This window comes from Triticum urartu, chromosome 5A (genome assembly GCF_056163025.1).
Source record: "Triticum urartu cultivar PI428250 chromosome 5A, HENAU_Tu73, whole genome shotgun sequence".
Lineage (NCBI taxonomy): Eukaryota > Viridiplantae > Streptophyta > Magnoliopsida > Poales > Poaceae > Triticum > Triticum urartu.
In genome coordinates, this window is record NC_141877.1 from 68025457 (window position 1) to 68097545 (window position 72089).

The window sequence follows — 72089 nt, forward strand, 5'->3', positions numbered from 1 at the left end:
CATGATGCAACACATGACTAGCTAGCCCAGAGCAAAACAGAACTAGGGATGTGACAGATATGGTCAAGACGTGATGAGATATAAGTTGTTGTATAAAATGATCATGTTTTGTTGAAGTTATCGGCAACTGGCAGAAGCCTTATGGTTGTCTCTTTATTGCATAAGATGCAAGCGTCAAATAATTGCTTTACTTTATCGCTATGCGATAGCAATAGTTGCAAGAGCAATAGTTGGCGAGACGACCATGTGACGACACATTGATATAAATCAAGATGATGGAGATCATGGTGTCATGACGGTAATGATGGAAATCATGACGATGCTTTGGAGATGGAGATCGAAGGCACAAGACGATGATGGCCATATCATGTCACATATTTTGATTGCATGTGATGTTTATCTTTTATACATCTTATTTTGCTTAGTTCGACGGTAGCTTTATAAGATGATCTCTCACTAATTATCAAGGTACAAGTGTTCTCCCTGAGTATGCACCATTGCGAAAGTTCTTCATGCTGAGACACCACATGATGATCGGGTGTGATAGGCTCTACGTTCAAATACAACGGGTGCAAAACAGTTGCACACGCGGAATACTCAGGTTAAACTTGACGAGCCTAGCATATAACAGATATGGCCTCGGAACACTGAGACCGAAAGGTCGAGCGTGAATCATATAGTAGATATGATCAACATAGTGATGTTCACCATTGAAACTACTCCATCTCACGTGATGATCGGACATGGTTTAGTTGATATGGATCACGTGACCACTTAGAGGATTAGAGGGATGTCTATCTAAGTGGGAGTTCTTAAGTAATATGATTAATTGAACTTAAATTTATCATGAACTTAGTCCTGGTAGTATTAGCATATCTATGTTGTAGATCAATAGCTCGCGTTTAGCTCCCCTATTTTATTTTTGATATGTTCCTAGAGAAAACTAAGTTGAAAGATGTTAGTAGCAATGATGCGGATTGGATCCGTGATCTGAGGTTTATCCTCATTGCTGCACAGAAGAATTATGTCCTTGATACACCGCTAGGTGACAAACCTATTGCAGGAGCAGATGCAGATGTTTATGAACGTTTGGCTAGCTCAATATGATGACTACTTGATAGTTTAGTGCACCATGCTTAAACGGCTTAGAATCGGGACTTCAAAGACGTTTTGAACGTCATGGACCATATGAGATGTTCCAGGAGTTGAAGTTAATATTTCAAGCAAATACCCGAGTTGAGAGATATGAAGTCTCCAACAAGTTCTATAGCTAAAAGATGGAGGAGAATAGCTCAAGCAGTGAGCATGTGCTCAGATTGTCTGGGTACTACAATCGCTTGAATCAAGTGGGAGTTAATCTTCCAGATAAAATAGTGATTGACATAATTCTCTAGTCACCATCACCAAGTTAGTAGAACTTTGTGATGAACTATAATATGTAAGGGATAACGGAAACGATTCCCAAGCTCTTCGTGATGCTGAAATCGACGAAGGTAGAAATCAAGAAAAACATCAAGTGTTGATGGTAAACAAAACCACTAGTTTCAAGTAAAGGGAAAAAGGGAAGAAAGGGGAACTTCAAGAAGAACGGCAAGCAAGTTGTTGCTCAAGTGAAAAAACCCAAGTCTGGACCTAGGCCTGAAACTGAGTGCTTCTACTGCAAAGGAACTGGTCACTGGAAGCGGAACTACCCAAGTAATTGGCGGATAAGAAGGATGGCAAAGTGAACATAGGTATATTTGATATACATGTTATTGATGTGTACTTTACTAGTGTTTATAGCAACCCCTCAGTATTTGATACTGGTTCAGTTGCTAAGAATAGTAACTCGAAACGGGAGTTGCCGAATGAACAGAGACTAGTTAAGGGTGAAGTGACGATGTGTATTGGAAATGGTTCCAAAATTGATATGATCATCATCGCACACTCCCTATACTTTCGGGATTAGTGTTAAACCTAAAATAAATGTTATTTAGCGTTTGCGTTGAGCATGAATATGATTGGATCATGTTTATTGCAATACAGTTATTCATGTAAGTTAGAGAATAATTGTTGTTCTGTTTACATGAATAAAACCTTCTATGGTCATACACCCAATGAAAATGGTTTGTTGGATCTCGATCGTGGTGATACACATTTTCATAATATTGAAGCCAAAAGATGCAAAGTTAATAATGATAGTGCAACTTATTTGTGGCACTGCCGTTTAGGTCATATTGGTGTAAAGCGCATGAAGAAAATCATGCTGATGGGCTTTTGGAATCACTTGATTATGAATCAGATGATGCTTGCGAACCATGCCTCATGGGCAAGATGACTAATACTCCATTCTCCGGAACAATGGAGCGAGCAACAGATTTGTTGGAAATCATACATACTGATGTATGTGGTCTGATGAATATTGAGGCTCGCGGCAGGTATCATTATTTTCTGATCTTCACAGATGATTTGAGCAGATATGAGTATATCTACTTGATGAAACACAAGTCTGAAACATTTGAAAAGTTCAAAGAATTTCAGAGTGAAGTGGAGAATCATCGTAACAAAAATAAAAGTTTCTACGATATGATCGCAGAAGTAAAATATTTGAGTTACGAGTTTGGCCTTCAGTTAAAACAATGTGAAATAGTTTCACTACTCACGCCACCTGGAACACCACAGTGTAATGGTGTGTCCGAATGTCGTAACCGTACTTTATTAGATATGGTGCGATCTATGATGTCTCTTACCGATTTACCACTATCGTTTTGGGGTTATGCATTAGAGACAGCTACATTCACGTTAAATAGGGCACCATCTAAATTCGTTGAGACAACACCGTATGAACTATGGTTTGGCAAGAACCTAAGCTGTCATTTCTTAAAGTTTGAGGTTGCAATGCTTATGTGAAAAAGTTTCAACCTGGTAAGCTCAAACCCAAATCGGAGAAGTGCGTCTTCATAGGATACCCAAAATAAAATGTTGGGTACACCTTCTATCATAGATCCGAAGGCAAGATATTCATTGCTGAGAATGGATCCTTTCTAGAGAAGGAGTTTCTCTCGAAAGAAGTGAGTGGGGGGAAAGTAGAACTTGATGAGGTAACTGTACCTGCTCCCTTATTGGAAAGTAGTTCATCACAGAAATCTGTTCCTGTGACTACTACACCAATTAGTGAGGAAGCTAATGATGATGATCATGTAACTTTATATCAAGTTACCACCGAACCTCGTAGGTAAACCAGAGTGAGATCCGCACCAGAGTGGTATGGTAATCCTATTCTGGAGGTCATGTTACTTGACCATGACGAACCTACGAACTATGAGGAAGCGATGATGAGCCCAGATTCCATGAAATGGTTTGAGGCCATGAATTTTGAGATGAGATCCATGTATGAGAACAAAGTATGGACTTTGATTGACTTGCCCAATGATCGGCGAGCCATTGAGATTAAATGGATCTTCAAGAGGAAGACGAACGCTGATAGTAGTGTTACTATCTACAAAGCTAGAATTGTCGCAAGAAGGTTTTCGACAAGTTCAAGGTGTTGACTATGATGAGAGTCTATCACTCGTATCTATGCTTAAGTCTGTCCGAATCATGTTAGTAATTGCCGCATTTTATGAAATCTGGCAAATGGATAAACAAAACTACATTCCTTAATGGATTTATTTAAGAAGAGTTGTATATGATGCAACCAGAAGGTTTTGTCAATCCTAAAGGTGTTAACAAAATATGAAAGCTCCAGCGATCCATCTATGGACTGGTGCAAGCATCTCGGAGTTGGAATATACGCTTTGATAAGTTGATCAAAGCATATAGTTTTATACAGACTTGCGGTGAAGCCTGTATTTACAAGAAAGTGAGTGGGAGCACTACAGCATTTTTGATAAGTATATGTCAATGACATATTATTGATCGGAGATATTGTAGAATTATTCTGCAAAGCATAAAGGAATGTTTGAAAGGAGTTATTCAAAGAAAGACCTCGGTGAAACTGCTTACATATTGAGCATCAAGATCTATAGAGATAGATCAAGACGCTTGATAAGTTTTTCAATGAGTACATACCTTGACAAGATTTTGAAGTAGTTCAAAATGGAACAGTCAAAGAAATAGTTCTTGCCTGTGTTACAGGGTGTGAAACTGAGTAAGACTCAAATCCCGACCACGGCAGAAGATAGAAAGAGAATGAAAGTCATTCCCTATGCCTTGACCATAGGTTCTATAAAATATGCCATGCTATGTACCAGATCTATTGTATACCCTACACTGATTTTGGCAAGGGAGTACAATAGTGATCTAGGAGTAGATCACTAGACAACGGTCAAAATTATCCTTAGTGAAATAAGGATATGTTTCTCAATTATGGAAGTGACAAAAAGGTTCGTCGTAAAAGGTTACGTCGATGCAAATTTTGACACTGATCCAGATGACTCTAAGTCTCAATCTGGATACATATTGAAAGTGGGAGCAATTAGCTAGAGTAGCTCCGTGCATAGCATTGTTGACATAGAAATTTGCAAAATACATACGGATCTGAATGTTGCAGACCCGTTGACTAAACTTCTCTCACAAGCAAAACATGATCACACCTTAGTGCTCTTTGGGTGTTAATCACATAGCGATGTGAACTAGATTATTGACTCTAGTAAACCCTTTGGGTGTTGGTCACATGACGATGTGAACTATGGGTGTTAATCACATGGTGAAGTGAACTATTGATGTTAAATCACATGGCGATGTGATCTAGATTATTGACTCTAGTGCAAGTGGAAGACTGAAGGAAATATGCCCTAGAGGCAATAATAAAGTTATTATTTATTTCCTTATTTCATGATAAACGTTTATTATTCATGCTAGAATTGTATTAACCAGAAACATAATACATGTGTGAATACATAGACAAAGAGAGTGTCACTAGTATGCCTCTACTTGACTAGCTCGTTGATCAAAGATGGTTAAGTTTCCTAACCATAGACATGAGTTGTCATTTGATTAATGGGATCACATCATTAGGAGAATGATGTGATTGACTTGACCCGTTCCATTAGCTTAGCACTTGATCGTTTAGTTTGTTGCTATTGCTTTCTTCATGACTTATACATGTTCCTATGACTATGAGATTATGCAACTCCCGTTTATCGGAGGAACACTTTGTGTGCCACCAAATGTCACAACGTAACTGGGTGATTATAAAGGTGCTCTACATGTGTCTCCAAAGATACTTGTTGGGTTGGCGTATTTTGAGATTAGGATTTGTCACTCCGATTGTCGGAGAGGTATCTCTGGGCCCACTCGGTAATGCACATCACTATAAGCCTTGCAAGCATTGCAACTAATGAGTTAGTTGCTGGATGATGTATTACGGAACGAGTAAAGAGACTTGCCGGTAACAAGATTGAACTAGGTATTGAGATACCGACGATCGAATCTCGGGCAAGTAACATACCGATGACAAAGGGAACAACGTATGTTGTTATGCGGTCTGACCGATAAAGATCTTCATAGAATATGTAGGAGCCAATATGGGCATCTAGGTCCCGCTATTGGTTATTGACCAGAGAGGTGTCTCGGTCATGTCTACATAGTTCTAGAACCCGTAGGGTCCGCACGCTTAACGTTCGTTGACGATATAGTACTATGAGTTATGTATGTTGGTGACCGAATGTTGTTCGGAGTTCCGGATAAGATCACGGACATGACGAGGAACTCCAGAATGGTCCGGATTTAAAGATTTATATATGGGATAATAGTGTTTGGACTCCAGAAGGGTTCCGGAATTCACCGGAAGGGGTTCTGGATGTTTCCCGAAATGTTTGGGTATGAGAACACTTTATTTGGGCCAAAGGTGAAAGCCCACAAGGTTTTTGGAAAGCGCAAAAGGAAGTTTTGTGGAGTCCAGGGGCCAGACGCCAGGGTCCCTAGCGTCTGGGTCCAGATGCCGGGCCCTGGAGTCCGAGAAGGACTCTTGCCTTTCGGGTGAAACCGACTTTGTGTAGGCTTTTACTCCAAGTTTCAACCCCAAGGCTCAACATATAAATAGAGGGGTAGGGCTAGCACCCAAGACAGATCAAGAAACACCAAGCCATGTGCCGGCTACCCCGTCCCCTCTAGTTTATCCTCCGTCATAGTTTTCGTAGTGCTTAGGCGAAGCCCTGCGGAGATTGTTCTTCACCAACACCGTCACCACGCCGTCGTGCTGCCGGAACTCATCTACTACTTCGCCCCTCTTGCTGGATCGAGAAGGCGAGGACGTCACCGAGCCGAACGTGTGCAGAACTCGGAGGTTACGTGCTTTCGGTACTTGGATCGGTCAGATCGTGAAGACGTACGACTACATCAACCACGTTGATATAATGCTTCCGTGAACGGTCTACGAGGGTACATAGACAACACTCTCCCCTCTTGTTGCTATGCATCACCATGATCCTGTGTGTGCGTAGGATTTTTTTTGAAATTACCACGTTCCCCAACACATAGCGTCGGTGGGTAAACAAATTACTGTTGGGGAATTGACATAATTGTGTATAGTTATGATTATGATTCTTCATGGCATGATTCACATAGGCATTACGTCTGTGACAAGTAGACCGTTGAAATTACTGATGCTTATTACTATTACTCCACCCCAAGACCGCTATCCAGCATGCATCTCAAAGTATTAAGTTCATGACAAACAAAGTAGCATTTTAACCAAGATGACATAATGTGGACAAAGTAAGACCAAGTAGTATGTTCAAGCCATGTCGCTTTATCCACAGCAGCAACAATACAATACATGTCTTACAACCCCTCCTGTCACAGCGTAAGGACACCGCAAGATTGAACCCACTATTATGCACCACTTCCTTTGAAGACCTACTCATCAACTTGGCCAAAGAGAACTGATACGTTTCCAACGTATCTATAATTTTTTATTGTTTCATGCTATTATATTATCTATTTTGGATGTTTTATGTCCATTAATATGCTATTTTATATTATTTTTGGGACTAACCTATTAACCTAGAGCCCAGTGCCAGTTTCTATTTTTTCCTTGTTTTTGAGCTTCGCAAAAAAGGAATATCAAACGGAGTCCAAACGGAATAAAACTTTCGCGATGATTTTTCATGGACCAGAAGACACCCAGGGGACTTGGAGTCCAAGTCAGAAGAGCCGTGAGGCGGTGTCAAGGGTAGATGGTGCGCCCTAGGGGGCGCCCCCTACCTTGCCACCCCCTCGGGACTCCTTGACCTAGCCCTGGGCCCTATATATTCACATATATTCCAGAACCTCCAGAAGCATCCATGAAAACACTTCTCCACCGCCGCAACCTTCTGTTCCCGTGAGATCCCATCTTGGGGCCTTTTCTAGCATCCTGACAGAGGGGGGTTCGATGATGGAGGGCATCTACATCAACCCTATTGCCCTTCCGATGAAGCGTGAGTAGTTTACCTCAGACCTACGGGTCCATAGCTAGTAGCTATATGGCTTCTTCTCTCTCTTTGATTCTCAATAACATGTTCTCATCGATGTTCTTGGAGATCTATCTGATGTAATCTTCTTTTGTGGTGTGTTTGTCGAGATCCGATGAATTGTGGATTTATGATTAGATTATCTATGAATATTATTTGAATCTTCTCTGAATTCTTATATGCATGATTTGATATCTTTGTAATTCTCTTCGAATTATCAGTTTGGTCTGGCCAACTAGATTGGTTGTTCTTGCAATGGGAGAAATGCTTAGCTTTGGGTTCAATCTTGCGGTGTCCTCACCCAGTGACAAAGTAGTGGTAGCGAGTCATGTATTGTATTGTTGCCATCGAGGATAAAAAGATGGGGCTTAGATCATATTGCTTGAGTTTATTCCTCTACATCATGTCATCTTACTTAAAGTGTTACTCTGTTCTTTATGAACTTAATACTCTAGATGTAGGCAGGAGTCAGTCGATGTGTTGAATAATAGTAGTAGATGCAGGCAGGAGTCGGTCTACTTGACACGGACGTGATGCATATATTACATAATCATTGTCTTGGATATCATCATAACTTTGCGCTTTTGTATCAATTGCGCGACAGTAATTTGTTCACCCACCGTATTATTTGCCTTCAAGAGAGAAGCCTCTAGTGAAACCTATGGCCCCCGGGTCTATTTTCCATCATATTAGTTTCCAATCTACTATTTTGCAATCTTTTATTTTCAGATCTATAAACCAAAAAAACCCAAAAATATTTGGTTATCTTTTGTTTAGTTTTATTTATCTTTATTGGATCTCACCTTTGCAAGTGACCTTGAAGGGATTGACAACCCCTTTATCGCGTTGGGTGCAAGTGTTTGATTGTTTGTGTAGGTATTGGTGATTTGCGCATTCTTCTCCTACTGGATTGATACCTTGGTTCTTATATGAGGGAAATACTTATCTCTACTATGCTGCATCACCCTTTCCTCTTCAAGGGAAAAACCAACACAAGCTCAAGAAATAGCAAGAACCCATAGAGCGGAAAGCATACATAGCTATAAAATCACACATACATAGATCTCAAAAGTATTCAAATAATTTTAGTGAATAATCTGATCATAAACTCACAATTCATCGGATCCCAACAAACGCACTACAAGAATTACATCAAATAGATCTCCGAAGAGATCGTTGTATTGAAGATCAGAGAGAGAGAGAGAGAGAGGGAGGGAGAGAGAGAGAAAGTCATCTAGCTAGCTACTGCTATATATAGACCTGTAGGTCCTAAAGGAACTACTCACACATCATCATGGAGGAAGCAAGGTCGAAGAAGATTGCGTCCCCAATGGTTCCCCCCTGGGCTGAGTATCGGTAAAGGCCTCCAGATGGGATCGCGGAAAAACAGAGGCTTGCGGCAGCGGAAGAATTGTTTCGGGTCTTGCTCTGGGGGTTTCCGAATATTTATGAATTTATAGAGTTGGAATTAGGGCAAATGGAGCCATGGTGGCCCCACGAGATCACATGGCGTGCCCCCTAGGGGTGCGCTACCTGAGCTTGTGGCCCCTTCGATCATCGTTTGGTGCCTCCCCGAAGCTTCTAGGGTCTCTCCTGGTCTAGAAAAAATCACAGTAAAGTTTCATCGTGTTTGGACTTCATTTGGTTTCGTTTTTCCGTGAAACAAAGAAATACACAAAAAAATAGAAACTAGCACTCGCCACTAAGTTAATAGGCTAGTATATAAAAATAATATAAAATGGCATATAAAGCATACAAGATTGATAATATAATAGCATGGACAATCAAAAAGTATAGATACGTTGTAGAGGTATCAGCATCCCCAAGCTTAATTCCTCCTCGTCCTTGAATAGGTAAATGGTAAAACAGATATATTTTTTATGTTGAATGCTACCTGGCATGTTTTAATCATGCAATTCTTTAAGGGTCTATTTCATTGATTTGATATCAAAACGATAATATGCAATAGTACTGGAAATTAATCATTACCTTTCAAAATAAAGAATGCTAAAGAACGTTATTCCTAAACATTTAATCATGTAAACATGGCATAGCTCGGTCTTCCTAACATAAAGTATAAAGCATGAACACCCCAGTGCCAAACCAAGCAATTGGGTCATACTTTTTCTTGCTTAAGCCTTTTCAACTACACTCAACAAATGAGCGTGAGCCATGGACTTGGCATTTTTGATGGCAAAAAGAATGATGGTTGGGGTTTATAAGGGAAGACAAAAATTTGAGAAAGTCCCACATCAACGAGGCGGATCATTAGGCAATGGACAAGCCTTACAATCGATATAAATGTGAGGAGTAGGGATTGCCATGCCACAGATGCACTTGAGCTATAAGTGTATGAAAGATCTCTATGTGAAACCAAGTGGGTGTGCATCTAACTTGCTTGCTTGTGAAGACCTCGAGCATTTGAGAAAGCTCGTCATCGTAATATACAAGCCAACTTCTATAATCTAAAATGCCACTAGCATATGAAAGTGACAAATCATGGAGACTCTCTATATATATGAAGAATATGATGCTACTTTGAAACACAAGTGTGGAAAAAGGATAGTAGTGTTGCCCCCTCTCTCTTTTTCTCTCATTTTTCTTTCTTAGAATAGTCTCATGGACCTCATCCCCACTTTTTCGAGGACTCATTGGTCTCCACCATTGTTTTCCTTACTGGTAGGGGCAACACTCTAATAATGATGATTATCACACTTCTACTTAGTTACAAGTTGATAAACTAAAAAAATATGACTCGGAATGCCTCTGGCAGTGTACCAGGATGTGCAATGATCTAGCATAACATGTATACCAATTGATGAACGATGGCTTTGCTACAAAATATCATGTATGCCCTATATGATCATGCAAAGCAATATGGCAATGAATGCTCAAGTCATGTGAATAGTAAAGGTGTAAGTTGGATGGAAATATATCTCATAATGGATATGAAAATGCCATAATAGGTGGGTATGGTGGTTGTTTTCAGGAAAGATATAATAAGGCTTATGTGTGAAAGAGTGAGTCATTTCACGAGATTTGAATGCACCGACGAAGTTTGCACCAAGTCTCGAGGTGAGAACGGGGAATGCATGGTAGCGAAGAGGCTAGCAAAATATGGATAGGTGGAAGTACTTATAGTCCAAAAACCCACATTAGTCATAAAGAACTTAAGTATTTATTGTGAAAGCCTAGAAACCCTCGAAGCAAAGTACTACTCACATGCCCCTAGGAGGGAGGTTGGGAGGAGTTAACCATCGCGCGCGCCCGATCTAGAGAACACAAGGGATGTCAATCAAGGATAAATTATGCTCCAACTTCCTAGCCATGCCATAACCGACACTTTAATGAGTGGGAATTCACAAACCTTAACATCGATATTTTTACTAGACCATGATTATTAACTAGTAAACCTTCATATTATAACCCCAATATCGTTTATCAACCACACCACATTCAGTGATCTACATGCAAGTTTTTATTATACCATCCTTGTATACAGATTATTTTTGGACCAAACATATAACTCATGCAAATTACCACTAGTATTTAACTCTCAAAAAGATATAAGTGAAGCAAGAGAGTGCAGATGATTTCTATAAATATTTCTCGTTATGCTCAAAAGATATAAGTGAAGACCATGAGCAATTGCCTCAACTCAAAATATATAAGTGAAGTTCAATGAGCATTCTATAAATTGTGATGAGTATGTGTCTCTCATAATTGGTGCGATCAGGAAACAATGATTGTGGAAACAAGCAAACAAATAAACACAAAAACACATGACACTCCAAGCCAAACACATATCATGTGACGAATAAAAATATAGCTCCAAGTAATACTATCGATAGATCGAAGACGAAAGAGGGGAAGCCTTACAGGGCATCCCCAAGCTTAGAAGCTTGGGTCTTTCTTCAATATTACCTTGGATCCCAAGCTTAGGCTCTTACCGCTCCTTATTCTATCTTCCATCATTGTCTCACCCAAAACTTGAAAACTTCGGCCACAGAAAACTCAACAAAACCTTGTGAGATCCATTAGTACAATAAAATAAATCATTACTTAGTTATTGTCAAAGATCGAATCATAATTGTTCTTATATGATACCTACTGTATTCTATCATATCCATGACTTATACCCCTGATACAATCTAGAAACTTTAATTTAAAATAAGCATACTATGCAATAAAAAATAGAATATGTCTAAAACAGAACAGTACATAATGATGCAATATTTAGTCATACTTATGTAGCTCCAAAAATTCTGAAAATTTAGGAAACATAAAATTTGCATAGAAGTAATGTGTAAAAGTTTCAGGAATTGATCACTTTCCAATACAGATAAACAATTCATGCACTGGAAGCTAAACTTTCTGTTTTTGCACAGAACCAAATAAACAATCATCCACATCAACCTAAAGGCTTAACTTGGCACAAAAATCAAAATAAAATGTAAAACATAATCACTAAAGTAGCAATAATCATGTCGACACAAAAAAAAAATAAAGATAAATGATAACTATTGGGTTGCCTCCCAACAAGCGCTATTGTTTAATGCCCCTAGCTAGGCATAGTGCATAGCATCACGTATTGTCATCTTTGTCCAATTCCTCAATTATGCAATGTGATTTGTTAGGAGGTTTAGCAAGCATATCATTAATCATAACACTCCTAGGCACAAAATCAAAGAATCGAGTGTCGAATATAAGTTCCTGTTTTGCATTGATGAAATTGGGGTGAACACTAATCATCTTAAATCTCCTTTCTCCTTCCTAGAGGAAGCACCCTTATTAGTTTTAGGAACATACATAAGATTCAAAGTCTTGTTCATGGGAGGTCCTTCACTAGTTTTAATGGAAGAAAAAGGCATAGCCAAGTTATTAATGAACTCTTCCAATTTATCAATTATAGAGGGACTTTGTTCTACTCTATTGGTGATTGGTTCTCTATCCTTAAGCAATTTTTAAAGTGGTTCCCACCATGGATCCAAATTTAGTTACTTGGTTATGCACCTTTTTATCCAAATTTTCAATGTGTTCAATATTTGGCATTTTGTTTCAGTAACATCTAACCTTCGCATAATGTGTTCCAAAGTTAACGTTGTTTCATTGATAATAATAGGTGGTGATCCCACTAAATTACCCATAGCATTAAAGGCATCCAAAGGGTGACTACTCAAAAAGTTTCCTCCAATAATAGTGTAAAGCACAAAACAATACCAAGTAGTAACACCCATATAAAATTTCGGAGAAGGACAGTGGTGGATTGCATACAAGTTGATCTATTTTGAGCATCAGAAATCCTATACTAAGCATATTTCAAACTTTCTTCATCCCATCGTTTAAAATTAAGTACTTCATTTGCGGGAGTGGAAGCAATGAGTGAATAACTAGCCATAATAACAAGCCAAGATAGCAACACAAGATATTTTTGGTATTTTTAGGTTTTCTAGAGGAGGAATGAGGTGAAAAGGAGAATGCAAATAAAAGGCAAATGGCAAGCAAATGATAAATGTGTGCGAAGGAACCTGGATTGTTTGGTGAAGCCTCCCCGGCAATGGCGCCAGAAATTCTTTCGCTACTTGTGATAGTGTTAGGATTCCCCAAAGAGGAAGGGTGATGTAGTATAGTAGTAGATAGTATTTCCTTAGTGAAGAACCAAGGTTTATCGGACCAATAGGAGACACCACAAAAACAACATAAACGGTACCTGCACACACACACACACACATGCACACACACACACGCACGCACAAAGCAAATGCTTGCACCCAACAAAGGCAAGAGGGTTGTCGATCCCCTTGTTCTCGCCAATTGCAGGATCAATTCTCGTAGTGATAGGTGTATAAATAAAAGAAAATAAAAATAGCAAGCAATTTTCGGTTTTTAGTAATAATGGAGAATGGACCCGGGGCCCATAGGTTCATTGGAGGCATCTCTCATAATCATAGCATCAGTGGGTAAACAAATTACTGTTGGGCAATTGACAGAATTGCACATAGTTAGGATTATGATTCCAGCGAGCGTACGGCGGTCCCGTTGTTTTATCCTTAGTAGCAACAATACAATACGTGCCTTGCAACCCCTCCTGTCACAGAGTAAGGACACCGCAAGAGTGAACCCACTACTATGCATCACTTCCTCCGAAGTTCTACCCATCAACTTGGCCAAAGAAAACTCATAGATCAGAAAGCATACATATATATAAAATCACACATAAATAGATCTCAAAAAGATCCAAATACTTTCAATGAATAATTTGATCATAAATCCATAATTCATCGAATCGCAATAAACACATCGCGAGAATTACATTGAATAGATCTCCGAAAAGATCATTGTATTGAAGATCAAAGAGAGCGAGAGAGATAGGGTAAGAGAGAGAGCGCAAGAGAGAGAGACATCGAGCTAGTGCTATGGGCCCGTAGGTCCTGAAGGAACTACTCACATCGTCATGGAGGAAGCAAGGTTGAAGAAGATTGCGTCCCCAATGGTTTCCCCCTCCGACAGAGTACCGAAAAAGGCCTCTAGATGGGATCGTGGAAGAACAGAGGCTTGCGGCGGTGGAAGAATTGTTTCGGGTCTCGCTTTGAGAGTTTTTGGATACTTGTGAATTTATAGAGTTGGAATTAGGGCAAACAAAGCCATGGTGGCCCCACTAGGGGCGCGTCACCTGATCTTGTGGCCCCCTCGATCACCATCTGGTGCCTCCCCGAAGCTTTCTAGGGTCTCTCTTGGTTCAGAAAAATCACCGTAATTTTTTTGTGTTCGTACTTCATTTGATTTGGTTTTTTTGCGAAACAAAGAAATGGGCAAAAAAACAGAAACTAACACTAGGCACTAAGTTAATAGGTTAGTCTATAAAAATGATATAAAATAACATATAAAGCATACAAGATTGATAATATAATAGCATGGAACAGTACAATAGATTAGTCTGTTTCTCTTTATCTTCTAAAGCATGTACATGGGTCGATGATCCGCTTAATTTTCTCTTCTCTTGCTTGTATATGATGTATCTCCGATTCAATCAATAAAATGCACCAGGTGGCTTTCCCTAAAAAGATGCTAACCAACATAATACTCCCTCCGTTCCTTTATGTAAGGTGTGTTATTTTTGGCACGGTGACCAAGGCACATAATTATAGACATGTTAGGACAAAATTACCCTTGGCCAATTTATTGGGTAGTGGCAAATAAATCAATAACTTTAGGAAAGTAAGAGATACATGCAATTGGCAGATAGATAGTTTCCTTCTTTTGCTATAAGGAGAGATATAGACAATCATCAGAGAGATACTTTCCATATTTCTGGAGGGCTAACAAGGGAATTATGAGAAATTAGAAGAAATACACCTTACATTCTGGAATTTTATCAAAAAAGAAATACACCTTATATAAAGGAACAGAGGGAGTAACAAACAAGTCTTGTGAGGGCCCGGATGCTCGCGCGATGCATGAAAGGAGTGCCCGACGTCTCTGTATGTACTCAAAGGAAAGAACTTGCGAGTAATCATAGGGTTGAGAAGCATCTCAATGAATCGCATCAAGTGGCTAGCAAGACAGCCAATCCGTGCGGGGATCAGCCGGCTGACGCATAGTCGGCCTTTTCTTTAAGAGTGTTTCATGGATTTTTCATGTTTGATTATCAGAGGAAAACATATGAGTATCTTTAAGCTTGCGGTGTTTTTTTTCTATGAAATCTAATGCAAGAATACTTCAAATAAGAAAATCCATATGTATTGTTAATCTTACGTGTCAAACGACCAAACATATTTATTTTTAAGGATTGTGATGTTTTTTCAAGAAGGGACCTTTATCCTTGTTTTTAGTTTTCACTAAGTCATTCTTTTCTCAAACTGATCCGTTTCGCAAGTAAGATTTATATAAGAAGCTTGCAAGAACCGAATTGGTTCTGGCAAAAGAAACTACTCCTCCGTAAGTAAGATTTATATTTATATAAGAAGCTTGCAAGAACCGAATTGGTTCTGGCAAAAGAAACTACTCCTCCGTACCATAATATAAGGACGTTTTGCAAGTTGTTTTAGCTTGCAAAACGGTCTTATATTATGGAAGGAGGGAGTACGTCTCAAACGGTATATCAACAGCAAATATCATTTGGGCAGCTGAATTCTGATTATGGGAGGATCAACCTCACATGTCCCAAAACACACTCGGGTTTATTCTACTCTTCTTTTTTCAGGAAAAGTTTTGTTGTTGCTTCTCATCCCTTGTTCATGTGAATAAACACGACCTTTGTGGTTTGAAACCCCAGGAAATATATACAAATGAAAAATAATATACCTGCTGCTTTACTATTTTCTGTGGTAATATAAACATGTTCAAGGGGAATGAAATATTTGAATCAACAATGGTGCAAGTTGCTGTGTGGATCATTCCTTGAATATTCACCAATGAGTTTACACATAATAATTTAATAAAGAAGAGTAGGTACAGAACACATCAATAAGATGCTGTTTAATCATTGTAACACCAACACAACAAAGCTTCAAAGATGCAACTAAACCTTCTGTACAATTCATTCTCACGGCCACAAATAAAAGTGACAGATTATATCAAAAGCATGATGGCATATTGTTGTTTTCCCTAATTTGGATCCTTTACGGGTTTGAACCTAAGGCGAGCTAGAAATGGCTTTCCCAAAACTGAAGCCAGAAACCGTGTTGATATGCGGTGCATGTTGACAGTGACGATCTTGGCATGCTTCGAGGAGACCAACATTTGTTTACAACCATTCCTCCTTATAACAGTTTGACGGCCTCAATTTTGTGGTGATGCTTGTCAGAATTACTACGGGATCATTTATACTTCACGGCGTTGCACGTAACCTGCGGGTTTCTGATCTCATCCTGGCTTTGTATTAATCGGATCTCTAAGCTGCTGCTTGATGGGTCAAAGCCTGCTCTTTTATAGTCTTCAACTGTCCTTCTTAGGAGTGCCTGCAGAAGTTTCTGTATATGTTAAGATTCTGAAGTAATGCATGCTAAGTGAACATCAAATAAGCATATACTCCTATCGACAATATCACAAAGTAAAGCCCTAGGCAAGCAAAAAGGGTACCAAGCTGGCTTGCCATTACATTTTAACTTCTGCAAGAGCACGGAGCTTAGAATGACACCTAAACTCAACCAGATTTAAACATGGTCGATGTGATAGTTGCCGTAGACAATAAATTCACTAGCAAGTGAGAACTAGGGCCAAAATGTAAATTCAAATACCTTTCCTAGATCTAGTTTTATGTCACCAAAATCCATGAAACACGTAACACAGGGTTGCTAACACATAATGCTGATAAGAACAGCGCTCAAGACCTAAAAGTTAGATAATGTTGAATAGAGGCATGGACAAGATACCTGCAAACTGGATACTGCCAGTTCCGCCGCTTTCTCAAGGTTATCAGGGTATTTCTGAAAATTGCATCAAAGCAAGCATGAGTTAAAAATGGAATAATCATAAAAAGACCATTCCACAACAACAATGAACTTTCTCTGGGACATACATTGCTCCATCCTAGTAGAAGAGCAGTTGTTAAATCTCCGGTCCCCTACAACATTATGGAGGCAGCAGAATTATACAATAACTGAAATAATTGATGACATATTCACAGGTAGCAATGCTAAAAACACCAAGCTTTGCAGTGCAGAGTGTGTAAAGGGAAACAGAGACATGTCACTTGCTTACTCCATTTCTATACCACCTCATTCGACAGTTATTGGTGTTAGCACATGTGTACACTTGTACACTAGTCATGGACGTCCTGACGTTTTGCTCTTGTCCTAGTCTTTAGGGCAACTCCAACGCATGAACCCAAACCCAAACGGACACACAAAGTGCCCGTTTTTTGTCTGTTTGGGTCGGCCAGGCGGACACCAAAGTCCGGCCGTGTTCGCTGGCCCATAGGTGCGCCCAGGACGCCGGGATGCATTTCTGATTTTGGACCAATTTTCAAATTAAAAATATATTGCCGCCAAAAGTCCGTCTGTACATTAATTAAAAGTTAAAAACATAAGTAAAACCTAGATCTAGTGTCCGTCGTCGTTGTCCTCGTCGGTGAGGTCGATGTTGACCGGTGCTGGCCATGGATACAGCCACGGCACTACCACCAGTGCCAGTTGCTGCGGTGGCGCAGCGGGCACCTCCTCCTGCTGCTCCGCGCCCACCCACTCGGGCGTGCACCGCACCAACTCGCGCGTGCATGGGAACGTAGACGTCCACGACGACAAGTGCCCCACTAGCGGCCACAGCTCATGTTCTGGCTCAAGCGTAGGCAGGGGCGCGGCGACCTGCACTCGGGCCGATTCAGCCAGCGCCAGTGGCAGGCCAAGCCACCCGGCGAGTTCCTCAAGCTCGGAGTCTTCGATGTCCTTCCTATAGGCCCTGTCGTCATCCTCCTCCCCTGCTGGTTGTGGTGCTGGAGCGCGTGCGCGCGGGGCACAGGGCGCTGGCAGTGCTAGTCGTGCTCATCGGTGAACCATGTGTCCCAGTGCGTGGAGTCTACCACAAACAGCGGGTTGTCGCGGAGGTCGACCGCGAGCTGAGTGCGATGGCAGCGGATCTCCACCTCCCGCGTGCAACTTGTGACCGGCACTAGAACCCTATTCCGGGTTCAAATACCATCCATGCGGCAGGTTCACGTCCGGCCATGGCACAGGGATGGCGTTCTCCCAGTAATGCCGGCACCAGTCGACAGGCACATAGATGCGGTCGCGCGCCAATGGCACAGCCCCCTGCGGCGTCAAGGTGAAGGTCACCACGCGGTGCCGCCTCGAGGAGACCGCCTCGTGGTCATGGGCTCTGGGCATGCGCTTCCACGTCATGGTGGACGGTGGCTATGGCTATGGCTGGGGCAGAGTGGGCGCGGTCCCCCCCCCCCCCGGTCCCTGGCACGCGTGCATTTAAAAGAACCAGCGGGGGTGGTTGGGTGGTTGACACGTGGGGCCGAGCCGAACACCGAGCGGACGCGCAACACATCCGTCTGGTGCCTGTGTGGATGCAAACCTGGCCCAAATAATTTGGGCGGATTTGCGTCCACGCAGACAGCAGACAGACAAAATGGATTTACGTCCGCGTGTTGGGCTGTCATTTCTGCCCACGCGGACCCAAACGGACAAAAACGGACGAAATGTGTCCATGCGTTGGAGTTGCCCTCGGGATCTAGCTCATGGATAGTTGGTTAGTTAGCTAGCCAATGGGACTCTATCCTACGCATGTGTATACTTATACGCCTCCGATCAGTGAAGATAATTGTGTGGCAAATCTCATTCCTGTCTTACATGGTATCAGCCTTCTGTTTCTAAACACCCATGACCCCTGCTCCACAGCTTACGCTCCCCGTGTCCATGGACGGCCCGCCAGAACCTCGACGACCCCGACTGGACAATGATTGACTCATGCATTGTCAATTGGGTCTAAACCACTGTCTTGTCAAAGATACTCATGATCATTGACCGGACGACGACACACTTCGTGTGGCTTGCAATCCACAATCTATTCCTCGGGAATAGAGCTCACCGCGACTGCTACACACTTCATGAGTTCCCCAATTTGTATCAAGGCGCTCTTTCAATTACCGCTTATTGCAGCCGACTCAAACAATTGGTGGACACACTCCAGGACATCGGGTATCCCATTACCAACGAAGGGCTCGTCCTCGACATCTTTCATGATCTCAAAAGCGGACTTCAGCCCATAAGTGTCGAGCATGTCGATCCACGACCTAAAATTCCTGAATTGTCCCTCCTTACTTGAGCAAGAGGAGCACCGGATCGCCCACACCGCCGCCATGAAGGCCAACACCACTCTGCTCGCTCACTCCAACGGCAAGCAGCAGCAGGCCCCAACAACAGCGACACCTCCCCTGCTGCTGCTGGGCCAGAGCCGCGGCCACCGTCGCTGTTGGAGCGAGCAAGGCGGTGTTGGCCTCCATGGTGGCGGTGTGGGCGATCCAGCGCTCCTCTTGCTCAAGGAAGGAGCGACAATTCAGGAACGTCGGCAGGCCGTGGATCGACATGCTCTTCATGGACTGGCTGAAGTCCGATTTGAGGCCGCGAAAGGCGTTGAGGACGAGCCCTTCGTCGGTAATGGGATAGCCAACGTCCTGAAGGGTGTCCGTCAATTGTTTGAGCATGCTGCAATAAGCTGTAATTGAAAGATCACCTTGGTTCAAATTGTAGAACTCATGTGGAGTGCATAAAGGGCGTTGTGAGCTCAATTCCCGAGGAATAGATTGTGGATCGCGAGTCACACGAAGTGCGCCATCTCGTCCGGCTTGATGATGATCGCGAGTATCTCCGGCGAGACTGTGGTGTAGACCCAATTGACAATGCATGAGCCAATCACAGTCCAGTTGGGGTCGTCGAGGCGTTGGCGGGCAATGACAATGTCAGTCGATGTGGTTGAGGAGGGTGTAGGTGCAGAATATAGTCATTAACAGCGAGTGCTATACCGTGTGGTTTGACACCTGGAGATTGAGGACGACGGGGATGTGTTGCCAGATAGGAACCTGGTGGATGGAGGAGGCAAAAGGTCCGGTGAACGGATTTCCGCCGCCGCCAGAGTAGACGGAGGAGGAGTCCATGGAGGTGGGGAGTGGAAGCTGTGGAGCAGGGATCGTGGGTGTTTAGAAACAGAAGGCTGATACCATGTAAGACAGGAAGGAGATTTGCCACACAATTATCTTTTATTGATTGGAGGCGTATAAATATACACATACGTAGGGAAGAGTCCCATTGGCTAGCTAACTAACCAACTATCCATGAGCTAGATCCTAAAGACTAGGACAAGAGCAGAACGTGCATAACGTCAGGACGTGCATGACTAGCGCACAAGTGTAAACATGTGTGGCCCATTTCTCCTTCACCATCCGAAGACATAGTCCACAAGCACACAGCTAAAAGGCACCTTGCTGAGATTCTAGTTCTACAATCTACTTTCTAATCAGCCAAGAGAAATAAAACAATTCGTACAGTTATTCTTCATTTAGTCAGGAAACACGCAACTGACTAATGTTTGAATGTTGATATTTTTTTTAACTTCACAGCTAGCTCCATTGAGGTTCAAAAAATATGGTCATGTATCATACAACTTGGCCAAAATCAAAGCTGCACAAGGTAAACCTGAGATAGAAACAGCGGGCCATAAACAATAAAATTGCCTCTCCTTGGATTTGATCACTGTTTTGTTGTGCAACATTTATTTGATATAATGTAGGATCGTTATATGACATTGTTTGTTTGAACAGACAATTATATACAGATCCCACATGAACAAAGCTACAACAGATTAAGCAATAATATGAATTAGTCCATACTGAATGCTACAATCTAGGAATAAGCTATGCCAATATGTTCACTACACAATAAGTCAATAACCAACATGCAACAACAGATTCACATATATATATATATATATATATATACATATATATGTATATATATATATATATATATAGTTACTATTCATCAATGTACAGGAAAAGTTCCCTCTATTATCAGCCGCACATACCGTGAAATATGCAGGTATCTTGGGTATCTCAATCTTAAATTGTTCCGGCGGTTGTTCCTGAAAATGAAGAGATGGTAAATCTCTTTAAAATCAGCATTCTGACCATTAAGTTACTCAGCAATTATAACAGGGCTGGAGGCTGGAGGCTGGATCCCTGGAAGGCTGGAATAGATTCATCACAGGATCAGGGTTTAAGAATTTAATTGACTAATTTGTATATTTGACGGTTTATTTCCAAAGCATTTTATTGAATTATTAAATGTTCTATGAATTCACTCAAACTCAACCAAAGTTACTCGGAGCTAACACATGAATGTAAACATTGTGTTAGATTCAGTTCGTAATGGATCAGTTTACCCATAACAGCACCCCAAAAATGGGACACAAATTTGATCAGAAACAGGCCAATTTGCACAAATAGGTTTGGTCATGCTACATGTCATAACTATCAATCACACACTATTACTTGTAAATCCTAGCTGTTACTTGTAATCTATCCTGATGTTAATGTAACAATATTAGACCACTGAAGTAGATCTAGAGTACACCTATGATTATGAGCTTTACAAAGATCAGGCTTACACATCAGGCGGACAAATGTTCAAGAGTGTACCTTGTATAAATTACTACTATTCCACATGACTATATCATAGCTCTTAGGCCTTGTACAATGGGAGGTGCTTAGAGAGATGCTTAGAAAAATAAACCGGATTTTTCTGAAGCACCGGTGCCTATTTCTACAGGAGAGACACTTAGTTAAGCGTCTATCCTGTATAAATAAGCACCGATGCTTAAGAAACGTCCGGTTTATTTCTCTAAGCACCTCCCCTAAGCATCTCCCATTGTACAAGGCCTTAGATGGCCTACTGCATTGACCTGTCAGTTTATAGCCAGCCAAAAAACCCAGTAGAACATCTATATAGCATAGGAGCCATATGGAACTAGAATAATAGTATAATGTTTGATTGCAGGTACGTATGATTGCTTTTGGTTTCCTCCAAAAAAAGTAACATCACTATAATGTGGAGGTGCCACTTGCCACACGATGTGCTTGCAATAGTTACCCGATTCGTGATTCGTTCGGTTCACTATTCGCAATTCGCTAACTCGTACGAATTGCATTGTTATGGGGTATACATCTCCGATTCACAAATCGGAGACTGGCTTCGCGAATTCGTTATTTCCAATTCGCAACATGGGAGTATAATAGACATAATAAAACAATAAAGATTTTTTCTAGTAAGCACATACTCCCTCCGTCCGAAAATACTTGTCATCAAAATGGATAAAAAGAGATGGATCTAGAACTAAAATACGTCTAGATACATCCTCTTTTATCCATTTTGATGACAAGTATTTCCGGACGGAGGGAGTACTATTTAACAACTGTAGAAGATCACAGAATCAAATTGTTTTTTTTTGAGGTCACAGAATCACATACTAAAGGCAAGTTCTACAGGACGGCGATTCGACCCGCAATGTTGTATGGCGCTGAGTGTTGGCCGACTAAAAGACGGCATGTTCAACAGCTAGGTGTGGCGGAGATGCGTATGTTGAGATGGATGTGTGGCCACACGAGGAAGGATCGAGTCCGGAATGATGATATACGAGATAGAGTTGGGGTAGCACCAATTGAAGAGAAGCTTGCTCAACATCGTCTGACATGGTTCTGGCATATTTAGCGGAGGCCTCCAGAAGCTCCAGTGCATAGCGGACGGCTAAAGCGTGCGGAGAATGTCAAGAGAGGTCGGAGTAGACCGAATTTGATATGGGAGGAGTCCGTAAAGAGAGATCTGAAGGATTGGAGTATCACCAAAGAACTAGCTATGGACAGGGGTGCGTGGAAGCTTGCTATCCATGTGCCCAAACCATGAGTTGGTCGCGAGATCTTATGGGTTTCACCTCTAGCCTACCCCAACTTGTTTTGGACTTGTCACGGAATCATATAAAAAGCTAAAGGAAACAAACATTCTTTCATGGGTTGGGCCAAATCAGCCCAACTAGCCCATGGCTCAACCCTAGACTATGCACACACATGACCAGTCTAAAAAAGAAAAACGAGCAGTCTGCTATTCAGTAGTACTCCCGCAGTCCCGCTGTTGCGGCGCCATGGGCGCCGACCCACCATCTCAGCACGGCTGCAGCCTTCTCTCGTCCTTCCTCCACATCTGCCAACTTCCAAGATTGGCTTCCCATCCACCCCGACTCCAACTCCAGCTTCCTCACAGCAAGGATCAGCCGCTGCAGCCTGCTCATCTCCTATGCTTCCACCGTTGTCTCGTCCACGGCCAAGGAGAATCCCATCCCTCCGCCCCATGTATTCCCTGTGTACATCGATGTGCTGCAGGGCTGTGTTTTCGCTTCAGTTCGACGAACCAGGCACGGATTCGGATCGACCAGAGTGAGTTCAAACCCCGGTCTGGATCAATCGATCGGGATCAAGGTTCGAAGCCTCTTTTAGCGAATTTGGTAACTATGTTGTATAATATTTTAATCTTCTCACAATTCTCATGGGATACTTGGGTAAGATCAAATGGTTTCTCATCCCCCTTTTTTCTTTAACTTTCTGTTGAATAATATTGTAAAGCCACTAACTTTTCTATTTGCAACTAGTACATTCATAGCATGTACATAGATATAATAAATCCAACAAATTCATCAAAAGTTTACCTCTGTTCTTTTGTAACTTCCAATGAGGAGCAGCTTGTCTTCAATAAGTGCACTAGTTATTATCACCTGTAGAACGATAGCAGTCAAACACATTCATGAATTAGTAATTGTATATTTGCATTAGCAGCATTTTAAATGAAGAAACATGGAACGAGGATAGTTGGTCATAGGGCCAACAGTGACTCTGTGTAGCACATCAATACTTTTATTGGTTTATCTAGCAATCTTATAAGCCTGTAAGGGACAAACCTTCCGCGGTCCAGCACTGTGCAGGGTATTGCAAGCTTTCAAGCCATCTTGTTCGGAGGTAATTCTGCATGTACACATTCAAATAGGAAAGAAAACAAATATTTGACCAATGTATGAGAGTACCAAAAAAATGATTTTGTCTGTGTATAGATTTATTGTTATTGTCAAATAAGCATGAAAAAGATATTTCATGCAGAAACTAAGCCATATGCCCTCACCGAAGTATACCAGTTTACAGAATGCCCACTACAGCCCCCCCATCCCACCCCACCCCACCCACCCATCCTTTAGTTCTTACGTATCACCTGTATATAGGTCACCCAGTTGTGACTGAATTTCAAATCATTGTACCCTAACCCACACATTGCCCCTTGAGTTAAAGATTAACTATAGAACCCAAAAAATGGTAGAAAAAATTGGACTACTCAGGCCAAAATTAGCAGTATATTTTTTTCCTGGAAGTGCTAAATTTGAATTTATATGGAATCTGATACAGAACAGAAGTATGGCGGATTGACGGGGTATATGACAATAAAGAGATTAGCTCTCATTTTCCTTTTCCAAAAAGAATAGAATGAATACCTTAATCCTGTGAGTAGTTCAACTTCAAATTGGTTTGGTGTAAGCATTGAAGCAACTGGGACAACCTGGAGATTATTTGATGAGAAAAAAGAATACATTACGATGAGCACAGAGCATTATGAGCATTAAACACATTTGAAATTACACTGTCCTATCATGTAATTTCCATGCCATAGCTCAATGAGTAAATGGGAGAAGTTAATTGAACGAAACACAGAACACACTGCGCATGACTGTTCGACTAACTTCTAAAGGGGAAAGGAGATGCAGCTGCCTATATGTACTGTTTTATTGAAAAAATGTCAACCTTCAGTCTAGGGAATGGATTTGCTTATTGAAGAGTAATGGATACTGGAGTACAGTAAAACTTGCAGGGTCTTTTTTTTGTAACATGCTAACTAGCCTTACAATAAGTAATTCCCAGCATTTTTTATATCATAAAAGATAACTTTAGCAAGTTGAAATGGGCTAAATCACCTTCTCCTGATAAACAGATACTAAATCCTGAGGAACATATAGTTTGCCTTCATCACCTAGAACCGGGTCGCAAACTGCAGAGCGTTTGTGGACATGCATTAGCAAATTCTATTTAGAATTTGTTTATGACATAATTCCCCATAAGATTTTGTACAACAGAACTGACCATATAGATAATGGAGGTGAGAAAAGGTTACCGTATATAAGATCAGGATTGACCGATCGTAATTTGTCGACGACTTGTAGCACTGTATTTAAAAAGGAAACAGAGCCGATGTAACCTGAATACCAAGAAATAGCATGTTACTTCGACAAAATAAACAAATAGCGTGTTGTTTTGTGTATAAAGCATTATGTTTGATTAAAAAGAGATGATGATTAATGGTCTGCCATTGAAGACCAATCAACTTGCTTTTTACATGAAGGATGGGAAATCCCAAATTGAAGAAGTCGTAATGGTCATTCACCTGTTAACAAATGTGTATAGTGCAATAATTCATTTTCCTCCAGTCCTTCAATAAGATCCCACAGCTGATTGCCATTGAGAACCTGTCCTCTAAATTTTGGGTATCCTGAGATAACACATAGTGGAAAATATTTAGGCGTGCCAGACATATTGCACATTTTACCGAATAGCCCAATTATATACCTGTATGATTAGAAAACTGTACAGAGTTTATCGGATCCACATCAAAACCAAGGAGTTGCAACGGAAAGACAGCAGATTTGTTGCCAACGTAGCCCTAAATTAAGGAAAAGCAGCATGAGTAGAGGACATAAATAAATCAAATCAAACATAAGGTTTTCAGTAATTTACTAGTACTCCTGATTTCCGAAACAATGCTGTGCACAGTTATTATTGTACACTTAAACAATCCCCAAGTATGATCATATGTATGCCATACAACAACTGCATTCACCAGTAAGCAACCACACGACTTGGTGACACTACACAACGGGAGACAATCATGATGATGGTATGCAAGCAGCACGGCACGCATGCATGTCTGATATGAATTGAATAATAAAAATAATAATTCAGTCATGAAGCACTTGCAAATGACTTGAGTACAGCTGGTGTTCTCGGCCTAGCCACCGAGATCTTAGAACCCGCAAAACACTTGATTTGCTCCCAAACCCAGACTATCGTACCATACAGCCGCCAATTGCTCGTAGATGCAGGTAGTTAAGCAAGATCATGGCAGATGAACAGAGGAGAGAGAGGGTGGTGTGGCACCTGGACGGTGTGGGACTGGATGCTGAGCACGCGCCCCGTGTCAGACGGCAGTGCAACGGAGAGGATCGGCGGCCGTGCCATCGCCGGATGCACCGCCCCTCCACTCGTCCCCCGCCGCCAACCAGGTCCGTCCCTGCGAAATCGCAGCAGCACAAAGGCAAGCAAAGCTGGTCAGACACAGGAGGGAGAAGGAGAGGCCAAATTGTTCTCTTTTACTCCGATCTTCCACCATTAATCCAACCTAACCAATTGAGTAATCGGCAGCGGAATATCTTCGGAGATTTGGAGGTGGACTACGCAACTACGGGTCTCCACAGCTACTACTTTTTTATATTAATAATTAATTAATCGACAAGTAGATTATCTTTACCCACCTGGAGGAGAAAGGAGTGGATGGGATCCACCGTCTCCACGAGGCGCACGAGCGGGGGAGCGGCGGCAGGGGCGGCACGGCGGCGGCGGCGAGCATGCGACGGTGAGGCGGGCGGAGGCGGAGGAAGAAGAGTATGCGTGGGGGATAGACGAGTGGACCAGCAGAGGACGGCGATGGGATCGCACGGCTGACAGTTGACGCTATCGTGGCCGTCCGTGTAGCAAGCGAGGGATAGGATTCCTTCGCTCACGACAGCGTAGTTTTTGTTTTTCTCTACTACTATTAAACATATTCATCGTTAAGTACATCCAGCCTAAACTATACGTAACAACACAAATCAATAATAGCCTCACGATAAAGGTAACTTAATTAAAGCTGACCGTCAAGATAAAACTAACCCTCAACCAAAGGTGCATTTAGCAATTTCTTTACGCGGACGAAAACTCTGCCAAAAGCGAACGGAAGGCCCACCTCAGCCACGTCGCCAAATTAGAGCTAACCTCCATCTAATCTCATCCCAAAATTAGCGCTAACCTCTCCAGCCACACAAGTCTCCCACAGCGCGGCGGCGCCCGCTCCCCCTCGCCTCTCGGGCCACACCGATCTCTTCCCTCAGCACGAAGCGGGCGCACGCAGGGCGGCCGCCGGCGAATGAGGCCGCGAGCGATCCCGTGGCGCTGCGGCGCCTGCATCCCTCGCATCTCTGATCACAGTGGTCTGCTCCCTAAGCACGAAGTCGGTGCATGCAGGGCGGCCGCCGGCGAACGAGCCCACGGCGCGGCGATCTGCTCCCTGCCAGTTTGAAATCCGCACTGGTCTCCTCCGTGCTGGCCGTTCTACGGGGAAGATCACTGAGTACTTCGTGTAAATCTGCTGCAAACGACCAACACTCTGTGCCAAGATGCGGAAGTATTTCATCCCTCACACGTGCTTCCTGGCCTCACATGTGATGTAAGTATCGCATCCCTCACATGTGCTTCCTGAATCGCTCTCTTAAACAACATAGAGTATATGTGGATCAAATTACTTCATGTCTGCTAACAAAATCACATATCCTATGTGACAGTGGGTTATTTTTCTCCTTCGAAATTGATGAGCTGGGAGATAATGCCACGGAATAACATAAGTATTTTTGTTTTAAGTGTGTATACTATCCTGATAAAATCCTCAGAACGCAGAAGTGTGTGCATTCTTGGTTTCATGCACCATATTATTGTTCATGTTTGAGAGATTGGTTTTCAGCATGTGAATCTGAGCTTCACATACTTTGCCCGAGAAACTTCAGTTATTGATAAGACGACAAAGGATGAAAAATATTTATTGATGTCTGAAGCATTTCAGTGTAACTACATTCTTGCACTTTATGTCTCATTGATTCTGTTCTATTGCAACTTGTCTTAAGGTGCATCTGCTTCTTCATTTCTTAATCACTGTTTCTATACAATTTGATGGCGAAAGTGCATGGTGGCTGTGGCGCTGTGTTATTCATCGCTGAGAGGAAGAAGAAAAGGGGGATTGGACAAGGAGCAATCATGGGCTTGGCTGGCGTGCTCGAGTGAAACATGCCCGTTTTAGTGTGGGTCGAGGCACTAGGGTGTGTTGTCGGTGTGGCTTGGTCGGGCATTCGCTAGCTTAATCATCATGCGTTTGGCTGAGCAAGCGATCGCTAGCGCCACCCGGTACTCCGGCAGGCAAGTACCACAACAATTAGTGTGACGGTCGGCATCAGACTGCACAAGAAGACGGCTCTGCGAATGGCCTAAATGCTGGAGCCTGTACTTCCATCTTCTGCAGAAAGGACCGCAGCCTCTAGCAGTGCAGGACGACAATAGCTTCACAGCGTCACCGAAGTCCGGGCGGTGGCTAAGTTCAGCATCAGCCTAGCTGCTAGCCGGAAGTTGGACATGAAGGGAAGAGGGAGCGGTCAGCAAACGCAAAGGGGCAGGGGTCACCATAGTTGTTAATTCGTTTTTTTCTAAATTTATAGCGATGCAATATAAGTTTCTGAATTTCTATCAACTTAAGATCGTGCATAGTAGTGGTCTATTGATAGTACTGGTCAAGGTGTCAAATACTTTGTTTTTGCTTTGCATCAAACCATTTCTTTTGTGCTATGGAGTTTAGAGTCAGCCCCACCTTTATTTTCCTCCTCCTCTGCCACTACTCCTAAATGTATTGGAATTCAGCAGGTCATGAAAATGGACGGATGTGATAGTGAAGGAACCAGAGGAAATGATACTACTATATCAACAACGGTGTTCATACGTAAGTACTCCACCTATTCTAATTTTTTGTATTTTTTCACAAAAAACTATCAAACTTGTGTACTGTCATACCTTCTATTTTTTCTTGTTAATTTGCACATAGGCGAAGAAAATAAAAATGAGGAAGATACTAAAAGACACATAGATGAGTAACATAGATGAAAAACTCATATACCCATCATGTCTTGGATGAGAAACAGTATGAAAACTTCAATGAAAAATTTAGCACTGCCAAACCATTTGGAAATGCACCACCAGAAATGAAAAACAATTAGGAGGTAGATGCACTAGAGGAAGGAAGAGGAGCTCCAGTTTGATCCCATACTTTGTGTCATAATTTCATATCGAGAAATTCTTTTGTCTCAATGATTCACTATATAATTCTCATTGATGAAACTTTGGGCGGTACCTTGATGAATGTACTTCAAATCTTTACTATTAAAGGGTACGTTTTGTTTTGGTATGTTCGCCTCCTTCGCTACATGGGATCTTTCCATCATTTTCATTTTCAATATATTAAGTAAATCTTTCTCTTTTCTATTTAATTTAATTATGCAGGAAAGGAGGAATACATAGTTTTACTACATAATAATATAAATAAGATAAGGAAGAGGGTATTGTAACTAGCAAGTTAGCCTGTTCATCCGTATGGCCATGAACCTCCTTAAAATATGTATGGTTGTTGTATCGTACCAAACAATATAATCTTCAAAAAGCACACGTCTGTTCATATTGAAAATGTACCTCTGTTGAAACTTTGACTGCCAGCCATTCAGTTTGAAGTGAAAACACATAGAAAACCGTACTGTTAAGAGGTGTTGTCTCCTGTGCATGGATCAACCTGGATGGAGGGCGGTGGATCGGGGACGTAGCGGCAGCGGCCAGGTATCTTCCTTTCAGTAGAGTGCATGAGATTACTTTGGAAACAAACTGCAACTTTCTTGACGTGCCCAGTACTAAACTGGGAGGTGCTGGGAGGCTGATGCTTGACTATCTCCAAGTGAAACTGACATCGAGGTGAGTGGACACAAGCTTGACTACTTTATTCTTTTAGTATGAACTTGATTAGCATTTCATAGAAACATGATGTGTGTGATATATCTGAATCAACAAGCTATGCAATTTTTTTCATTACGCAATACAAAAGTATGTTGCTACACCTTATTTTCAAGGAATACAAAAATATATTGCTATACCTTATTTTCAGAAGTTATAAAATATGTATTCAATTTAATAGTTTTGATGGAATGCTCATGTCAAGTTGCTAATGTGGTTGGACAGAGAAAAAATATTGAATTCAGTTGTTTTCAGTAGGCAGTGTGATTTATTATTAATTAGGAAATACAGAAGAATGTGTGTAGGTATCTCAATCCTCTTAGATGCCACTTCTGGGCTTGTCATTTTTAACAGTACTGAACTTTTTAAGAGTTCTGTTTCGACTGTATTTCAGAGAGAAGTTGCAAACTGAAGAAGTAGAGCAATCCTCAGTTTTTTTATATAGGTTACTTAAATTGGGTTTAAAAATTCCTCCATTACGAATTTTCTTCACCAACAAATATAAATGTTTAACTATCTAAACTTGCACTACACTCCGTAATGACCTGCTAGCGATGCTTAACACCTCAATTTTCATTTTACACCACCAAGATATTCATTTTTTGGGGGGGTCTTTTGTGGTGATGATAGCTACCCTTGGTATTGGAGAAGATCGAGGAGGATAGATATTCAATGGTGCAGGCTGCATGACTTGGCCGAAGGTTGGCGCAAGCGTTCTATGGGGCCAGAGAAACGGGAGTTGGGACTTCTGGAAAAATGCTTTTAACTGACATCTGTTGTAGCCCCACAAGTTTAAAATGAGAGTACGGTTGTGCCAAACATTGTCACATATTTTGATTTGTTGTCAATTCCTTTCATGATTAAAAAAAATTGTATGCCCCTTACAACACTATTTATGATATATTTCTTTTTAACTATATTATTTGTGAGAAAAATGGTTTATATACATTTGCTTTCGCTTCGAAACTTGAAGAAGCAATTTGAGTTGGTGGTGTGCTTTCAAATTGCATATTATTGTTCGATGGTTTCTCCATAACCGTTCTTTCTTCCATTATTTGATTTTTCTAGCATATGAATTATCACTGTAGTTTCATGTGCATTGGTTGAGACGTGCGTTGCACGTGCATGTTTACTAGTGTTTTATTAACAGTAATCAATAATCACGTAATTAGGAATCTTGGAAATAATTATTACAAATTTGAGAAATAGTAAGGACGCTGGGCATTACAGCGTAGGTTCGGACGCTAGTATTATCAATCAGGTCCACCATTAGTTTAGTCCCACCCGCAATTCAGGAGCCGGTTGACTTTGGTTTGGGCCTTTCATCCCCTTAGACATCTCTCCACGGCCACCTCTGCCTTCCTCCTCATCTCTCGCTCACTTCATCAAGGGCGCATCCCTTCATCCCCACATGCACCACCTCTGCCTCATCCCCTCGTCCAACTCCTGACAGTCAAACTAGGTTGTGCCACTGTGGCGGCGAGTCCGACAGAGGTGACGACTCCTCTCTCGTCTCTCCATCGTGGTCTTCACATCTCGTCCGTTCCTTGTCCCAGCATTGCTCGCAGCATCAATCATCGCCAGCTAACATGAACATGCAAGGATTAAATATCACACCCTTACATTGATCTACTACAAACTATGCAAAGTTGAATTTTCGCAACCTATCAGTTCTCCTAAACGGACCTATTTGCAACAATACCACCACATGAATAGAAACAAAAGCATCTACATATTGTTTGCTTACAAGTCATTGTATCAATTGGACGGAGGAAATAGAAGAGGGGAAACGGGTATACACTGTCGTGGACTCCTCCCCTCGCAACCGCGTCGCCCACGCGTGCGACCGGCCGCGCGTCGACCGCCTCCTCCACCAACTCCCCCCTTTCCCCTTCCTCCCCGCCGCCATCGCTGGTGGCGGCGGCGCCCCCTCCCGGTAGTTCTCCAGCATGGGGCGAAGCTGCACTAGGGGGTGCTCCTATGCGGCGATGGACCGGGTGGCGGCGGGGTTCCCAGGTGCGGCGCGGGCGGGCGGGCGGCTGGACGGCGGCGACGTCGTTGGCGGCGGGATGGCGCAGCGGCGTGACTTGGCGGCAGTGCTCGGCCCAGATTTGGGCCATATGGGCCTCATCTGGCCTAGGGGGGCCAACGGCGGGGCGGGTCTGCGGCGAGACTTTCGGGAGGCAGGGGAGCGACGTTGAGCAGCTGGGTGCTGGCGGCGCCGACGCCAGGCTGCTGCAGCGTGGCCGATGTGTTGGGAAACGTAGCATGCAATTTCAAAAATAATTCCTACGCTCATGCAAGATCTGTCTAGGAGATGCATAGCAACGAGAGGGGGAGAGTGTGTCCACGTACCCTCGTAGGCTGAAAGCGGAAGCGTTTGAGAACGCAATTGATGTACTCTAACTTCTTCTCGTTCCGACCAATCAAGCACCGAACGTACGGCACCTCCGAGTTCTGCACACGTTCAGCTCGATGACGTCCCTTGAACTCTTGATTCAGTAAAGTGTCGAAGAAGTAGGTGAGATCCGTCAGCACGACGGTGTGGTGACGGTGATGGTGATGTGATCTATGCAGGGCTTCGCTTAAGCACTACGAGAATATGACTGAGGGCGTAAACCGTGGAGGGGGACGCCACACACCGCTAACAATTGTTGGTGTGTGTTCTAGGCGCCCCCTCCCCATGTATATATAAGTGGGAGGGGAGGAGAGCTGCCATGGGGCACCCCAAGTAGGAGGAATCCTACTTGGGGCCTAGTCCAATTCGCCCCCCCCCTTTCCTTTTGCCGGAGGGGGGAAAAGGGAAGAGAGGGGAGAGGAAAGGAAGGGGGGGCCGACTCCCCCTTTTCCTTTTCCCACTCGGGCAACAGCTTAGGAGGGTGCTCCAACCCCTTGTGGGCTGGTGTGCCCCTTCCCCTTTGGCCCATGTGGCCCATTAACCTCCTAGGGGTTCCGGTAACCCCTCCGGTAGTCCGATATGTACCCGGTACCCTCCGAAACACTTCCAGTGTCTGAATGCTATCGTCCTATATATCAATCTTTACCTATCGACCATTTTGAGACTCCTTGTCATGTTCGTGATCTTATCCGGGACTCCGAACAACATTCGGTCACCAAATCACATAACTCATATAATACAAAATCGTCATCGAACGTTAAGCGTGCGGACCCTACGGGTTCGAGAACTATGTAGACATGACCGAGACACCTCTCCGGTCAATAACCAACAGTGGAACCTAGATGCTCATATTGGCTCCTACATATTATACGAAGATCTTTATTGGTAGAACCGCTATGACAACACACGTTATTACCTTTGTCATCGGTATGTTACTTGTCTGAGATTCGATTATCGGTATCTTCATACCTAGTTCAATCTCGTTACCGGCAAGTCTCTTTAATCGTCCCGTAATACATCATCCCGCAACTAACTCATTAGTCATATTGCTTGCAAGGTTTCTTATGATGTGCATTACCGAGAGGGCCCAGAGATACCTCTCCGATACTCGGAGTGACAAATCATAATCTCGATATATGCCAACCCAACAAACACCTTCGGAGATACCTATAGAGCATCTTTATAATCACCCAGTTGCGTTGTGACGTTTGATATCACACAAGGTATTCCTCCGGTATCCGGGAGTTGCATAATCTCATAGTCGAAGGAATATGTATTTGACAAGAAGAAAGCAATAGCAATAAAACTGAACGATCAATATGCTAAGCTAACGGATGGGTCTTGTCCATCACATCATTCTCCTAATGATGTGATCCCGTTCATCAAATGACAACACATGTCTATGGTTAGGACACTTAACCATCTTTGATTAACGAGCTAGTCTAGTATAGGCTTACTAGGGACACGATGTTTTGTCTATGTATCCACACATGTATCAAGTTTCCAGTTAATACAATTCTAGCATGAATAATAAACATTTATCATGAATAAGGAAATATAAAATAACAAATTTATTATTGCCTCTAGGGCATATTTCCTTCAGTCTCCCACTTGCACTAGAGTTAATAATCTAGATTACATTGTAAAGATTCTAACACCCATGGAGTCTTGGTGTTGATCATGTTTTGCTCGTGGAAGAGGCATAGTCAACGGGTCTGCCACATTCAGATCTGTATGTATTTTGCAAATCTCTATGTCTCCCTCCTTGACTTGATCACGGATGGAGTTGAAGCGTCTCTTGATGTGTTTGGTTCTTTTGTGAAATCTGGATTCATTTGCTAAGGCAATTGCTCCAGTATTGTCACAAAAGATTTTCATTGGACCCAATGCACTAGGTATTACACCTAGATCGGATATGAACTCCTTCATTCGCTGCTTCCTAAGTAGCTATGTACTCCGCTTCACATGTAGATCCCGCCACGACGCTCTTCTTGGAACTGCATCAACTGACAGCTCCACCATTCAATATAAATACGTATTCGGTTTGTGACTTATAGTCATCCGGATTAGTGTCAAAGCTAGCATAGACGTAACCATTTACGACAAGCTCTTTGTCACCTCCATAAACGAGAAACATATCCTTAGTCCTTTTCAGGTACTTCAGGATGTTCTTGACCACTGTCCAGTGACCCACTCATGGATTGCTTTGGTACCTCCCTGCTAGACTTATAGCAAGGCACACATCAAGTCTGGTACATAGCATGGCATACATGATAGAACCTATGGCCGAGGCATAGGGAATGACTTTCATTTTCTCTCTATATTCTGTAGTGGTCGGGCATTGAGTATGACTCAACTTCACACTTTGTAACACAAGCAAGAACCCTTTATTTGACTGGTCCATTTTGAACTTCTTCAAAACTTTATCAAGGTATGTGCTTTGTGAAAGTCCAATTAAGCATCTTGATCTATCTCTATAGATCTTGATGCCCAATATATAAGCAGCTTCACCAAGGTCTTTCATTGAAAAACTTTTATTCAAGTATCCTTTTATGCTATCCAAAAATTCTACATCATTTCCAATCAACAATATGTCATCCACATATAATATTAGAAATGCTACATAGCTCCCACTCACTTTCTTGTAAATACAAACTTCTCCAAAAGTCTGTATAAAACCATATGCTTTGATCACCTCATCAAAGCGTATATTCCAACTCCGAGATGCTTGCACCAGTCCATAAATGGATCGCCGGAGCTTGCACACTTTGTTAGCACCTTTAGGATTGAAAAAACCTTCTGGTTGCATCATATACAACTCTTCTTTAAGAAATCCATTAAGGAATGCAGTTTTGACGTCCATTTGCCAGATTTCATAATCATAAAATGCGGCAATTGCTAACATGATTCGGACAGACTTAAGCATCGCTACGGGTGAGAAGGTCTTATCGTAGTCAACTCCTTGAACTTGTCGAAAACCTTTCACGACAAGTCGAGCTTTGTAGACAGTAACATTACCATCAATGCCAGTCTTCTTCTTGAAGATACATTTGTTCTCTATGGCTCGTCAATCATTGGGCAAGTCAACCAAAGTTCACACTTTGTTCTCATACATGGATCCTATCTCAGATTTCATGGCCTTAGGCCATTTATCGGAATCTGGGCTCATCATCGCTTCTTCATAGTTCATAGGTTCGTCATGGTCTAGTAACATGACTTCCAAAACAGGATTACCATACCACTCTGGTGCGGAACGTGCTCTAGTTGACCTACGAGGTTCGGTAGTAACTTGATCTGAAGTTTCATGATCATTATCATTAGCTTCCTCTCTAGTTGGTGTAGGCATCACGGGAACGATTTTATGTGATGAGCTACTTTCCAATTCGAGAGAAGGTACAATGACCTCATTAAGTTATACTTTCCTCCCACTCACTTCTTTCGAGAGAAATTCCTTCTCTAGAAAGGAACCTGTAGCGCCCTCGATGCGGCTATATCTCCCACATGTCGAAGCATGACTTAGAGGCATAACCGCATTGAAAGCAATGTCGCAAGTGAGGTAATCTTCACACAACCCAAGTAATACAATATGGGAAAAAGATACATAGTTGGCTTACAATCGCCACTTCACACAAATACATAAATAAAGCATTACATCAACCAGTTACAAACAAGGCCCGACTACGGAGCCAAAATAAAAGAAGAACCCCAAATGCGACAAGGTCCCCGATCGACCCCAACTGGGCTCCACTACTGATCGACTAGAACGGAACAACACAAAGGACAAGATCTTCATCGAGCTCCTCCTTGAGCTTGGTTGCGTCACCTGCACGGACTCATCGGCACCTGCAAGCTGGTTTTGGAAGTATCTATGAGCCACGGGGACTCAGCAATCTCGCACCCTCGCGATCAAGACTATTTAAGCTTATGGGTAAGGTAAAGGTATGAGGTGGAGCTGCAGCAAGCGACTAGCATATATGGTGGCTAACATACGCAAATGAGAGCGAGAAGAGAAGGCAAAGCACGGTCGATACAAGTATGATCAAGAAGTGATCCTAAAACAACCTACGTCAAGCATAACTCCAACACCGTGTTCACTTCCCGAACTCCGCCGGAAAGAGACCATCACGGTAACACACGCGGTTGATTCATTTTAATTAAGGTCAAGTTTAGGTTTTCTACAACCGGACATTAACAAATTCCCATCTGCCCATAACCGCGGGCACGGCTTTCGAAAGTTCAAATCCCTGCAGGGGTGTCCCAACTTAGCCCATGACAAGCTCTCACGGTCAACGAAGGAATAGACCTCCTCCCGAGACATTCCGATCAGATTCGGTATCTCGGTACAACAAGACATCCTCGACAATGGTAAAACAAGTTCAGCAAGACCACCCGATGCGCCGACATCCCGATAGGAGCTGCACATATCTCGTTCTCAGGGCAACACCGGATAAGCAATCCGTATAGCTAAAACCAGCCCTCGAGTTTCCCCGAGGTGGCGCTGCAAGGGGCTCTAGTTTGGACCAACACTTAGACAAGCACTGGCCCGGGGGGTTTAAAATAAGATGACCCTTGGGATGCGCGACTCCCAAGGGAAAAAGGCTAGGTGGCGAATGGTAAAACCAAGGTTGGGCCTTGCTGGAGGAGTTTTATTCAAAGCAAACTGTCAAGGGGTTCCCATTATAACCCAACTGCGTAAGGAACGCAAAATCCGGGAACATAACACCGATATGACGGAAACTAGGGCGGCAAGAGTGGAACAAAACACCAGGCATAAGGCCGAGCCTTCCACCCTTTACCAAGTATATAGATGCATTAATTAAATAAGATATATAGTGATATCCCAACAAGTAAACATGTTCCAACAAGGAACAACATCTCCATGTTCCAACAAGGGACAAACTTCAATCTTCACCTGCAACTAACAACGCTATAAGAGGGGCTGAGAAGCGGTAACATAGCCAAACAACGGTTTGCTAGGATAAGGTGGGTTAGAGGCTTGGTTCAACAATATGGGAGGCATGATAAGCAAGTGGTAGGTATCGCAGCATAGGCATAGCAAAAGAGTGAGCAACTAAGCAAGCAAAGATAGAAGTGATTTCGAGGGTATGATCATCTTGCCTGAGATCCCGCAAGGAAGAAGAACGAGTCATGAAGAAGACACACGGACGAAGTCGAACGGATCCTCACAACTCCGGAACGGAACCGAAGCTCACAAGAAAGGCAACCCGGAAAGAAGCAAACAACATAGTAAACAACCATCACATAATCATGGCACGATGCACAACCAAGTATGATGCATGTCCGGTTTAAAGAGGGCAAGACATGGCAAAATGCACAAGCAATCCTACAAATTAAGTGGAGCTCAATATGCAACGAGTTGCATATTGACGGAACACCACATTCAAGTTATTTAGATTCGATCTTGTTTATGTACCCAACAATATTAAATGTTGTTAAACATGGCAAGAGGGTGAGGCATAACAAAACTACACCATCTAAACAATTTAAATGGGGCCAGATATAACAAATAACAAATCCGGTAAATCCCCATATGCATTTAGCAAATTAATGCAAACAACAAATTAAACATTCTTGATGTTGTTAACATGATGCGGATGACATGTGCAAGTTTTATGCAATTATTATTAAAAGTTGACAAGAGCATTATTATGAAGCATTTGTCACCATGGCGGAAACGAAAGGGGTGCCACGGCAACGACAACTTGAGTGAGATACCAATGCAAACAAGAAGTGTGCGGATGTGTGGAACACGCAAGAGATGGGGAGTGATCCCGGATACCGAGTGTCCCACATGAAGGTGGCATGGCAAAAGAGGGGCATCGCAAGAGACAACTCGATCACGGTGCAAACATGAGCATCTCATACAACACATGCATTCGGTCCACGGGTGATCGTCTCGGGGTTATACCTTTGAAGCGTGCATTTTTCGAAGCGGTTCGAGTTCGGAGCGGTGTAGAGGAAGTAGGCGTTCACGGGACGTCGTGGAAGTAGTGGTACACGTTTTCTTGTCAAATCAACGGTGGCGGTAGTTGTACACTTGACGGTCTTCGGCGACGATAGTGGTACATCTTGTAGTGGAACTTGGGCGTAGTGGTACACGGCGATGGTAGTGGCACACGTTTTCGTAGATGTCCGGGGTCGTCGGTAGAGGTACTTGTCGCATCGCCGAGCGTAGTCGACCTCGGCATATCCGGAGGGGTACTTGTGGTCAACGCGGCCTCTCGTGTACTTGTCTGTCCAGCAAGCGTAAGCAAATCGGGGCGGTCATGGTCTCGGCAACAAGTCTTGGCGTCCATGCGACCAACAACGAAGGAGCGCGAACCAGCAGCAGGGGGCTGCCGAGGTGGAGACCATGTGGCTGTCACGGTCGCACGCAGCGCATCACAGGGAGATGACGAAGGCCTCGGGCATGAAGGCTCGAACATTGAAGGAGGAAGGGGTCGATGGTGTCGGGGCTGCATCTTGGCAATCCAATGACAGCAGGGGATGGAGCTCGATCGAGGCGGAGCAGCGGTAGGTGGCGAATGGAGGTGTAGGAAGGTGGGGTCACGAGCAACCATGGCCCCAGCGAGGGGGTCGGGTGCGAGGCTCCTATAGCGGCCAGAGGAGAAAAACGAGGGAATCGGGCGCGGCGTGCAGAGGATGCAGCGGGGCGAAGGAGAGGCTGCTGGTGGAGGTCGTCACGACGGCAGTCGCTGGCACGGCCCGGCTGCTTGCTGGTGGTGGGGAGCTACGGCCACGACGAGCCACAGGCGGCCGCCCTTGGAGCGCCGGTGCTCGAGGCACGGATCAGCAAACGACATAGACGAAAGGGGAGGCCGGAGGAGACGCTAGGTGGAAGGAGGGGAAGGGAGATCGAGCGAGACAACACGCTCACGGTCTCCTGGCGGCGCGAGGGAGTTCGAGGAGAGGCCACGGGAACGAGCGGGGAAGGCTAGGGTTAGGCCTGGCGCTGCTGGCTGGATGGCCTTGGGCCTTAGGAGGGAAAAGACTGGGCCTTGGAGGCCGGTCGGCATGGCTGGGCTGCCAAGAACAAACGGGCCGTCCTAGAGTTTGGCCTAGGGAGACCCAGGGAGGCCGGCCTGGACTGGGCTACTCTCTCCTACTCCTCTCTAATTTGCTTCAACAGAAAAAAACAACTAGAGAGAAGAAAAAAAATAAAGAGAGGGTTAGGGAAAGAATATTTCAGGAAATAAAATATTCTTAGAGTGCCGAAACTTTGCCCAAATAGAATAACATGGTTTGGCAATATTTTAGAGATAGAAAAATAATTCAAGTTTGAATTAGATTCAAACTTGAGATATTTTTGAATCCAACCAAAACAAGTTCAAAGGATCTGAAAATTGGAGGAGGTGATCCTGGCACCAGTCTAGAATTTATAGGAAAAGAATGGACATTAATAGAGAAGGGAAAAAAATGGGACGAAGGCATGGGGAAAATATTTGCAAGTGTGTGATGATAATTCCACATAATTGGAATGTTTAATATAGCTCCCTAAAATATTTGGAGGATATGTTATATAGAGAAATCACCACGTGAATTCCCTCGGTTTAAATGGATCAAAGACCCATGCCATTTATTTAGTTGAGCTAAAAAAGAAATGACATGATGGCATGATGACATGATGCAATGCACATGATGCAAAGATGAAATGCAACGGACCCAACAAATCACACGAGGAAACCCGGAAACCCTGGAAGGCATCTGAAGCTCCGGTCTTGGGGCGTCACAGAACCATTCTTAGCAACAAAGATATTGCCTTCGGATATGTGGTAGAAGGTGTACCCAACAGTTTCTTTTGGGTATTCTGTGAAGACGCACTTCTCCGATTTGGGTTCGAGCTTATCAGGCTGAAGCTTTTTCACATAAGCATCGCAACCCCAAACTTTAAGAAATGACAGCTTAGGTTTCTTGCCAAACCACAGTTGATACAAAGTCATCTCAATGGATTTAGACAGTGCCCTATTTAACGTGAATGCAGCTGTCTCTAATGCATAACCCCAAAATGATAAAGGCAAATCGGTAAGAGACATCATAAAACGCATCATATCCAATAGAGTACGGTTACGACGTTCGCACACACCATTACACTATGGTGTTCCAGGTGGCTTGAGTTGTGAAACTATTCCACATTGTTTTAAATGAAGGCCAAACTCGTAACTCAAATATTCGCCTCCATGATCAGATCATAGAAACTTTATTTTCTTGTTACGATGATTCTCCACTTCACTCTGAAATTCTTTGAACTTTTCAAATGTTTTAGACTTGTGTTTCATCAAGTAGATATACTCATATCTGCTTAAATCATCTGTGAAGGTCAGAAAATAATGATACCCACCGCGAGCTTCAACACTCATTGGACTGCATACATCGATATGAATTATTTCCAATAAGTCATTAGCTCACTCCATTATTTTGGAGAACGGATTTTTAGTCATCTTGCCCATGAGGCATGGTTCACAAGTATCAAATGATTCATAATGAAAAGATTCCAAAAGCCCATCTGCATGGAGTTTCTTCATGCGCTTTACACCAATATGACCTAAACGGTAGTGCCACAAATATGTTGCACTATCATTATCAACTTTGCATCTTTTGGCATCAATATTATGAATATGTGTATCACCACAATCGATATTTAACAAAAATAGAGCACTCTTCAAGGGTGCATGACCATAAAAGATATTACTCATATAAATAGAACAACCATTATTCTCTGATTTAAATGAATAAACGTCTCGCACTAAACAAGATCCAGATATAATGTTCATGCTCAACGCTGGCACCAAATAACAATTATTCAGGTCTAAAACTAATCCCGAAGGTAGATGTAGAGGTAGCGTGCCGACGGCGATCACATCGACCTTGGAACCATTCCCGACGCGCATCGTCACCTCGTCCTTAGCCAATCTTCGTTTAATCCATAGCCCCTGTTTCAAGTTACAAATATGAGCAACTGAACTAGTATCAAATACCAAGGCACTACTACGAGCATTAGTAAGGTACATATCAATAACATGTATATCAAATATGCCTTTGTTCACTTTGCCATCCTTCTTATCCGCCAAATAATTGGGGCAGTTCCTCTTCCGGTGACCAGTTGTAGCGACCCGACCCAAATGGATCAAGTCTGTGTGCTTAAGTGTCATCCCTGGATCGGTATGCTGACACACACAGTACTCGAAGATTTATAACAGAGGTAAATCACATGTATAAAGTAACGTAAATACTATTACCTCAATCCATATAGCGAAAGTAACAACAAAGTTTTGGATTCCCATCAACACCAACGGCAAAGTTGAGTGTAGACATCGTAACCCTAATGTATCACTTACTCGTCGTAAGATTCCTGCAACATGAGACGTTGCAGCCATGTAGGTCAGTACATTGAATGTACTGGCAAATTCACACCGTAGGATAAAAATGAGAACAGCTATCTCTATATGCATATTTGGCTGGTGGAGGCTCTAAGTTTAATTTTTTGCATAAAGCTATTTTTCCCTACAACAAAGGAATAAATTTTATTTAACTACAAAGTTTGTTGAAATTATTGAGAAGGTAACCCCAACTCAATCACAAATCATTAATAACCCAACAATTTCATTAAATAGAGTGATGATATCAACATAGTAATTCAAGTACCAGATACTCAAGATGTCCATAACCGGGGACACGGCTAATCATGATTAGTTTGTACACTCTGCAGAGGTTTGCGCACTTTTCCCCACAAGACTCGATCTCCTCCGTTGAATTTCTCGCACTACATGTTGTTTGAGAAACGGATGATCGAGACACAGTCTTTCCGAAGCATTAACTCTTTACTTTGGGTAGACAGTACCACCTACTTTCCCCCTACATCTTCTAGCCTACCACTGAAAGAGGTCACACAACATACTCAACTATGCCAGAGCCCATAATGGCTTGTGGCTGCCCACGGAAGTTTCTAGCATGAATAATCTTATGACCCCTTTGAGCCTAGGTGGAATTCCATAGGATGATCACACGAGTACTCCGGGATCCCCTTGGGCAAGCACTGGGTTCTCCAGGTGCCTGGGCAAACCACTGGGTGCTCCAGGGTGCCCCAACCAATCCACCCATATGTGTATTAAAGTAGCCACCTTAAGTTTCCCTTAGTTAATAATAATGACTCTCACATCTTTCATGGAATCTCACATACCAATCCACGTCTATGAGCATAGCAAAGTAGTGCAAGCATAACGCAATAATACCCTGGGTTTGAATGCAAGACAATAGGTTCCTACCTCATCAACTACTTCCCAATACCCACATGTTATCAAAATCCTACTCATGCAATGTTTGAGGGTTGAAACTAATGCATAAAAACTGGGTAAAAGGGATACGATCAAAGTGTGAACTTGCCTTGTGCTGTTTATGAAGATGATTCACACTCATAACTCTTGATATTTCTACTCGTCACACTCCATTCAATCTATCGTGAGCAAGCAATTGCATACATAAGCACTCATGCAAAAGAATCGAAGAAAAGACTTCAAAAACTTTGAAAACAAGAAATTAACTCTTGCCACAGAAAACAATTTCTAACAGTACCAAAATTGGGTGGATTTGGTCTTATCAGAAAGTTTAGGTCAAGAGCTTCGATTTGCAAAAAGAATCAACTAAATCGGAGTTACGAAACTCAAGTTATGATCAAAAGAAGTTTGAATGTGAATCTGAACAAATTTTGAAATTTGAAAATTTCAAAAAGTTGATGTGACACATTCACTGGATAGGTGAAAACAAGACAAAACTATAGGCGTTGGTTTCATCTAATTTGGATGAACGAGTAAAAAGGAAATGACAAGTAGTTAAACTCATGAGACTCATCACCAAAGCTAACACCCGCAGTTTTTTTTCTTACAATCTATATTAGCATTAACTGTGTTCAAGAAAGGTCTACCAAAGATAATGGGACAAAAGTCATCTTGTGGGGAACCAAGAACAAGAAAATCAGTAGGGTATTTTATCTTCCCACACAAGACTTCAACATCTCTAACAATCCCAACTGGTGATATAGTGTCTCTATTAGCAAGTTTAATAGTAACATCTATTTCTTCTAACTCTGCGGGTGCTCTGTCATTCATAATTTCTTGGTATAACTTGTAAGGAATAGCACTTACACTAGCACCCATGTCACATAAACCATGATAACAGTGGTCTCCTATTTTAACTAAAATAACAGGCATGCCAACAACATGTCTATGTTTATCTTTGCATTAGGTTTAGCAATTCTAGCAGCTTCTTCACAGAAGTAAATAACATGCCCATCAATATCTTCTTCCAAGAGATCTTTAACCATAGAAATGTTAGGTTCTACTTTAATTTGTTCATCAGGTTTAGGTGTTCTAACATAGCTTTTGTTAAGCATAGTTGAAACTTTAGCATGTTCCTTTATCCTAACAGGGAAAGGTGGTTTCTCAATATAAGCAGAAGGAACAACTGGATCAACATTATAAAGTATAGTTTCTTCTTTAACTAGTACTAGTTTTTTAATTTCTCCTTTAATAGGCGGGTGATATTTAAACCACTTCTCTTTAGGGAGTTCAACATGAGTATCAAATGATTCACAAAAGGAGGCTACTATCTCAGAGTCAAGTCCATATTTAGTGCTAAACTTTTGAAAAGCATCGGTATCCATAAAAGATTTAACACAATCATACTTAAGCTTAATACCTGACTCTTTACCTTCGTCGAGTTCCCAATCTTCAGAGTTGCGTTTAATTCTTTCCAAAAGATCCCACCAGAATTCAATAGTCTTCCTCATAAAACAACCAGCACAAGAAGTATCAAGCATGGTTTGATCATTACGAGAAACTTGAGCATAAAAATTCTGGATAATAATTTCTCTTGAGAGCTCATGATTGGGGCATGAATATAACATTGACTTAAGCCTCCCCCAAGCTAGAGCGACACTTTCTCCTTCACGAGGCCAAAAATTATATATATATAATTCCGATCATGATGAACTAGATGCATAGGATAATTTTTTTTGGTGGAACTCCAATTTCAAATGATTCCAATTCCATGATCCAATATCATCGCATAGCCTATACCATGCCAATGCTTTTCCCTTCAAAGATAAAGGGAAAGCCTTTGTTATAACCTGATCCCTGGGTAAACCTGCAAGCTTAAACAATCCACAAATTTGTTGTACATATATCAAGTGCATATCAGGATGTTCGGTTCCATCTCCTGCATAAGGATTAGCCAGCAGTTGTTCTATCATACCCGAAGGAATTTCATATTCAATATTTTCAGCATTTGCAGTAGGTTGAGAGGTAACTAATTGTGGTTCCGGACGAGGTGAAGATACCCCGAACAAACCCCTCAAAGGATTGTTTTCCATAGTAACAAGTGACAATAAATTTCACCACATTATATAAATGTTTCGTTACCGAATTCCACTTACCAAAGGCGCTTCACTCCCCGGCAACGGTGCCAGAAAATAGCCTTGATGACCCACAAGTATAGGGGATCAATTGTAGATCTTTACGATAAGTAAGAGTGTCGAACCCAACGAGGAGCAGAAGGAAATGACAAGTAGTTTTCAGTAAGGTATTGTCTGCAAGTGTTGAAATTGTAAGTAGCGAGTAGTTAGATAGCAAGATAATTTGTAACGAGCAAGTAACGATAATTGTAACAAGTATGCAGCAAGGTAGCCCAATCCTTTTGAGGAAAAGGACATGCCAAAACGGTTTCTTATAATAAGCAAAGCGTTCTTGAGGGTACACGGTAATTTCATCTAGTCACTTTCATCATGTTTGTATGATTGTGTTCGCTACTTTGATAATTTGATATGTGGGTGGACCGGTGCTTAGGTGCTATTCTTACTTGAACAAACCTCCTACTTATGATTAACCCTCCCGCAAGCATCCGCAACTACGAGAAAAGTATTAAGAATAAATTCTAGCCATAGCATTAAACTCTAGGATCCAATCGGTCCCTTACGGAATAGCGCATAAACTGGGTTTAAGTTTCTGTCACTCTTGCAACTCATCATCTATTTGCTACTCCACAATGCATTCCCTTAGGCCCAAATATGGTGAAGTGTCATGTAGTCGACGTTCACATGACACCACTAAGGGAATAACAACATACATACTATCAAAATATCGAACTCATATCAAGTTCACATGATTACTTGCAACATGATTTCTCCCGTGACCTCGCGAACAAAAGTAACTACTCACAAATAATAAACATGCTCATGATCAGAGGAATATTAAATAGCATCATGGATCTGAACATATAATCTTCCACCAAATAAACCATATAGTAGTCAACTACAAGATGTAATCAACACTACTAGTCACCCCCTGGCAACAATCTATAGTTCCGGTAACAAGATTGAATACAAAGAGATGAACTAGGGTTTGAGATGAGATGGTTCTGGTGAAGATGTTGATGGAGATTGCCCTCCCCAAGATGGGAGAGTTGTTGGTGATGATGATGACGATGATTTCCCCCTCCGGGAGGGAAGTTCCCCCGGCAGAATCGCTCTGCCGGAGGGCAAAAGTGCTCTAGCCCAAGTTTCGCCTCGAGACGGGGGCGCTCCATCCCGAAAGCCTTCTCCTTATTTTTTTTCTAGGTCAAAATGACTTATATATACCAAAAGATGGGCACCGGAGGTGGGTCAAGGAGGCCACAACCCACTAGGGCGCGCCTAGGTGGGTTGTGCCCACCTGGTAGCCCCCTCTAGTGTTTATTGGCTCCAATATTTCTTAAATAATCCATAAAAAATCTCCGTGAAGTTTCAGCTCATTTGGAGTTGTGCAGAATAGGTGGCCTGACGTTGCTTTTCCAGGTCCAGATTTCTAGCTGCCGGAATTCTCCCTCTTGGTGTGTTCCTTGCAAATTATGAGAGAAAAGGCATTAGAATTACTCCAAAAAGCATTATTATGGATAAAAACATTATAAATAACAGTAAGAAACCATGATGCAAAATGGACGTATCAACTCTCCCAAGCTTAGTCCCCGCTTGTCCTCAAGCGAAAACCGAAATCGAAAAACATGTCCACATGCTTTGAGAGAGAGGTGTCGATAAAAACAAAATACGGACATAGAAGCATCATGTTGATTATTATAGAAACAACAAAATTTAACATAGGACTTTTATCATAGAACTTGCATCATATACTTCCTATGAATAAGTAACAATTCATCACACAATCGAAATATAAAGCAAAAACTCTATTAGAAACCAACAAACTATGTTCCGAGTCAACTTTGGAACTACAATTCATCATCTTTTCAGGAAGAGTCACATGTCAGAGCCTTTAAAGCAAGTCCACATACTCAACCATCATATAGTCTTCTATGATTGCTGACACTCATCTCGTACCCATGAGCAAAAATGTTTCAACCGGACACATAGAAAGATAGGGGCTTATAGTTTCGCCTCCCAACATACTCACCTCAGGGGTGATGTCAACAATAATAACTCATGCTATCTATATTCAACTAGACATATGTGCCTAGATCTTTCCTCACCACATGATGCTTGCCAAAAGAGTAAATAAAAAGGAATAGAAGGAAAACTTTGACTCTTTGCATAAAAGTAAAAGATAGGCCCTTCACAGAGGGAAGAAGAGGTTGCCATGCACTTATTTGTTTGCATGCTCAATCCCTTAGTGCAAGAGAACGTCACGTTGTATTGCCACTTAAGATGGCAACCTTTATTATGCAGTCTGTCGCTTTTATTCTTTGTCATCCAAGTTCATACAATGCTCAATTTTCTCTTATAAATGATCTCACATATTTAGAAGCAATTTTTTATTGCCTATTTGCACCGATGACAACTTACTTGAGGGATCTTGCTCAATCCATAGGTAGGTATGGTGGACACTTAAAAAATATTTGGGTTTATGGGTTTTTGGATGCACAAGTAGTATCTCTACTTAGTGCGGAATTTTTGGCTAGCAAAGGTAGGGGGCAAGCACCACATGTTGAAGGATCTATGACAATATGACTTATATGTGAATATAAACAAACATAAACCATTAAGTTGTCTTCCTTGTCTAACGTCAACAATTTTGGCATATAATATTTTGATGAGGGCTCACAATCACAAAAGATTTCTAGGATAGTATATCTATATGTGAATCTTCTCTTCCCTTATTAATTCTTTCATGAGTTGCATCATTGACTAATGCTATGTTTGTCAATCTCTAATAAATTTTTCTTACTTATACTTTTCCTTATGTGGTGCTATCACCTACCATAGGATTAGTATATTATCTTATTGATTTATATCTTTTCTTTTATTTATTTCCTTTCTCATTTTCTTTCTTTCTTATTTCTTTTCTTTATTTGCAACATGAAAGTAAAGAAAGCAAAAACTCAAACTAAACTTTATTATATAACTTGCACATGATTACAATGATAGATCACTAAGCAAACTCTGAAATAAGAAAGGATCGAACTAAACTTTTATTCATCTAAAGCAAAATATTAAACTAAGATAAATAAAAGCAAAAAGATAGTGGGATGATACGATACCGGGGCACCTCCCCCAAGCTTGGCGGAAGCCAGGGGGAGTGCCCATACCCGATACTTAGTTCTCATTCGGTGGTGAAGAAGATGATGGTGGTGATGAAGAAGAGGCCTTGTCCTCATATTTCCATGGCAGTGGTCCACCATCATAAGAGGAAGAGTGAGTCTCACGGGTCCTGCAACTAGCAGCCAAACTCATACCTTTAAACCTCGCCTCATATTCAAAGACTTGGTTCTAGAGGTCATAGATCTGGCTTTGGAGGAAGTTGACTTGCTCGTTGAAGGTGAAGATGATGTCCTTCATGGGCTTGTCATCCACCTTGAGATCACGGGAGAGGTCCGTGATCATGAGGTGATTGACATGGATTCCACGCTCCACCATCCCCTTGCATCGGAAGACATCTTGCTCCACAGCTTCAAGCCTAGCCTCCACGGTTCCCGTCCCCTTAGGACAGAGCACATCGCGAAGGTGAAGCAGCCCCTCATGCATCTCAATGACCTAAGGGTGCTGCACCACCTCCCGCAGATATGGGTTGATGACGTTCTTGAAAAACTTGTCCTTGGAGGAGCTTGAGGCAGCCATGGTAGATGGGATCTGACAGAAAACAACAAGGGAAAAAGAGAACAAAGGATTTTCTCCGTAATACGGTGGGTAACAGGTTCGGGAAGTATATATAGATTTTTTTATCTTGGAGGGCAAGTAAATGGAAGAAAAACGGAGTATGGAAGGTGTCCTAGGTGGGCACAACCCACCTGGGTGCGCCAGGCTCGCCTGGCACGCCCTGGTGTCTTGTGCCCACCAGGGGACGCTTCCTGGAAGTTTCTTTATTTCCAAAATTCTAAAATATTCCAAAACTGATAAAAAATATTTTTGCAGATTTTTCGGAGTCCGTTTACTTACCGTATCACGTACCTCCTTATTTTCACGATTCTGGAGTGTTCCGGAAGGACTCTTTTATGTGCTCTTCCGATGTCAAAGTTTGGATAATATTACTTTCAACATTAATAGGCGTTCCTGAGATATAATGCTTTATTCGTTGCCCATTGACAACCTTCGGGTTAGTACCTTCGGAATTATTTATTTTGATGGTACCAGACCGGTAAACCTCCTCGATGACATATGGGCCTTCCCATTTCGAGAGGAGCTTCCCTGCAAAAAATCTAAAACAAGAGTTGTACAAAAGAACATATTCTCCGACTTTAAACTCACGCTTTTGAATTCTTTTGTCATGCCATCTTTTAACCTTTTCTTTGAATAACTTTGCATTTTCATAAGCTTGGGCTCTCCATTCATCTAGTGAGCTAATATCAAATAACCTCTTTTCACCAGCAAGTTTGAAATCATAATTGAGTTCTTTAACTTCCCAAAAAGCTTTATGTTCTAACTCAAGAGGCAAATGACAAGCTTTTCCATAAACAATTTTATAAGGAGACATACCCATAGGATTTTTTATAAGCTGTTCTATAAGCCCAAAGTGCATCATCTAATTTCTTAGACCAATTCTTCCTAGACCTATTGACAGTCTTTTGCAAAATTAATTTTATTTCTCTATTGCTAAGTTCAACTTGACCACTAGACTGAGGATGATTGGGTGATGCAATTCTATGGTTAACATCATACTTGGCAAGCATTTTATGGAAAGCACCATGAATAAAGTGTGAACCACCATCAGTCATTAAATATCTAGGGACTCCAAACCTTGGGAAAATAACTTCTTTAAGCATTTTAATAGAGGTGTTGTGATCAACACTAGTGGTTGGAATGGCTTCTACCCATTTAGTAACATAATCAACAACAACCAAAATATGTGTATACCCATTAGAGGAAGGAAAAGGTCCAATGTAATCAAATCCCCAAACATCAAATGGTTCAACAGCAAGTGAATAATTCATAGGCATTTCTTGACGCTTACCGATATTACCTATTCTTTGACATTCATCGCATGATGAGACAAACTTACGGGCATCCTTGAAGAGAGTAGGCCAATAAAATCCAGATTGCAATACCCTGTGAGCAGTTCTATCTCCAGCATGATGCCCTCCATAAGCCTCAAAGTGACATTTCCGTAGGATTTGTCCCTGTTCATTCTCAGGTACACAACGTCTAATAATACCAACTACTCCTTCTTTATAAAGATGTGGGCCATCCCAAAAGTAATGTCTTAAATCATAGAAGAATTGCTTCTTTTGTTGGTATGTAAAGCTAGGTGGCAAATTTTTAGCCAGAATGTAATTAGCATAGTCAGCATACCAAGGAGTACTATTAGCAACATTTATTGCAGCTAACTGCTCATTAGGAAAACTATCATCAATAGGTAGTGGGCCATCAAGCACATTTTCAAGCCTAGACAAGTTATCAGCTATGGGGTTCTCAGCTCCTTTTCTATCAATGATATGTAAATTAAATTCTTGTAATAAGAGAACCCAACGAATAAGTCTAGGTTTAGCATCTTTCTTTTCCATAAGATACTTAATGGCAACATGGTTTGTGTGAACTATTACTTTGGAATCAACAATATAAGGTCTAAATTTATCACAAGCAAACACAACTGCTAAGAATTATTTTTCAGTGGTAGCATAATTTCTTTCAGCACTGTCTAGAGTTTTACTAGCATAATGAATAACATTCAATTTCTTATCAACTCTTTGTCCTAGAACAACACCAACAACATAATCACTAGCATCACACATAATTTCAAAAGGCAAGTTCCAATCAGGTGGTTGAACAATAGGTGCAGATATTAAGACTTTCTTGAGTGTTTCAAAGGCTTCAAGACAATCATCATAAAAAACAAAAGGAATATCCTTTTGCAAAAGATTAGTAAGAGGCCTAGAAATTTTAGAAAAAGTCTTTGATAAATCTCCTATAGAAACCAGCATGACCTAGGAAACTACAAATACCTTTGATGTCCTTAGGACATGGCATTTTCTAAATTGCATCAACCTTAGCTTGGTCCACTTCAATACCTTTTTCAGAAATTTTATGACCCAATACAATGCTTCATTAACCATAAAGTGGCACTTCTCCCAATTCAAGATAAGATTTGTTTGTTCACATCTCTGCAAAACTCGCTCAATATTGCTTAAACAATCATCAAAAGACTTCCCATAAATAGAGAAATCATCCATGAAAACCTCAATAATCTTTTCATAAAAATCAGAGAATATAGCCATCATGCATCTTTGAAAGGTAGCAGGTGCATTACATAAACCAAAAGGCATACGTCTATAAGAATAGGTTCCAAAAGGACAAGTAAAAGTGGTCTTTTCTTGATCAGGTTGAGAAACAAGTATTTGTGAAAAGCCAGAGTATCCATCAAGGAAGCAAAAGTGTGTGTGCTTAGACAATCTTTCAAGCATTTGATCAATGAAAGGCAAAGGGTAATGATCTTTTCTAGTTGCTTTATTTAATTTTCTAAAATCAATTACCATTCTATATCCTATAACAATTCTTTGTGGAATAAGTTCATTCTTATCATTAGGACAACAGTATTACCTCCCTTCTTAGGAACACAATGAATGGGACTTACCCATCTACTGTCAGCTATGGGATAGATTATACCTACTTCTAGAAGTTTTAATATTTCCGTTCTTACCACTTCTTTCATCTTGGTATTCAACCGATGTTGGTGATCAACAACTGGTTTAGCATCAGGTTCCATGTTAATTTTGTCCTGACATAGAGTGGGACTAATGCCCTTTAAATCATCAAGAGTATATCCAATAGCAGCCCGGTGCTTCCTTAGAACTTTCAATAATCTTTCTTCTTCATGTTTTGAAAGGTTAGCACTGATAATAACAGGATATATCTTCTTTTCATCAAGATAAGCATATTTCAAAGTGTCTGGAAGTTGTTTTAATTCAAACACAGGATCACCTTTAGGTGGAGGAGGACCTCCAAGAGTTTCAATAGGCAAATTGTGTTTAAGCACATGACGTTGTTCAAAGAAAACTTTATCTAATTCATTTCTTTCATGCATATGGAAATCATTTTCATGGTCTAGCAAATATTGTTCTAAAGGATCAGAAGGTGGTACAACAATAGAAGCAAGACCAATTAATTCATCCTTACTAGGCAATTTTTTCATGATGATTTCTACTAAACTTGGAAAAATTAAACTCATGAGACTCATCACCAAAGCTAACACCCACAGTTTGTTTCTTACAATCTATCTTAGCATTAACTGTGTTCAAGAAAGGTCTACCAAAGTTAATGGGACAAAAGTCATCTTGTGGGGAACCAAGAACAAGAAAATCAGTAGGGTATTTTATCTTCCCACACAAGACTTCAACATCTCTAACAATCCCAACTGGTGATATAGTGTCTCTATTAGCAAGTTTAATAGTAACATCTATTTCTTCTAACTCTACAGGTGCTCTGTCATTCATAATTTCTTGGTATAACTTGTAAGGAATAGCACTTACACTAGCACCCATGTCACATAAAACATGATAGAAGTGGTCTCCTATTTTAATTGAAATAACAGGCATGCCAACAACATGTCTATGTTTATCTTTTCCATCAGGTTTAGCAATTCTAGCAGCTTCTTCATAGAAGTAAATAACATGCCCATCAATATCTTCTTCCAAGAGATCTTTAACCATAGCAATGCTAGGTTCTACTTTAATTTGTTCATCAGGTTTAGGTGTTCTAACATAGCTTTTGTTAAGTACAGTTGAAACTTTAGCATGTTCCTTTATCCTAACAGGGAAAGGTGGTTTCTCAATATAAGCAGAAGGAACAACTAGATCAACATTATAAAGTATAGTTTCTTCTTTAACTGGTACTGGTTTTTTAATTTCTTCTTTAATAGGTGGGTGATATTTAAACCACTTCTCTTTAGGGAGTTCAACATGAGTAGAAAATGATTCACAAAAGGAGGCTACTATCTCAGAGTCAAGTCCATATTTAGTGCTAAACTTTTGAAAAGCATCGATATCCATAAAAGATTTAACACAATCATACTTAAGCTTAATACCTGACTCTTTACCTTCGTCGAGTTCCCGATCTTCAGAGTTGCGTTTAATTCTTCCCAAAAGATCCCACCGGAATTCAATAGTCTTCTTCATAAAACAACCAGCACAAGAAGTATCAAGCATGGTTTGATCATTACGAGAAAGCCGAGCATGAAAATTCTGGATAATAATTTCTCTTGAGAGCTCATGATTGGGGCATGAATATAATATTGACTTAAGCCTCCCTGAGGGAGTCCTGGATTAGGGGGTGTTCGGGTAGCCGGACTATACCTTCAGCCGGACTCCTGGACTGTGAAGATACAAGATTGAAGACTTCGTCCCATGTCCGGATGGGACTTTCCTTGGCGTGGAAGGCAAGCTTGGCGATGCGGATATTCAAGATCTCCTACCATTGTAACCGACTCTATGTAACCCTAACCCTATCCGGTGTCTATATAAACCGGAGGGTTGTAGTCCGTAGGGAATCAACTCCATACACAACAATCATACCATAGGCTAGCTTCTAGGGTTTAGCCTCCTTGATCTCGTGGTAGATCTACTCTTGTACTACCCATATCATCAATATTAATCAAGAAGGAGTAGGGTATTACCTCCATCGAGAGGGCCCGAACCTGGGTAAAACAAAGTGTTCCTTGCCTCCTGTTACCATCCGCCTAGACGCACAGTTCGGGACCCCCTACCCGAGATCCGCCGGTTTTGACACCGACATTGGTGCTTTCATTGAGAGTTCCTCTATGCCGTAACAATCAGGAAGGATGTCTCCTCCCGTCTTTAAAGACGGTGCCGTTGCTAAGGGAGCCTTGGCTGTCGGCCAAACCCTCCGGCTAGGTGGTTTCCTCATGACCGCCTGTTCGGCTGTTGCGCCGACGGTGACCTCTCGGGTCATCAAAAGCAACCTACACGTCAGCTCGGAGCTCGTCGAGCAACTAGATACAATGGAGCTCTCTTCCGTAAACGAGCTGTTGGATCGCATCGCTGCCCTGGGGGTCACTACGGATTACGACCAGGTTGGGCTTAAACCCGATCTAAGAGAAATTAACTCTACCCAAGTCACCCACCACGTTGCCGTGGTAGAGGCGCAGTGCGGAGACCCTTCATCTATTTTAAGGACTAGCTACGTCCGAATTCTCGACTCCTCCAAGCCGAATACCCGCGGAGAGGAGGATGTAACTCAAGACCTGAGCTTAGGATCAGGCAACGAGCTAGATTCGTTGGACAACATCCAAGAATCCAAACTTCAGAGTTCGGAAACTCTTCGGCCTCCGAATCTTCGATTGGGCGAGGTTTCAGATTCAACGACACCCGCCCACCCGAACATAAGCGATCTCTCCCAAATCAGGCAGAGGCCCGAGGAAACAGTACATCACTACTGGGCCAGATTCCTCCTGGTTATGAACAGGATAAAGGATTGCCGCGAGGGAGACGCAATCTCAATTTTCTGCAGTAATTGCACGGACGAGGGAATCCTTAACGCCGTAAGTCGTCGTGATATTATACGCGTCGCTGACTTGGCGTCCATAGTACAAAAATACTATGCGATGGAAAGCGCCTGGAAAACCAAAATAAAGTTTTGGGATAATTCGGCCTTGAATAGTAATCCCGTCCAAACTAAGAGGGTGCATCATCATAGGACACCCGGGATAAACACCAAAAAACCAAAACCCTCTGCAGGGCATGGAACCGTACTGGAAAGGTGGCTTGATGGACCCTGTAGAATTCACAGTACAGAGGACGCCACACCAACTCACAACCTTAGAGCGTGTTGGATACTCCGGCAGGTGGCCAAAATTGGCGAGGACCTCTTAATTCTGGAGGCTGCAGAAAGCCAGCCCGAGGACACCAGTACCGTTCTCACAGTCTTCGAGACTTTTGCATCAAACAATATGCGAAAAAGAACACTCCGCAGCCTCGCCGAAGTCTATCAAGTTGCAACAATAAATCCATGGAGCGAAACTTCTATTACCTTCAACGCAAGTGATGAACCTAGATTCCGAACAGCCCGAGCACCAGCCGCATTGGTCCTCAGTCCCATAGTGGACGGCTTTCGCCTCACCAAGGTGCTCATGGATGGAGGCAGCAGACTGAACCTTATTTATGAGGAAACCCTTCAAAAATGGAAATAGACTGGAACCGCATCGAGCGAAGCAACACGACCTTTAGAGGAATAATCCCCAGTCGGGAAGCGCACCGCACAGGAAAAATCACACTAGATGTGATGTTCGGCACGCCGGATAATTACAGGTCCGAAGAAGTCACGTTTCAGGTGGCCCCGTTTAAAAGCGGATATAACGCTTTACTAGGGCGAGAAGCATTCACAATCTTCCAAGCAATACCCCATTACGGGTACATGAAGCTTAAGATGCCCGGGCCGAATGGAATTATCACTCTAGCTAGTGATCCGGACATAGCACTCCGCGCCAAAAACAAGACGACCGCATTAGCCCTTGAGGCGCTATCCGAAGCCTTAGTGGCCGAGGAACTGACTGCGCTGCGCTCCACGGTTAACAGGGATGATGTGATACTCGATAACAGATCCAAATCCACATCCTTCAAGCCAGTCGACGAAATAGTCAAATTCCAGGTCCATCCAACGGACCCCAATAAAACAGCTTCAATCGGGGCACGACTGAACCCTGATGCAGACGCCGCACTACGAGAGTTCCTACGAGAGAACTGGGACATCTTCGCCTGGCACCCTTCAGACATGCCAGGGATCCCACGCAGGCTGGCCGAACACAGCTTAAATATCCTAAAAGGATTTAAACCTGTCAAACAAGCCCTTCGGCGTTTTTCCGAACCCAAGAGACAGGCTATGGGAGAGGAGCTAGCCAAGCTATTGGAGGCCGGATTCATCAGAGACATAAAACATCCGGACTGGCTAGCAAACCTGGTGATGGTACCAAAGAAGGACAAATCCTGGCGCCTGTGTGTCGACTTTAAAGACCGTAACAAGGCTTGCCCAAAGGATCCCTTCCCCCTCCCCCGCATCGATCAAATTATCGATGCCACCGCAGGACACGATTTGTTGTGTTTCCTTGACGCATACTCCGGTTACCATCAAATCAAGATGGCAGAATCAGACCAAGCTGCAACAGCATTCATCACACCATACGGCCCATTCTGCTTCAACACAATGCCCTTCGGGCTAAAAAACGCTGGCGCAACATATCAGCACATGATCCAGACATGTCTGGCAAATCAGATCGGCAAAACAGTGGAGGCATATGTGGACGATGTGGTCGTCAAATCAAGACATGTCGAATCTCTAGTAGATGACTTGAGGCTTACATTCGATAACCTCCGAAAATATGACATCAAGCTCAACCCGGAAAAATGCGTCTTCGGCGTTCCAGCCGGAAAGCTCTTGGGCTTCATTGTATCCAGTAGAGGAATTGAAGCAAATCCAGCCAAGATCCGAGCTTTGTCACAATTGGATATCCCAAAGGACCTCAAACAAATACAAAAATTAACCGGATGCATGGCGGCTTTAAGTCGCTTCATCTCCCGCTTGGGAGAAAAGGCACTACCCCTCTATCGCCTCCTTCGGCGCACCGAACACTTCGAGTGGACGGAGGCCGCCACGGCCGGACTTGATGAAATAAAAGCCATATTGGCAACAAACCCAGTCCTGGCCGCGCCGAACACCGGCGAACCAATGTTATTGTACATTGCAGCAACACATCAAGTTGTCAGCGCAGTACTCGTTGTCGAGCGGGAAACGGATGGACACAAATTCCCCCTTCAAAGGCCGGTCTACTACGTATCCACTGTCCTCACTCCATGCAAATCACGGTACCCGCATTATCAAAAGATTGCATACGCGGTATTCATGGCATCCCGGAAGCTACGACACTACTTTCAAGAGTGTTCCATAACAGTAGCCTCGGAAGTACCACTCAACAATATTATCAACAACCGCGACGCAACGGGGCGGATTGCAAAATGGGCCATCGAGCTTCTCCCGTTCGATATAACCTATAAGCCACGGCGAGCTATTAAATCGCAAGTTTTGGCCGACTTCGTCGCAGAATGGACGGAGGCCAAGCTCCCTAAAGAGTACGACACATATTCAAATTGGATTATGCATTTCGATGGCTCCAAAATGTTGGCGTCGTCCTGACGTCCCCCACAGGAGACATAGTCCAATATGTGCTCCAGATCATGTACATGGATTCCAACAATGTAGCCGAATATGAGGCCCTCCTACATGGCCTCCGGATAGCAGTATCCATGGGTATCCAGCGCCTAGAGGTACGCGGGGATTCAAACCTCGCGATATCCCAAAAAAATGAAGACTTCGACGCCAAGGACCCAAAAATGGCAGCTTACCGCAACACCGTCCTAAAAATGTCAGCTCGGTTCGAAGGGCTGGAGTTTCACCATATAGCCCGAGAAAACAATTAAGCAGCGGACGTCCTGGCACGCATCGGAGCAAGATGCGATGCAGCCCCCCCAACATCTTTTTGGAAAGATTGTTCAAGCCATCCGTAGCATGGGAGGGGGAACCCGCAAATAACAGCCCGGACCCAGTCGCACCACTCGACGCCGAACAATCTGACACAATTGGAGGCTCTGCCAATGAAATTACACCTTCAGCCCACGTAATAATGGCGGTCATCACCCCGTGGACAGAACCATTCCTAGCCTACCTTACTAGGCAGGAACTCCGGAGGACCAAAACGAGGCCCGCTGCATAGGGCGGCGATCTAAAGCCTACAGAGTCCATGAGGGAGAGCTTTATAAGAAAAGCGCTACCGGAGTCCTTCAAAGGTGCATCTCAGAAGAGGAAGGGCGGAACCTTCTGGCTGAAATTCATGCCGGACTCGGTGGTCACCACGCCGCTGCTCGGTCCCTTGTTAGCAAGGCTTTCCATACAGGCTTTTATTGGCCGACGGCTCGGGCAGACGCTCAGGACCTAGTCCAACGATGCGCTGGTTGCCAACTTTTTGCCAACCAAAGCCATATGCCACCCACCGCACTCCAAACTATACCCATCACCTGGCCTTTTGCGGTCTGGGGGCTTGACATGGTCGGACCCCTTAAAGGTGGGACCGATAGGAAAAAAATACTTACTGGTCATGCTGGATAAATTCACCAAATGGATAGAAGCCAAGCCTGTTAAAACGGCCGAATCCGGACCTGTGATAGACTTCATATCCGGGGTTGTACACCGTTATGGCATTCCCCACAGCATCATAACCGATAACGGTACAAACTTTACCGCCGACGAGGTAAAACTCTGGTGCAAAAACATGGGCATCAAGCTCGATTATGCTTCCGTCTATCACCCACAAACCAACGGCCAGGTCGAACATGCAAGTGGTCTTATCATGAGCGGCATTAAACCCAGACTGGTGCGGTCCCTCAAGGAATCTAACACACACTGGGTACAGGAGCTCGACTCCGTGCTATGGGGGCTGCGGACCACGCCAAATTGCACCACCGGATACACACCATTTTTTATGGTGTACGGCGCAGAGGCAGTTCTGCCCTGCGACATAATTCATGACTCACCTAGAGTGCGCATGTACGAAGAAAGAGAAGCCGAGCTCGATCGGCAGGACAACTTGGACGCCCTAGAGGAGGAGCGTGACGTGGCAAAAGCCCATTCCGCATTTTATCAACAGCAGGCCCGAAGATATCAAAGCAGAGAAGTATGGGCCAAAAATTACAATGTTGGCGAACTAGTTCTACGCCTGCCGGATAAGAAAAAGGACAAACTCAAGCCCAAGTGGGAAGGTCCATTCATAATCGACCATGTCCTGACTGGCGGGGCGTACCGCCTGCGAGATGCGTCGGATAACCGACTCGAGCCGAACCCATGGAACGCCACTCGTCTCCGAAGATTCTATGCCTAGTGCCGGACTCTGTGTTCGTCTCCTTCCTCTGTCCATTTTTTGCATTTTTCTGTCTTGCATTTCTCTCCTTCCCCTCTTTTCTTTTATAGCCCTTAAAGGCTCATCTAGTGATGCGCCACTCGCGCTCATTAAACCTGGGGGCTTCTTTAACAGAAGCTTATTTATACGGGCTTCACGCCCAACACATGCGTCAAACTTCCGCATGTACCTTTTTTTCACCATTATATGCATCGATATGACTTAAGTTTTGGCCAAGTTGGGTTGCCTGGCTCCTGTGCTTACCCCTACGTCCCCGATTGTTCGGCTAGGCGGTAAAGGGAGCACCTCTGTGATTGTTACTGCCGGGTCAGCCGGATGTGTACCTCAGACTGGGTGAAGCCGAAAGCTAGCGTTCTTAAGGGAATATTCGGTCGGTGAGATAAAAGATGATCTTTTTACTCATTCTATGCGCCCCCAGATGCCTTTTTCTGCGTCTTTTTACGCAGTCTGGACATGCACTTTAGGGCATGCCTCCCAGCGAAAGGAACCCCTAACGGAACTATTCTCTGGAAGATGTTTCTTACTAACCATGTAATATAACATAACTAGTTGGGCACTTGTGTGATAAAGCACTAATGACCCCTACGCCTGGTCTCCACGCATACCACGGTTCTTATATAACCGCTATGGTATTCGGACACACTCCGGACCGTCAGGTCTCGAGGTTGAAGCGAAAAGGTCGGCAACGACAAACGATCTACAATCCGGCTAGAAGGCATTACACATGTCGATTCAAAATTACATAGTCATTCTGACTAATTGTATTCTTCTTCTATACCATCTAACAGGCTGTCTAATTTACAGTCCTGCTGGGAATACTTCGCGGCCAACTCTACTTGGCCATATACTAAGCTCACAGGGATCTCCTTCCCGTCAGGCCCCACTGGTCCGACCTCGGCCATGTGGTTTGGGTCAGACTTCGTAAAACGGGTTTTCACCATGGCCCAGGCTTCCCTAGCACCTTGTCGGCAGGCCAATATCTTCCACAACCGGAAGCGCCGCCGAGCTCCCTTCAGCCTCTCCGCAAGCTCTCCAAGGCCCTCGGGCATGGAGTGGGCAGGCCATAAGGCTTGGGCAACACCTCGCATCGCCTGCCAAATTCGCTCGTGCATTTGCATGAGTTCGGGAAGAAGGTCACCCGTAGAACCGGGGATCTCCTCTACAGGACGACCTGTGAGCATACCTACAGACATTACTCTGTTAGTCGACTTCCTCGCCGAACTATTTTTTCAAAGTTCGTTCAAGCACTTACTAAATATGCCGCGTCGAAGCCGCTGATTCTCCTTCGTGGAGTCCGACAGCTGGCCACAATCATCTTTAAGTTCGACGTCCAGCCTGGTGTTGGCATCCTGAAGATCATTCTTCTCTCGCCTCACCTTTGTCAACGTACTCTCACCGTCCTTTAGCCGGCGTAAGAGTTGTTGCTTTTCCGGATCAAGTACGGCGCCATCTGCAACATGATTTGTCAGATTTTCACCCACACCGCACAATACTAATCTTTTGAAGTGTATCTTACCTGAGGGGGTCTCTTTGGACTCCCCTGCTGCGGCTAGTGCGGCCTCTAGTTGGGCCTTGCACTTTTCCAGCTCCTGGGACAGTACAGTATTCTTCTCTGTAAGAACCTGAATATTCAATGATCCTTAAATCAGTTGCTCTAACTGTTTCAAGTCTCGGGGGCTACGGGTATATATATATTGACCAAAATTTTCTTACTCGTATGTCTTTTACATACTACTCCGTGGCTCTGGCTAAACCATTTTGAGTGGCACGGAGGTACACATCTCCCGAATTAAAGGCATCTAAAGCCTCTTGGGAGAAACAAGCGTCGCGTAGAACTGTCCGGCGACGCCTGTGGTTCATGGCACTCTCCACTTCAGAATTTGTGGCAGACAGCCTGTCCGCATCCTCTGTCGGAGGAGCGTCCGGTGCGCGCCTTGTGCTCGCCTCTGCTTCCTGGCCAGACGTTGGAGCCTGGCTGGTGGAGGCGCGATTGGCAACCTCTCCGGATATAGTCCGGCGAGGTCTCTTCGTTCTAAAGATAGCACGAACGTTAATATGCCCGGACAGAATAACACCAGGGAAGCAGAGGGTGTGCTATACCTTTGCACCGGCATCTCAGTCCGGACTACATTCCTTTTTGACCCCCGGGGCCCTACGGCCCCTCGTTGGCTAGCCGCCGCAGGTTCGGCCTCCTGCCTCGGAAATCTCCCCTGCAAAACATGGTTGTCGTCAGAAACACTGGAATACGTGAGAGTGGGATCTCTCTCAAGGGAATGAGACTCTGGTTTCTTTCACCTGGGAGGCCGGGATTAACCCTGGGTAATCAGCCGTGATGGCTACCAAGGTATTGTCCTTGCCTAGCTGATGGAACACCCCGTCGATAAGCTCCACCGATATGTCCGGATCCTCTTCGGAGTCCGGATCGAGGGACCGTTCTGGGTCCTCGGGTTGTGGAGGGCGGTTGTTTATATCCTTTACTACCTGTCGCAGTTCCTGCATTGAAGTCGTTAGACTACATATCTAATCGTGGGAGTACAAAACAAACGGGCAAGCGCAGTTGTTCACTTACCCAACTTGGAGGATCGTACATAGTAAATCCGGCCTGCGGGTTGACGCGGAGGAATTCCTCCTTTTCTCCCTTGTACAAAGAGGATAAGATCTTTACTAGGGCGGCAGCTGAAGCCGGCCCCTTACGACCGTAACGGGTGGCGTCATCCTCCCCGTTGAAATCCCACATGGGGTGGCCTCTATATTGAAGTGGCTGCACCCCCCGCATAATGCATGCGGCCATGACTCCAATCATGGTTAGTTCGGAATGAGCCAACAGTCTTATCTGGCCCATCAGGTAAAGGACGTCTCTGTCGCTTTCTCTCTGAGAGCTCCGCGGATGCCAGCTCAAGCGTTTCTTCAATGGAGCACTGTTGAACTCAGGGAGACCGACCCGGATAGGGTCCGGTAGCGGGACGTCATCTATATAAAACCATTCCGAAGGCCAGTCCTCGGACGCCTTCTTTGGGGTTCCGGATAGGTATCCGGTCCCGGTGATGCGCCATACTTCGGCTCCACCCACTTGGTATATAGACCCCTCTTTAGAACGGGGCACCAGGAAGAATAACCTCTTCCACAGCGCGAAATGAGCCTCAACGCCTAAAAATAGCTCGCAAAGGGCGACGAAACCCGCAATATGCAATACGGAGGCGGGCGTGAGGTTGTGCAGCTGAAGGCCGTAGAACTCCAGAAGCCCGCGGAGAAATGGGTGAATTGGAAATCCCACTCCCCTTATTAGATAGGGGACGAGGCACACCCGCTCTCCTTTAGAAGGATTGGGGGGTGCTCTCCGCTTGTTTTCCGCCATTATAGGTGGCGAGACCAGCTCGGACCGGGACCATGTATGCCTGAGGGAGAAATCCCTTGGCCTGAAGTGACGCTAACTTGCTATGCGGGATGGTGCAACTCTCCCAGTCCCAGGGTTTGGGACCGGAGGGGCGAGGGGAGGAGCTGCGACGGCTGGTCATGTTGGAATGGACCTTTGCTGGAAGCGCTCTGATGATAACTCGCGGAAAGGAGAAGATGTGGTTTGGACCTAAATCCCCATCCCGTTAAATAGGCGGCTCGTTTATACGGCTAGGGGTGTGGATGTAAAAACACCCCGGCTTTTCGCATTCGTTTGAACACGTGGAAGACGACCATTATTGGGCGTGGAAGCCGAGGAGCACTACATTACAAAAATCGGACATTATTCCTACAGGTACACAAGATTTGGAGAGGAACCCGCCTTGCAATGCCGAACAATCTGCGCGCCGGACTCATCGTCATTGAAGCCTGGTTCGGGGGCTACTGAGGGAGTCCTGGATTAGGGGGTGTTCGGGTAGCCGGACTATACCTTCAGCCGGACTCCTGGACTGTGAAGATACAAGATTGAAGACTTCGTCCCGTGTCCAGATGGGACTTTCCTTGGCATGGAAGGCAAGCTTGGCGATGCGGATATTCAAGATCTCCTACCATTGTAACCGACTCTATGTAACCCTAACCCTATCCGGTGTCTATATAAACCGGAGGGTTGTAGTCCGTAGGGAATCAACTCCATACACAACAATCATACCATAGGCTAGCTTCTAGGGTTTAGCCTCCTTGATCTCGTGGTAGATCTACTCTTGTACTACCCATATCATCAATATTAATCAAGCACGAGTAGGGTATTACCTCCATCGAGAGGGCCCGAACCTGGGTAAAACAAAGTGTTCCCTGCCTCCTGTTACCATCCGGCCTAGACGCACAGTTCGGGACCCCCTACCCGAGATCCGCCGGTTTTGACACCGACACTCCCCCAAGCTAGAGCGATACTTTCTCCTTTATGAGGCCAAAAGTTATATATATAATTCCGATCACGATGAACTAGATGTATAGGATACAAATTTTGGTGGAACTCCAATTTCAAATGATTCCAATTTGATGATCCAATATCATCGCATAGCCTATACCATGCCAATGCTTTTCCCTTCAAAGATAAAGGGAAACTTTTTTCATAACCTGATCCCTGGGTAAACCTGCAAGCTTAAACAATCCACAAATTTGTTCTACATATATCAAGTGTATATCAGGATGTTCGGTTACATCTCCTGCATAAGGATTAGCTAGCAGTTGTTCTATCATACCCGAAGGAATTTCATATTCAATATTTTTAGTATTTGCAGTAGGTTGAGGGGTAACTAATTGTGGTTCCAGACGAGGTGAAGATACCCCGAACAAACCCCTCAAAGGATTGTTTTCCATAGTAACACGTGACAATAAATTTCAGCACACTATATAAATGTTTCCTTACTGAATTCCACTTACCAAAGGCGCTTCACTCCCCGGCAACGGCGCCATAAAATAGCCTTCATGACCCACAAGTATAGGGGATCAATTGTAGCTCTTTACAATAAGTAAGAGTGTCGAACCCAACGAGGAGCAGAAGGAAATGACGAGTAGTTTTTAGTAAGGTATTGTCTGCAAGTGCTGAAATTGTAAGTAGCGAGTAGTTTGATAGCAAGATAATTTGTAACGAGCAAGTAACGTTAATTGTAACAAGTATGCAGCAAGGTAGCCCAATCCTTTTGAGGCAAAGGATAGTACAAAACAGTTTCTTATAATAAGCAAAGCGTTCTTGAGGGTACACGGGAATTTCATCTAGTCACTTTCATCATGTTGGTTCGATTTGTGTTCGCTACTTTGATAATTTGATATGTGGGTGGACCGGTGCTTAGGTGCTGTTCTTACTTGAACAAACCTCCTACTTATGATTAATCCTCCCGCAAGCATCTGCAACTACGTGAAAAGTATTAAGAATAAATTCTAACCATAGCATTAAACTCTAGGATCCAATCGGTCCCTTACAGAATAGCGCATAAACGGGGTTTAAGTTTCTGTCACTCTCGCAACCCATCATCTATTTACTACTCTACAATGCATTCCCTTAGGCCCCAATATGGTGAAGTGTCATGTAGTCAATGTTCACATGACACCACTAAGGGAATAACAATATACATACTATCAAAATATCGAACACATATCAATTTCACATGATTACTTGCAACTTGATTTCTCCCGTGACCTCAAGAACAAAAGTAACTACTCAAAAATAATAAACATGCTCATGATTAGATGAGTATTAAATAGCATCATGCATCTGAACATATACTCTTCCACCAAATAAACCATTTAGTGGTCAACTACAAGATGTAATCAACACTACTAGTCACTGAGGGAGTCCTGGATTACGGGGTCCTCGGGCGTCCGGGCTATGCAACATGGGCCGGACTAATGGGACATGAAGATACAAGATAGAAGACTTTCCCCCGTGTCCGCATGGGACTCTCCTTTGCGTGGAAGGAAAGCTTGGCGTGCAGATATGAATATTCCTTTCTCTGTAAACCGACTCTGTACAACCCTAGCTGAGGGAGTCCTGGATTAGGGGTCTCCGGACAGCCGGACTATATCCTTTGGCCGGACTATTGGACTATGAAGATACGAGGTTGAAGACTTTGTCCCGTGTCCGGATGGGACTCTACTTGGCTTGGAAGGCAAGCTAGGCAATACAGATATGTATATCTCCTCCCTTGTAACCGACCTTGTGTAACCCTAGCCCCCTCTGTTGTCTATATAAACCGGAGGGTTTTAGTCCATAGGACAACATACAATCATACCATAGGCTAGCTTCTAGGGTTTAGCCTCTCCGATCTCGTGGTAGATCAACTCTTGTAATACTCATATCATCAAGAACAATCAAGCAGGACATAGGGTATTACCTCCATCAAGAGGGCCCGAACCTGGGTAAACATCGTGTCCCCTGCCTCCTGTTACCATCCGCCTTAGACGCACAGTTCGGGACCCCCTACCCGAGATCCGCCGGTTTTAACACCGACATTGGTGCTTTCATTGAGAGTTCCACTGTGTCGTCATCATAAGGAGGATGGCTCGTCTTGTTGTCAAGGACAACATCACCTCTGGGGGAGCCCTGGCTATAGGCCAAACTCTCCGACTAGGCGGCTTCGTCATGACCGCCCGCTCGGCCTCTGCGCCGACGATGACTTCTTGGGTCATCGAAAATAGCCTCCACATCGGCTCGGAATTTGCCGAACAGATGGACCCAATGGAGCTCTCCTCTTTGAACGAGCTCTTGGATCGCATCGCCGCTCTGGGAGTCACTACGGACTACGATCGGATCGGGCTTAAACCTGACCAAAGGAAGATTAATTCTCCGCCGGTCACCCATCAGATAGCGGTGGTGGAGGAGCAATGCAGCAATTCTCCCTCTATCCTGAGGACGAACTATGTTCGAATTCCCGAGCTCTCTGAGCCGAATACTCACTCACAGGAGGACACCGCCCTAGCCGTGAACTCAGAATCAGGCCGCATACCGAACCCGCCGGGCAACATCTCAGAGCCCGAACTCCCAAGATCGGAACCTCCCCTGCCCCGGGATCACAGATTGGGTTAAGGTCCGGACTTAAATCCACCCACCCACCCAGATACAAACGATCTTTCCCACATTAGGCAAGAGCCCCAAGAGACAGTACATCACTATTGGGCCAGATTCCTCCTTGTAATGAATAAGGTCAAGGACTGTCGCGAGGAAGACACAATTTTGTTCTTTTGCAACAATTGCACGGACAAGGGAATCCTCAACGCCATAAGTCGCCATGACATAGCACACTTCGCTGACTTGGCGACCATAGTACGGAAATACTGTGCGATGGAAAGTGCCTGGAAAACCCAAACGCAATTTTGGGATAATCCGGCCCTGACAAACCCCCAGTCCGAACTAAAAGGGTGTACTCTCACAAGTCGCCCGACTCAATTACAAAGAAGCAAAAGCCCACTACAGGGCATGTAACCGTATTGGAGGGATGGCTTAACGGGCCCTGCAAAATCCATAGTACAACGGATACCATATCAACACACAACCTTAGAGCATGTTGGGTACTCCGGCAGGTGGCCAAGAGCGGTGAGGATCTCCTCATCCAAAATACCTCAGAGCACCTTCCCATGGATAACAATACAGTATTGACGGTCTTCGAAACCTTTGCCTCAAATAATAGGCGTAAGCGAGCACTCCGCATCCTTGCTGAAGTCTGCCATGTGGCAGCAATAAATCCTTGGAGTGACACGGCTATTACCTTCAATGCCAGTGACGAACCTAAATTCCGAACAACCCGAGCACCAGCCGCTTTAGTCCTTGGTCCAATTGTAGACGGCTTTCGGCTCACTAAAGTGCTCATGGACGGCGGCAACGGATTAAACCTCATTTATGAGGAGACTCTTCAAAAAATGGAAATAGACAGCAACCGCATTGAGCAAAGCAGTACGACCTTCTGAGGAATCATCCCTAGTCGGGAGGCACGTTGTGCTGGGAAAATCACACTTGATGTGGTATTCGGCACTCCGGAGAATTACAGGTCCGTTCAGTAGCGGATACCACGCCTTTCTAGGGCGGGAGGCATTCACGATCTTCCAAGCCATACCCCATTACGGGTACATGAAGCTCAAAATGCCTGGACCCAATGGAATCATCACTCTAGTTAGTGATCCGGAAATAGCACTCCGCGCCGAGAACAAAACAGCCGCACTGGCCATCGAGGCATTATCCGAAGCCCTTGTGGCGGAGGAGTTAACCGCGTTGCGCTCCATGATGGACAGGGACGACGTGATACTAGACAAAAGATCCAAGTCCACCTCTTTTAAACCAGCGGACGAAATAGTCAAATTCCAGGTCCATCCAATGGACCCCGTAAAAACAGCATCCATCGGGGCACAGTTAAACCCCGCTGTAGACACCGTACTACGGGAGTTTCTGCGCAAGAATTGGGACATATTCGCCTGGCATCCTTCAGACATGCCAGGAATCCCACGCAGATTGGCCAAGCATAGCCTTAATATCTTAAAAGGATTCAAGCCGGTGAAGCAGACTCTTCGGCGTTTCTCTGAACCTAAGCGACAAGCCATGGGAGAGGAGCTAGCCAAGTTAATGGAAGCCGGATTTATTAGAGAAATAAAACATCCGAACTGGCTAGCAAACCTGGTGATGGTACCAAAGAAGGACAAATCTTGGCGCCAATGCGTCGACTTCAAAGACCTTAATAAGGCTTGCACAAAGGATCCTGAGGGAGTCCTGGATTAGGGGGTGTCCGGATAGCCGAACTATACCTTCAGCCGGACTCCTGGACTATGAAGATACAAGATTGAAGACTTCGTCCCGTGTCCGGAAGGGACTTTCCTTGGCGTGGAAGGCAAGCTTGGTGATACGGATATGTAGATCTCCTACCATTGTAACCGACTCTGCGTAACCCTAGCCCTCTCCGATGTCTATATAAACCGGAGGATTTTAGTCCGTAGGACGAACAACAATCATACCATAGGCTAGCTTCTAGGGTTTAGCCTCCTTGATCTCGTGGTAGATCTACTCTTGTACTACCCATATCATCAATATTAATCAAGCAGGACGTAGGGTTTTACCTCCATCAAGAGGGCCCGAACCTGGGTAAAACATTGTGTCCCCTGCCTCCTGTTACCATCCGCCTAGACGCACAGTTCGGGACCCCCTACCCGAGATCCGCCGGTTTTGACACCGACATTGGTGCTTTCATTGAGAGTTCCTCTGTGTCGTCACTTTTAGGCCCGATGGCTCCTCCGATCATCAATGATGATGCGATCCAGGGTGAGACTTTTCTCCCCGGACAGATCTTCGTATTTGGCGGCTTTGCACTGCGGGCTAATTCGCTTGGCCATCTGGAGCAGATCGAAAGCTACGCCCCTGGCCGTCAGGTCAGATTTGGAAGTTTAAACTACACAACAGACCTCCGCGGAGACTTGATCTTCGACGGATTCGAGCCGCAGCCGAGCGCGCCACACTGTCACGATGGGAATGATCTAGCTCTGCCGCCGAATAGTGCCCTGGAGGCCGCACCCACATCAGCTCCGACCCTTAATTCAGAACCAACTGCGCCAATCAAGGATGGGTGGTTGGACACCGCCTCGGGGGCTGCAATCTTTACGGCGATCGAGCCGAACACCAGCCCTATTCTTTGAGAAGCCCGTGACTCCTAGGAGCCGGACTCCTCTCCAGACTCGAGCCCTCCGCGCCCCTACTGATCGAACCCGATTGGGCGCCGATCATGGAGTTCACCGCCGCGGACATCTTTCAGCACTCGCCCTTCGGCGATATTCTGAATTCACTAAAGTCTCTCTCTTTATCAGGAGAGCCCTGGCCGGACTATGGTTAGCAAGGTTGGGATGTGGATGATGAAGAAATTCAAAGCCCACCCACCACCCACTTCGTAGCCACTGTCAATGATTTAACTGACATGCTCGACTTCGACTCCGAAGACATCGACGGTATGGACGCCGATGCAAGAGACGATCAAGAACCAGCGCCTATAGGGCACTGGAAAGCCACCTCGTCGTATGATATATACATGGTGGACACCCCAAAAGAAGGCAATGGCGATGGAACAGCGGAGGATGACCCCTCCAAGAAGCAGCCTAAGCGCCGGTGTCAGCGGAGCCGCTCTAAATCCCGCCAAAGAAAAAATGGTGATTCCGGCACGGGAGATAATAACACCCCGGACAGTGCCGAAGACAACCACCTCCAGCAAGATTCAGCACACGAGGATGGAGAAGCCAGCCCTCATGAGAGAGCGGCAGACAGAGAGGTCGAGGACGATAATTATATGCCTTCCTCTAAAGATGAGGCAAGCCTCGACGACGACAAATTTGTCGTGCCGGAGGATCCCGTCGAACAAGAGCGTTTCAAACGCAGGCTTATGGCCACGGCGAGCAGCCTCAAGAAAAAACAGCATCAGCTTAGAGCTGATCAAGATTTGCTAGCCGAAAGATGGACTGAGGTCCTTGCGGCCGAAGAGTATGAACTCGAACGCCCCTCCAAGAGCTACCCAAAGCGCAGGCTGCTACCCCGATTAGAGGAGGAAGCACCTAAACCTACATCACCAGCGCATGATGCGGCCGACCGGCCACCCTGTGGCCATGACAGAGAGGCCTCTTGGACCTCCCCTCAAGCCGCACCCCGACGCCGCTCAAAAAATACCAAGGCACGGGAAAATGCGCCAGACCTGCGAGATATATTGGAGGACAAGGCAAGGCAAACAAGATCGATCTACGGATCGCGTGGGCGCCCCACGGCATGAGACGGTAATCGTCACTCCGGATACAATCAATCCGGCCGGGCCGAACACAGTAGACAAAGCTCGTATTAGCTGCGTCGTGATATAGCTCAATACAGAGGCGCCGCACACCCACTATGCTTCACAGATGAAGTAATGGATCATCAAATCCCTAGGGTTTCAAACCCGTGAACATCGAATCATATGATGGCACAACAGATCCTATGGTATGGATCGAGGACTATCTCCTTCATATCCACATGGCCCGCGGTGATGACCTACACGCCATCAAATACCTCCCACTCAAGCTTAAAGGACCAGCTCGGCATTGGCTTAACAGCTTGCCAGCAGAATCAATTGGTTGTTGGGAGGACCTGGAAGCCGCATTCCTCGACAATTTCCAGGGCACTTATGTGCGACCACCAGACGCCGATGACCTTAGCCACATAATTCAGCAGCCAGAAGAATCGGCCAGACAATTCTGGACACGGTACCTAACCAAGAAAAATCAAATCGTCGACTGTCCGGATGTAGAGGCCCTAGCAGCCTTCAAGCATAACATCCGGGACGAGTGGCTTGCACGACACCTAGGATAGGAAAAGCCAAAATCTATGGCAGCCCTCACGACACTTATGACTCGCTTTTGCGTGGGAGAAGACAGCTGGCTAGCTCGCAGCAATAACATGACCAAGAGCCCTGGTAATTTGGATACCAAGGACAACAGTGGCAGGTCGTGTCGCAACAAGCAAAAGCGCCGCATCAACGGCGACAATGCTGAGGATAAGACAGTTAATGCCGGATTCAGAGGCTCTAAACCCGGTCAGCGGAAAAAGCCATTCAAAAGAAATACACCGGGCCCTTCAAGTTTGGACCGAATACTCGACCGCTCATGCCAGATACATGGCACCCCCGAAAAACCAGCCAATCACACCAACAAGGATTGTTGGGTGTTCAAGTAGGCAGGCAAGTTAAATGCCGAAAGCAGAGACAAGGGGCTGCATAGAGATGACGAGGAGGAGCCCCGGCCGCCGAACAACAGTGGACAAAATGGTTTTCCCCCACAAGTGCGGACGGTGAACATGATATACGCAACCCACGCCCCCAAGAGGGAGCGGAAGCGTGTGCTAAGGGACGTATACGCGATGGAGCCAGTCGCCCCAAAGTTCAACCCATGGTCTTCCTGCCCGATCACTTTTGATCGAAGGGACCACCCCACTAGCACCCGTCATGGCGGATTCGCCGCATTGGTTCTAGACCCAATTATTGACGGATTTCACCACACTAGAGTCCTTATGGACGGCGGCAGCAGCCTGAACCTGCTTTACCAGGATACAGTGCGGAAAATGGGCATCGATCCCTCGAGGATTAAACCCACTAAAACGACCTTTAAAGGCGTCATACCAGGTGTAGAGGCCAACTGTACAGGCTCAGTTACACTTGAAGTGGTCTTCGGATCTCTGGATAATTTCCGAAGCGAGGAGTTAATCTTCGACATAGTTCCGTTCCGCAGTGGCTATCACGCACTGCTCGGGCGAACCGCATTTGCCAAGTTCAATGCGGTGCCGCACTACGCATACCTCAAGCTCAAAATGCCAGGCCCTTGAGGAGTCATCACGGTCAATGGAAACACCGAACGCTCTCTCCGAACAGAGGAGCATACGGCGGCTATCGCAGCAGAAGTACAAAGCAGCCTCTCAAGGCAATTCTCCAGTCCAGCCATTAAACGTCTGGACACCATCAAGCGCGCCCAGAGTAACCTACAACAAGACCGCCGGGCACGTTCCGAGCAAGCGTAGCAATGCGGCCCCAACCCCAGCCCTCGCAAACTTGCGAAACCAGTGTTGCGCGTACATAACTATGCTCTAGAAATACCATGGGTAAAAGGGGAGGGGCACAATCACGGCACGCCCGAAACACGGCTTAAACCGCACTAGGGGCTGCCGACTTTTTCATTTTCTCTTACTTTCAGGACTCCACTCTTCGGAAGGCCTGTCCGGCAGTACAATTGCCGCACAAACGATACAACAACCAGGGGAGCAGAAAGCTACGCCGCACTACGGAACTCTAAGGTGGTCTCTATAACGAGCAGTATACCTGTTTCGCATAACATTCCACAGCTCGCCCCTGGAAAGGACATATTTGATAGTCCCATCTTTTGCTTATCGCACTATTTGTATCATCCTGCTTTGATCGCAGCCTTTTTTAAATAAAGAATGCATAGCCTCTGCCTATTATTGCATTACTCTTTTTTACGAATATATGTTCATTAATGACATGTCGCACCCGTACACTTTGGTATGGCCAATACGCCAGGGGCTTAAGTACCCCACAATACGGTGTGAGAAGTCCGAACACTTTCACAAGTGCGGCACCCCGAACTTATAGCATTATATGCATCGGCTCCGAATCATGTCTTGGGTCAATAGTTGGGTTTGCCCGGCTCCTATGTTTTGGTACCTTACGTTCTGTTATATCGGCTAAGGTAGCACTAGGAGAACTACTGCGATTGTGCCCCAGTTGAGCTGGGCTAAGCACCTCAGTAGAGAAAGCTAAAACTGACCGTCATGATGAGGCGAGAGCTGGTCGCTGTTCGAGAGGTTTTTGAGTCCCTAAAGACTTATGCCGCTTAGAGCGAGGAGTCGACTTTGTCCGGCCTAGGCGTGGATAGCGCCCCGAACTCGGTCTTCCGAACACTAGGGGCTTCGCCGAAATTTAAAATTATAGAATTCTATGGCTAAGTGAGAGTGTTCAAGCATTATA

The 72089-nt window shown here is 44.0% G+C and overlaps 1 protein-coding gene and 1 long non-coding RNA gene across 5 annotated transcripts; one reads left to right on the forward strand and one right to left on the reverse strand.

Annotated features, from left to right (window-relative positions):
* Nucleotides 1-15836: 15836 nt before the first annotated feature.
* SOS4 (pfkB-like carbohydrate kinase family protein) lies at nucleotides 15837-26725 on the reverse strand. 2 transcript variants are annotated; one of them, XM_048672423.2, is made up of 13 exons: nucleotides 26550-26725; nucleotides 26176-26308; nucleotides 25588-25681; nucleotides 25406-25510; nucleotides 25136-25219; nucleotides 24939-25012; nucleotides 24462-24526; nucleotides 23880-23943; nucleotides 23631-23696; nucleotides 20961-21017; nucleotides 16957-17001; nucleotides 16811-16864; nucleotides 15837-16396 (listed from the first exon to the last, which is right to left on the reverse strand). In XM_048672423.2, exons 1-13 carry the CDS (start codon nucleotides 26642-26644, stop codon nucleotides 16256-16258), a joined length of 1077 nt encoding a protein of 358 aa, XP_048528380.1. In that variant the 5' UTR covers nucleotides 26645-26725; the 3' UTR covers nucleotides 15837-16255. The 2 variants fall into 2 exon arrangements, with proteins under 2 accessions (XP_048528380.1, XP_048528381.1); XM_048672424.2 differs by lacking the exon at nucleotides 20961-21017.
* Nucleotides 26726-27104: 379 nt separating this feature from the next.
* On the forward strand, nucleotides 27105-30787 carry LOC147968081 (uncharacterized). 3 transcript variants are annotated; one of them, XR_015603228.1, is made up of 5 exons: nucleotides 27105-27499; nucleotides 28738-28813; nucleotides 29581-29697; nucleotides 29767-29829; nucleotides 30499-30787. It is a non-coding gene; the product is annotated as an uncharacterized LOC147968081 (long non-coding RNA). The 3 variants fall into 3 exon arrangements; XR_015603227.1 differs by having other exon boundaries at nucleotides 28738-29697; XR_015603226.1 differs by having other exon boundaries at nucleotides 28738-29829.
* The last annotated feature ends 41302 nt before the right edge of the window (nucleotides 30788-72089 follow it).

Excerpts from the sequence above, each read along its gene's own strand:
- SOS4 (XM_048672423.2), bottom strand. The coding sequence starts at position 26,644 with ATGCTCGCCGCCGCCGCCGTGCCGCCCCTGCCGCCGCTCCCCCGCTCG. Across the intron at positions 25,220-25,405 it reads CTATACACATTTGTTAACAG|GTTACATCGGCTCTGTTTCC; the intron begins GTGAATGACCAT and ends CTTGGTATTCAG. Across the intron at positions 21,018-23,630 it reads GAAGTTACAAAAGAACAGAG|GAACAACCGCCGGAACAATT; the intron begins GTAAACTTTTGA and ends CTTCATTTTCAG.